General features: G+C 34.6%; 1 protein-coding gene across 1 annotated transcript; it reads left to right on the top strand.

Annotated features, from left to right (window-relative positions):
• The first annotated feature begins 12,447 nt into the window (after positions 1 to 12,447).
• Positions 12,448 to 44,877, top strand: LOC129232489 (ankyrin repeat and fibronectin type-III domain-containing protein 1-like). Its single transcript, XM_054866637.1, has 13 exons — positions 12,448 to 12,595; positions 13,503 to 13,622; positions 17,754 to 17,942; positions 20,213 to 20,341; positions 20,430 to 20,526; positions 21,814 to 21,946; positions 22,785 to 22,898; positions 30,445 to 30,672; positions 31,898 to 32,064; positions 32,387 to 32,539; positions 32,634 to 32,788; positions 42,535 to 42,635; positions 43,407 to 44,877. The coding sequence occupies exons 1-13, from the start codon at positions 12,448 to 12,450 to the stop codon at positions 44,364 to 44,366; spliced, it is 2,694 nt and encodes an 897-aa protein (XP_054722612.1). The 3' UTR covers positions 44,367 to 44,877.
• The last annotated feature ends 13,506 nt before the right edge of the window (positions 44,878 to 58,383 follow it).

The raw sequence follows: 58,383 nt of genomic DNA, 5'->3' as shown, positions 1-58,383 counted from the left end.
GGTATACAGACGTCATCTATGACCGTCATGAACGACGCCATCTTGGATCATCCGACATCTTGTTCTGTGTCACAGAACATGTTCATTCATGCCTGAGCTTGATTTAATTAATTTTATTTTATTGAACTTATTCTGAATTATTTACGAGGGTAATATTCTAAAATGCTCTCCCTGGGATTTGAACCCGGGATCTTTCACTCCGAACGAGGGTACGCTAACCACTAGACGAGAATAGGCAGTTAGTAGGAAAGGATAATAAAGCTTTAAATGGATAACTTTCAGCAGTGGCGCCATCTGTTGCAGGCTGTGAACAATAAAGAAATGTTATTTTTTGAGATGAGCAGAACGCTGCATGATAGGAAGACAAATATGTGGAAATATTTTGAAGTTATTAAATTTTTTTTAAAATAAAGATGGTTGAACGATGGTGGTGCCATCTATCGGAATTTTTATGACTTTTTTTGTAACTTATGTTTCATTTTATTTATTCATATATATTTATTTTTGTTGAAATAAAGAAAAAAGAGTTTTTTTTGTTGCGATTCGACCCTGGGACCTTGAGGTTACATAAAGGATCCATAGATGATTGGCGCGCGCTTTACCAATCCTGGCGACTTCGTGCTATGTATGTTATTTATGAAAGACTTGAATGTATTTTCTGTAAAACAAAGTTTAATGACGTCAGGGTGTAGAGTGTGCGGTTGAAAAAAAAAAATATTCATGACTAGACGTGTATTTTTTAAGTAACAAAGTATTGTGTTTTGACAAATTATTTTATGCTTGAGTTTAATTTGAAAAATCGTAATAAAGTAGAATGTACGGTACTCTAATTTTGGAACACAAATGTATTTAATTCCATTATTTATATGCTTTTTCCCACTTCTATCAAAAAGGACTTTACGAATCCCGAGGTTTGATCTGCTGATCTTAGAGCATTCGCTATTATTAGTAGCAATTATACAATTTAGACCAAGAAGCTTTTATCTCGTTTCATGTTACAGTCGATCTTTGGAATCATTTTTTTTAAGAAAAAGTTAAACCTTATATTATCTGAGGAGAAATTAAAATTTTGTATTCTTAAAAAAATTTCATTTTAACAATAAATCAGTATAAAGAGGTAAGCAAATGTCTAGAATTTTTAGTAACAGTCGACTTTTCAGTAAAAAGAAAACATATTTTTTTTAACTTGGATTAAAATGATTCGGTAATTTAGCTATGAGTATACAACTTTAAGAAATTAAGGGACATTTTCTTCCGAATGATACTATTGATGAAAATAGCTTTTAAGGTATTTACACCCTAGAATTTAGGTTTTATCTTGGGGGAATATATTAAATTGATAGTATATGGACGGTAACAAAACAAAAAAAAATAAATAAATAAATAAAATCATGTAAATTTTTAGGTGTTTTTATTGTTCTGCTACTTTTTCTATAATTGAGTTGGACATTCACAAAAAAAAAAAAAAAAACGTATAAAATTTTAACAGGTGATCTACCTCAATTTTTTTTTATATATACTATATATAACTGTATAATATATTATACTACTAGCAAGAAAGCATATTGTTGTACTAAAACACAACAAAGAAAACTTCGATGTATTTCAAGACTGTGTATCTTGCAACATGTATAATCATAGTTGTTAAAACTGATTCAGCCCGTTCACCATAATCGGGGAATGTAATTGTGTTCTCATTCTTGAACCAATAATAAGTTTCAACCCATTAATAAAAATATATCCATCATAAAATATAAATTTCTCATAATTTGTACTTACACACACGCACACACAAAACACAATGGCATATACAAACGCACTGGAGCAAGTACACACACTGGCACTTATTCGCACACACAAACCCACACACAGAAACAGGTATAAATTGCTTGATTGTACACATTAAAGATAATTTATTTTCATAATAATAAGCACATTATGTCACTTATTTTTTCCGGACTTAACATTTTTAAGTGTAAGTATTTTCTTTTCATTTCACTAATACATATTTATACTACATATTTATACTCTTAATCTTTTAAATTCAGAAAAAAAAAACCCCAACATATGTTCTTATATATTATAGATACATCAAAACTTTTAACGATACTTTTAATCATTAAAAAAACTTTTTACTTTTCAAGAACTTAGGGTTGCAACGAATGCAATCTCCGTCTCTTTGATATTTAACGTATTATTAAAACAAAATAAATAGTAATTCGCATTGGGACGTTAATTTTAATGCATAGAAAATATTCAACAAATAGATTTGTTAAAAAATACAAATATTGGTAAACATTTGTTTACCCATTTGCTTGCTTTGCACTGAGGATGGAGGCTATTGCCTCTGAAATATGTTTGCATTTCAAACTTTCCAATCTTTTATTTGTGCTTTTAAACGTTGTTTCATTACTTATATCTCAGTAGATTTGTACTTGTATATTGAAACAATAAATACGAGTTTTTCGCAGATTACCTCATAGGTGCAACTTTTATTTGTTTTAATATCCTGGCTATTGTAATTGCTTACTATATTGATTATTCATACACTATGGAAATGTAGAGAACATTCAGGAATATTTCAAACTGAGCCACTGAATTAAAACAGTCACTAATTTTGTCATTAAAATGTACGAATGCTAAAGAGGTTTAAGTATTAATTTGCAAAAATTAGGAACAATAAATTTACAGAAAACATTAGGAAAATTAACAAAAAAGAATCATATAATGTTAAAAAGAAACGTTTATTGTTTAGTTCCCGGTTTCACGCAAGGGAAATCATGCGAAAGTTTTCTAAATTGAGAAAAATAACATTAGTCAAACGATAAAGTAATGAATTCGTAGAGGTTTTATAATTTCTATCCTTCCATAATACGCTAGAAAATACAAACATGCATACACTATTACATCATCACGTACCTAAAGTTGTAGAAAATTAAATCAGAAAAAATCATAAACTTGTAAACTTCAAGTGGAAAAAAACTTGGAAATTTCGAAACAAAATTAACTAGTAAGCTTACTAGCGTAAAATCTTAAAAATTTGGCATATCTTCACTTGCTAAAAATTCTTTTTTTAATAACATTTTTGAAACTTATGAATTTTGAACTTTTCAGTTACAAATGTACAACTTTTAGAACTTTGTAAACTTAAAGAAAATATACAAATGAATAAAAATAACTTGCAAGCTTCGAAACAGAAAAACTTACAAGCACGAACATTTTGAAAACAGTATAGCGAATTGTTTTTGAACCATCAACATCCATAACCCGGCTAAAATTTGCAGGAGCCAAAGAGGAGAAAAATTATCAATAAAATTTAAAATAAGTTGTACAAAATAATGTGCAACAAAAGAGTGATACAACAGGACTATACGACCTTGTCCTATGGGTACTAGATTTTTTTCGTGAAAGTTCTTCTTTTAATAATAATTATTATTTATTTCTTTATTTTTTTAAACATTTTTCAGGTTTTCTCTAAATTAACCATTTTTGTAAATTCTTAATTAAACTTCTATATTTCTTGAACAATTGTATCAAATAATTAAAAGGTGTGATTATTTTCATACATTGGTTCAATTGAGTAAATTCTCGAACGTACTTTGGAAATATTGTCTTAGAGTTTTTTCAGTCTCGAAGTTTGTAACTTTTTTTTTCATATTCAGTGTAATAACTCACTTAACTGAATCATTTTTTCTCATACGTTTCACTATTTTCTCATACGTTTCACCATTTTCGTACATTTATTAAACTTGTAAAATACTTTACACACACTACAATATTAGAAAATCTTATTTTATTTCAATACGAGAAACATTTTTCCGAATTCTACTTACAATCTACTAACACAATTTACCGAATTCCACTTAGAAAATCACATTATTAAAATTTTATTACTTGTATTTTTACTTCATTTATTTTAATTGTTTTTCTCACACTATCAAAAATTTTTTCAATAATGTTAGGATTTATTAAAACAACCAAAGTTACTTTCATCATTTTCAATGTGTCGTTTTATTTAACTTTACCATTTTTCTCATACGTTTTAATATTTTCATACAATTCTTAGACTTGTAAAATAAATTACGCTTTAATATATTCAAAAATACATCAGCATAGTGCTTTTTGAAGACAGGAGACTTTACCATTTTACTTTCCCATCTACCAAGTCAAAACACAATTTGCCGAATTTTCTTTAAAAAATCTTATTATTAATGTTTTCGAACTTGTATTTTTCACAGTAACAAAGTTTTTCACTATAAGTTAGAATTTATTAAAATAGTAACCATTCAAGAGTTAGGTTTAATTCATTTTAATTAACTCATACATTTTAATTAACTCATATCATTTTTTTTTTCACATTCACAATTATTTTATTTAACCTAATCATTTTCTTACCCATTTTATTATTTCCACGCATTTATTAAACTTGTAAACTAATTCACATTAGTACATTCGACATAGTTAGTTTTCTTAACGCAAGGGCTTTACAATCTACAAACACAATTTTCCGAATTGTATTTAGAAAATCTTATTTCTAACTTGTATTTTTCACAGTTGCAAAGTTTTCCCCCTCTAATTAGTATTTATTGAAATAGCAACTGTTCAAGAGATAGGTTTAATTCGATTTAATTCTTATTAATTAATACATATTATTTCCTTCATATTCACAATTATTTTACTTAGCTTAATCATTTTAATCATTTTATTGCCCATTTTAATCATTTTATTGCCCATTTTATTATTTTCACTCATTTATTAAACTTGTAAACTAATTCACATTAAACATATTCGCCATAGTTATTTTTCTTAGCGCAGGAGACTTTACAATCTACAAACACAATTTACAGAATTTCACTTAGGAAATCTCATTACTAATGTTTTCAAACTTGTATTTTTAATTTATTTATTTATTTATTTATTTTTTCACATCACCAACGTTTTTTCAATAATGTTAGATTAGGGAAATTGCAGCTTTTCAAGACTTTGATTCAATTCTTTTCAGCCAAATTTACTTTCTCCGTTTTCAATATAATTATTTCATCATTTTCAATGTATCATTTTATTTACACAATTTGACGATTTTAACTTAAAAAATCTTATTATTAATATTTTCGAACTTGTATTTTTCACAGTAGCAAAGTTTTTTCACTCTAGTTAGGATTTTAACAACTATTCAAAAGTTAGGTTTAATTCGATTTAATTAACTCATATTATTACTTTTTTCATATTCACAATTATTTTATTTAACTTAATCATATACTCACCCATTTTATTATTTTCATACAATTACTGAACTCATAAAATTCATTACGCTTTAATATATTCAAAAATACTTCATCATAGTTCTTTTTTAACACACATATCATTTTCCAGAACACAATTTATCGAATTTCACTTAGAAAATCGTATTATTAATACTTTCAATCTTGTATTTTTTACTTTATTCATTTGTTTATTATTCTTTCACACTAGCAAAGTTTTTTCAATCAAGTTTGGCTAGGGAAATTGCAGCTTTTCAAGAGTTTTACTCAATTCGATTTAATTCATTGAATTGACACAGATATTTTTTTCCTTATTCGCAATTATTATTTTTAACTTAATCGTTTTCTTATTCGTTTTACTACTTTCACGCATTTATTGAACTTTCAATGTAATTTACACACTGTTATATTCAAAATACTTCATTATTATTATTATTACTAATATTATTTTACCATCTACAGACACCATTAACAGAGTTTTACTACAGTATTCAAAAATCTAAGTAAACCTAATGTTTTTCTGAACTCACATTTTTACTTTGTGTATTTTCCACACTACCAAGATTATTCTTTTCAATTATTCGAATCAATTTAACTCATTTAACTAACGCAGATTTTCAAAGCAACTACAGAGATAATGTATGACTTTCAAATCAGAACGAATACTCAGAAACGATATTTTTACGAAACTTAAGTAAGTAATTTCAAATGCTTCCAAAGCGTTTTTAGACTATACTTAAACATAGAAAGTCCTGGCGAAAAGATATTAAAGTTTGTTCAACACAATTTTTAACTTATTACAATTATTATTTCCATAATCACTTTTAAGAATTTTTCAATTGAACATTGAAAATATTTTAATACAACTTTGGCGTGAATCGGTGTCGCATGCGGGAAAAATTATTTCAGTTATGACTGTTGGTTTGATTGAAATAAGGGCTGAATTGAGGTTACAATATTTTCAATGTTCAATTGAAAAATTCTTAAAAGTGATTATGGAAAGAATAATTGTAATAAATTAAAAATTGTGTTGAACAAACTTTAATATCTTTTCGCCAGGACTTTCTATGTTTAAGTATAGTCTAAAAACGCTTTGGAAGCATTTGAAATTACTTACTTAAGTTTCGTAAAAATATCGTTTCTGAGTATTCGTTCTGATTTGAAAGTCATACATTATCTCTGTAGTTGCTTTGAAAATCTGCGTTAGTTAAATGAGTTAAATTGATTCGAATAATTGAAAAGAATAATCTTGGTAGTGTGGAAAATACACAAAGTAAAAATGTGAGTTCAGAAAAACATTAGGTTTACTTAGATTTTTGAATATTGTAGTAAAACTCTGTTAATGGTGTCTGTAGATGGTAAAATAATATTAGTAATAATAATAATAATGAAGTATTTTGAATATAACAGTGTGTAAATTACATTGAAAGTTCAATAAATGCGTGAAAGTAGTAAAACGAATAAGAAAACGATTAAGTTAAAAATAATAATTGCGAATAAGGAAAAAAATATCTGTGTCAATTCAATGAATTAAATCGAATTGAGTAAAACTCTTGAAAAGCTGCAATTTCCCTAGCCAAACTTGATTGAAAAAACTTTGCTAGTGTGAAAGAATAATAAACAAATGAATAAAGTAAAAAATACAAGATTGAAAGTATTAATAATACGATTTTCTAAGTGAAATTCGATAAATTGTGTTCTGGAAAATGATATGTGTGTTAAAAAAGAACTATGATGAAGTATTTTTGAATATATTAAAGCGTAATGAATTTTATGAGTTCAGTAATTGTATGAAAATAATAAAATGGGTGAGTATATGATTAAGTTAAATAAAATAATTGTGAATATGAAAAAAGTAATAATATGAGTTAATTAAATCGAATTAAACCTAACTTTTGAATAGTTGTTAAAATCCTAACTAGAGTGAAAAAACTTTGCTACTGTGAAAAATACAAGTTCGAAAATATTAATAATAAGATTTTTTAAGTTAAAATCGTCAAATTGTGTAAATAAAATGATACATTGAAAATGATGAAATAATTATATTGAAAACGGAGAAAGTAAATTTGGCTGAAAAGAATTGAATCAAAGTCTTGAAAAGCTGCAATTTCCCTAATCTAACATTATTGAAAAAACGTTGGTGATGTGAAAAAATAAATAAATAAATAAATAAATTAAAAATACAAGTTTGAAAACATTAGTAATGAGATTTCCTAAGTGAAATTCTGTAAATTGTGTTTGTAGATTGTAAAGTCTCCTGCGCTAAGAAAAATAACTATGGCGAATATGTTTAATGTGAATTAGTTTACAAGTTTAATAAATGAGTGAAAATAATAAAATGGGCAATAAAATGATTAAAATGGGCAATAAAATGATTAAAATGATTAAGCTAAGTAAAATAATTGTGAATATGAAGGAAATAATATGTATTAATTAATAAGAATTAAATCGAATTAAACCTATCTCTTGAACAGTTGCTATTTCAATAAATACTAATTAGAGGGGGAAAACTTTGCAACTGTGAAAAATACAAGTTAGAAATAAGATTTTCTAAATACAATTCGGAAAATTGTGTTTGTAGATTGTAAAGCCCTTGCGTTAAGAAAACTAACTATGTCGAATGTACTAATGTGAATTAGTTTACAAGTTTAATAAATGCGTGGAAATAATAAAATGGGTAAGAAAATGATTAGGTTAAATAAAATAATTGTGAATGTGAAAAAAAAAATGATATGAGTTAATTAAAATGTATGAGTTAATTAAAATGAATTAAACCTAACTCTTGAATGGTTACTATTTTAATAAATTCTAACTTATAGTGAAAAACTTTGTTACTGTGAAAAATACAAGTTCGAAAACATTAATAATAAGATTTTTTAAAGAAAATTCGGCAAATTGTGTTTTGACTTGGTAGATGGGAAAGTAAAATGGTAAAGTCTCCTGTCTTCAAAAAGCACTATGCTGATGTATTTTTGAATATATTAAAGCGTAATTTATTTTACAAGTCTAAGAATTGTATGAAAATATTAAAACGTATGAGAAAAATGGTAAAGTTAAATAAAACGACACATTGAAAATGATGAAAGTAACTTTGGTTGTTTTAATAAATCCTAACATTATTGAAAAAATTTTTGATAGTGTGAGAAAAACAATTAAAATAAATGAAGTAAAAATACAAGTAATAAAATTTTAATAATGTGATTTTCTAAGTGGAATTCGGTAAATTGTGTTAGTAGATTGTAAGTAGAATTCGGAAAAATGTTTCTCGTATTGAAATAAAATAAGATTTTCTAATATTGTAGTGTGTGTAAAGTATTTTACAAGTTTAATAAATGTACGAAAATGGTGAAACGTATGAGAAAATAGTGAAACGTATGAGAAAAAATGATTCAGTTAAGTGAGTTATTACACTGAATATGAAAAAAAAAGTTACAAACTTCGAGACTGAAAAAACTCTAAGACAATATTTCCAAAGTACGTTCGAGAATTTACTCAATTGAACCAATGTATGAAAATAATCACACCTTTTAATTATTTGATACAATTGTTCAAGAAATATAGAAGTTTAATTAAGAATTTACAAAAATGGTTAATTTAGAGAAAACCTGAAAAATGTTTAAAAAAATAAAGAAATAAATAATAATTATTATTAAAAGAAGAACTTTCACGAAAAAAATCTAGTACCCATAGGACAAGGTCGTATAGTCCTGTTGTATCACTCTTTTGTTGCACATTATTTTGTACAACTTATTTTAAATTTTATTGATAATTTTTCTCCTCTTTGGCTCCTGCAAATTTTAGCCGGGTTATGGATGTTGATGGTTCAAAAACAATTCGCTATACTGTTTTCAAAATGTTCGTGCTTGTAAGTTTTTCTGTTTCGAAGCTTGCAAGTTATTTTTATTCATTTGTATATTTTCTTTAAGTTTACAAAGTTCTAAAAGTTGTACATTTGTAACTGAAAAGTTCAAAATTCATAAGTTTCAAAAATGTTATTAAAAAAAGAATTTTTAGCAAGTGAAGATATGCCAAATTTTTAAGATTTTACGCTAGTAAGCTTACTAGTTAATTTTGTTTCGAAATTTCCAAGTTTTTTTCCACTTGAAGTTTACAAGTTTATGATTTTTTCTGATTTAATTTTCTACAACTTTAGGTACGTGATGATGTAATAGTGTATGCATGTTTGTATTTTCTAGCGTATTATGGAAGGATAGAAATTATAAAACCTCTACGAATTCATTACTTTATCGTTTGACTAATGTTATTTTTCTCAATTTAGAAAACTTTCGCATGATTTCCCTTGCGTGAAACCGGGAACTAAACAATAAACGTTTCTTTTTAACATTATATGATTCTTTTTTGTTAATTTTCCTAATGTTTTCTGTAAATTTATTGTTCCTAATTTTTGCAAATTAATACTTAAACCTCTTTAGCATTCGTACATTTTAATGACAAAATTAGTGACTGTTTTAATTCAGTGGCTCAGTTTGAAATATTCCTGAATGTTCTCTACATTTCCATAGTGTATGAATAATCAATATAGTAAGCAATTACAATAGCCAGGATATTAAAACAAATAAAAGTTGCACCTATGAGGTAATCTGCGAAAAACTCGTATTTATTGTTTCAATATACAAGTACAAATCTACTGAGATATAAGTAATGAAACAACGTTTAAAAGCACAAATAAAAGATTGGAAAGTTTGAAATGCAAACATATTTCAGAGGCAATAGCCTCCATCCTCAGTGCAAAGCAAGCAAATGGGTAAACAAATGTTTACCAATATTTGTATTTTTTAACAAATCTATTTGTTGAATATTTTCTATGCATTAAAATTAACGTCCCAATGCGAATTACTATTTATTTTGTTTTAATAATACGTTAAATATCAAAGAGACGGAGATTGCATTCGTTGCAACCCTAAGTTCTTGAAAAGTAAAAAGTTTTTTTAATGATTAAAAGTATCGTTAAAAGTTTTGATGTATCTATAATATATAAGAACATATGTTGGGGTTTTTTTTTTCTGAATTTAAAAGATTAAGAGTATAAATATGTAGTATAAATATGTATTAGTGAAATGAAAAGAAAATACTTACACTTAAAAATGTTAAGTCCGGAAAAAATAAGTGACATAATGTGCTTATTATTATGAAAATAAATTATCTTTAATGTGTACAATCAAGCAATTTATACCTGTTTCTGTGTGTGGGTTTGTGTGTGCGAATGAGTGCCAGTGTGTGTACTTGCTCCAGTGCGTTTGTATATGCCATTGTGTTTTGTGTGTGCGTGTGTGTAAGTACAAATTATGAGAAATTTATATTTTATGATGGATATATTTTTATTAATGGGTTGAAACTTATTATTGGTTCAAGAATGAGAACACAATTACATTCCCCGATTATGGTGAACGGGCTGAATCAGTTTTAACAACTATGATTATACATGTTGCAAGATACACAGTCTTGAAATACATCGAAGTTTTCTTTGTTGTGTTTTAGTACAACAATATGCTTTCTTGCTAGTAGTATAATATATTATACAGTTATATATAGTATATATAAAAAAAAATTGAGGTAGATCACCTGTTAAAATTTTATACGTTTTTTTTTTTTTTTTGTGAATGTCCAACTCAATTATAGAAAAAGTAGCAGAACAATAAAAACACCTAAAAATTTACATGATTTTATTTATTTATTTATTTTTTTTTGTTTTGTTACCGTCCATATACTATCAATTTAATATATTCCCCCAAGATAAAACCTAAATTCTAGGGTGTAAATACCTTAAAAGCTATTTTCATCAATAGTATCATTCGGAAGAAAATGTCCCTTAATTTCTTAAAGTTGTATACTCATAGCTAAATTACCGAATCATTTTAATCCAAGTTAAAAAAAATATGTTTTCTTTTTACTGAAAAGTCGACTGTTACTAAAAATTCTAGACATTTGCTTACCTCTTTATACTGATTTATTGTTAAAATGAAATTTTTTTAAGAATACAAAATTTTAATTTCTCCTCAGATAATATAAGTTTAACTTTTTCTTAAAAAAAATGATTCCAAAGATCGACTGTAACATGAAACGAGATAAAAGCTTCTTGGTCTAAATTGTATAATTGCTACTTATAATAGCGAATGCTCTAAGATCAGCAGATCAAACCTCGGGATTCGTAAAGTCCTTTTTGATAGAAGTGGGAAAAAGCATATAAATAATGGAATTAAATACATTTGTGTTCCAAAATTAGAGTACCGTACATTCTACTTTATTACGATTTTTCAAATTAAACTCAAGCATAAAATAATTTGTCAAAACACAATACTTTGTTACTTAAAAAATACACGTCTAGTCATGAATATTTTTTTTTTCAACCGCACACTCTACACCCTGACGTCATTAAACTTTGTTTTACAGAAAATACATTCAAGTCTTTCATAAATAACATACATAGCACGAAGTCGCCAGGATTGGTAAAGCGCGCGCCAATCATCTATGGATCCTTTATGTAACCTCAAGGTCCCAGGGTCGAATCGCAACAAAAAAAACTCTTTTTTCTTTATTTCAACAAAAATAAATATATATGAATAAATAAAATGAAACATAAGTTACAAAAAAAGTCATAAAAATTCCGATAGATGGCACCACCATCGTTCAACCATCTTTATTTTAAAAAAAATTTAATAACTTCAAAATATTTCCACATATTTGTCTTCCTATCATGCAGCGTTCTGCTCATCTCAAAAAATAACATTTCTTTATTGTTCACAGCCTGCAACAGATGGCGCCACTGCTGAAAGTTATCCATTTAAAGCTTTATTATCCTTTCCTACTAACTGCCTATTCTCGTCTAGTGGTTAGCGTACCCTCGTTCGGAGTGAAAGATCCCGGGTTCAAATCCCAGGGAGAGCATTTTAGAATATTACCCTCGTAAATAATTCAGAATAAGTTCAATAAAATAAAATTAATTAAATCAAGCTCAGGCATGAATGAACATGTTCTGTGACACAGAACAAGATGTCGGATGATCCAAGATGGCGTCGTTCATGACGTCATAGATGACGTCATCATACCTCCTAAAAGACTTCAAGAAATCAGTGACGTCATCCGAAAAATAACCTCGTAAAAGACTTCAAGAAATCAGTGACGTCATCCAAAAAATACCCTCGTGCAAGATCATGAGAAATCCAAAATGGCGGACGACCACGCCCCCTTCAGGACTGTTGAGTTGTTTTCCTCCTTCTGCCCGTATAGTGGCCTACTTACTACTAAAGATATTTCGTTTAAATGTCAGGGGGAAAAGTCTAACAGTCTTTTTAATTCATCGGTGTCATTGAGTTGTAATTCTAAGAGGAGAAAGAACTTTACATTCTTCGGCAATGAAGCTTACGGTCCGAGTTTCGTAAGAGTATGGAAAACATTTTGTAGAATTAACCATGCTGTTTAATTAGAAAAAGACTGCTTTTCTCACTAGCCCGACTTGAACAGATGACAAGCAAGAAAAATGTATTCCAAAACGCTACCAGAATAACACATGCACTTAAATGTGAAAAGAGCTCTTGTTTTGCCACACTGGCTTGAGAAGAAAATCGACCACCAATTGGCTAAGTTCCTTTTCTTCCTAGTATTTTATCTTAATGATCGTCATTGAGTTGTTTTTTTTTTTTTTGGGGAGGGGGGGGGTCAAAATGTGGGGAAATTCACACAGACCTACAGCTGAGCTTGTAAAGAAAGGCAAATTATGGTATACGCAAACATGTCGGATACAAACACACACATATATATTCAAACACATATATATTCGAATATATACACACATATATATTCGAATATATACACACATATATATTCGAATATATACACACATATATATTCGAATATATACACACATATATATTCAAATACACACATATATATACATATATATTCAAATATATATCATTCGTCAACTAAATTAAGCGAGAAAAAAAAATCCCGTAATTTAAGAGTTTGACTTATTATCAAAAGAAATAGCAAATGTGAGTTTGCATAGTAAGTTATGTATGAATAACTAAATTACAGACAAATACCCTTAAAATATAAATAAATATTGACATAGTGAGAGAGAACCCTTATTGTTACTGCAGATGTTTATTTGCAAAGGTATTTCATGCAACAAAATCACTCCCCGATAAAATCAATGTGTTTCTTTTGTTATTGACTTTCTCCCGAAATAACTGCGTCTTACCCATTGTACTTATTTTTCAGGTCCTCCAGATCCACCATCCAGTGTGCAGTTGGAAGTGGTGGGTACAAGGTCTCTAAAAGTGAAATTTACTGAACCAGAGACGGCCCATCAAGAAGATAGTATCGTAACCAAATATAAAGGTAAGCTTCTATGAATTCAATAAACTATTGCTATTTATTGCATAGATCATTTTTTAATAACACCTTCTTTCATTTATATTAACCGTTTTAACCACCTGATGCCAATAATTTGTCGCTAATCTATCCCTTTCAGACGGAATTTTGAAATACTTAACCGAAAGTGTTTTTATTTGGTAGACAGTATACTATGGTAAAGAGTATCTTATAGACAAAATTTGAAGTTTATAGGTGAGAAATTAAAAGAGTTATGGCACGTCCAATAATCCGGACATATGTTATTGAAATACATATTTCAGATAATAAAACGATGAAACATCAAACAAACGTCTTTGTAAAATATTCTCTAAATAATAGTAAAACGTAACATAAGCATTTGAAATGATTAATATAAGATTATATATTTTTAAAAAATCAGAAAAAAAACTCGTTTTTGCGACGAGAATCCGTGGATGGGAAAATGAGCCAGTCCCATTCTCCCAACCCATATTTCTTTATATTATTAATCCAGAAATGAAAAATTCTTGTAGAGATAATAATAAGCAGACTGTAAAGAGTCAACTAAGAAAAAAATCGAATAATTTATTCAATTAATAAATAATTAGCAGCTATTTAAAGTTCATGTCCGGTATACCGGACGCCACGTCTGAAAGGGCTATAGACGCTCATGCTCACGTTGAAAAATTGGAGAAAGTAAAAAATGATCTTACTTGTTTCGTAAGTGATCTGCCTCGAGACATCAGAAAAGAAAATATTTGAAGGTATTTGCCGCATGAAATAATATTTCCTTTGCATACAACCGTTAAAAATAATCTTTCATTTACTCTACTGAGTCATGTAAACCCAGGACTTCTCAACCTCTTTCAACTCAAGTGCTCCTTTTTGTGTACCATTAACTACGCATATCCCCAACCAAAATGTCAGCTTTATTAAAATGTGTTATATTAGTCTAAGTTTAACTATTAAACTGTTAAAATTTTATTACAGTGAACGTTTTGTTACAAATACTAATTAGATATAAAATTTTAATTACCGCAGAAATTAATTAGTGAGTACACTGGACTATTTTATTTACGAAGTTCCTGAGTGTCGGATTTCAGCTTGGTCCAATACATTTGTAAATGGTCCTCATCATTAAACTTGTGTCTATACTCCTATTCGAGAAAGTTAAACTCGAAAACTCATTTTCGCGCATGTTTGTGATCGTGAATTCGAGAAGGTACTTCACAGCAATGGCGGAATTCTTTACGTTCTTTTTCATTACCAGACCAGAAGCTGCTTAACAAATATTGCAGTACTTTTGTTTCAATGACTCTCGTGCACACGTATTCACTATATTACACGTTTGTCACAACTAAATTGTAGCATTATCAATTTTATTTTGCATTGTAGTATTCGGTAGTCTCCCCGCATACCCCTTATTGATTTTTACGTACCTCAAGGAGCACGTGTACCATCGGTTGACAACCACCGATGCAAGCAATCTGTCGCTTAACATGCAACTCATCCAAAGTAAATTCAGAAACCGACTTACAGACGTGAGAACCTGCGTCGCGCTGTAACTTAACATTGTCGAAAGACAAGCCTAATTTACTGAAACATTCGAAGAAAAAACTAAGTCTTTGCTTACATTATATGTTCCTCAAATAATTAGAGTTTTAAAGTAATATTTTTCATTAAACAAAATTGTTATTAATTATTAACAGAAGTCAAGTTTTTAATCCTTTTTCAAATGTCAGAAACCCAATTGCTTAAAGTTGGTACGCTTTTTTTTTATTGCTAATAATAACAAAATATTTAAATTAACAAAGGCCTGTTGCTTAAAATATCTATCAGACATCATTTCCAAGCTCTTCATTTAAAATGTTTATCGAATATTCAAAGAAATAGCTTCTAATACCTGAAATTTTATGAAACAGATCTCTAGTACACCTTTGTGACTTGTTCCATTTACACGAACAAAAACCGCCCAACCACCTCCACAGAACCTTTTTTTACAAACATAATTTATGTACTAATTTGGCATTACAGTGCAGAAAAAAAGGAATCCTGGACATGAAACTTAAGTACTCCTACACATTACGTAACACTAGTTCTTGGTTTTAATCAAGTTTTCACACAGATTTCTCGTACACTTATAGTCTTAAAAAAATATTTATGTTGTACTTCTGACACTTAGCTCTTTTGACTGATAAGTGAACCGATTACTAGTTAAGAGTATCTGATGTGGAAGAAGTAATCTATCTTTAAAATGCCTGCTATACTGCCATTGAGCTTAAAAACAGGGCAAAAGTAATTACTATTCTGAAATTATTTCTTGTTTTTACCAGTTCTGACAAGATTAGTGATTGCAATACGTGTATACCGAATACCGGTATTTGGAGCTATTTTGCAATTTCGTAATACCGGTATTTGATGGAGAATAATACTATTATTTTCGGTATTAGCTAAAAAAAAGTAATGTTTTTAATTAAAGAGTTTTTCATTTAACTATTTAGATATCTACTATTATTTTAAATTTATTTTTCGATGAGACAGTTCCAAAATGAATCTATTGAAGTAAAAATTTATCTTCAAAAGCACAAAGTATCGGAAACGTTACAAAATGATATTTTCATAACCAGATTGTGTAATGAATCGCACGTTCGTGAGTTTACGTGAACCACGTTTTTATTTTCTCCATTTTTTGACCTGCCCTCTAGTGAAAACTAATTTTAAGTTTCATAACGAATGTGTGTGTGCTATGAACAATTTATTCCAGCCATCGGTTGCAGAAATTCTTTATGATATATTTTTTAAATATTTGTCTCAACTTCTACTGAATTTTGAGAGAAACTTTTTCTCGTTAAAACAATGAACAGTATGTTGTTGTTACCGGGTATTAGCGTTCTGTTTTGTCTCGCTATTCAGTTTTACCTAGTGAAATAATATTTGTAATACTTTGAACATTTGCAAAGAGGTGAGGCATAATCAGTTGGAACATATTTTTAGAAATTTACATAATTGTAAAGAATTTCGAAAAGAAAACAAAAAAAAAAAAAGACTAACAAGATCAAATCTATCGTAAATTTCAAACCAAAGGGTTAATAAAAAGTAAGCACAAACTTATTCTGACCAAGAGGAAATCGTTGAAGATGTTGTTAATACTGGAAAAGAATTGTCTCTCGAAGAACAGTTACAATATATATTATAGTAATTGCTCAGTTGTAAATGATAATGATAAAAAAAAACTAACCCACAATACAAAAGAAACACCCACACTCACAAAATGATTTTTTCAAAACCATCAAGTTAAAGACCGAACTGTTTGAAGACCAAGGACATCCAAGCACAGGAGGTGTATCGGGCATTATTAACAGTAGCATTGGCCTGCTTGAATGCAGAAATAATATTTTCAACTGCAGGAAAATTTTTCACTAAAATGAGTTCCAGGCTTAGTGACAATTAAATAGATGCATTATGTTTCTTGCTATTATTGATCTTTTATTATGATATTTGTTCCTTCATTTTATATTTGTTCACAATAGCTAAATAATGCACTTTTTGTACAAAATAATAAAATATAGCAACGAAACATTATGTTTTTGAATGTTTTATTGGGAAATTTCTAATACCAGTATTAATACCTGTATTCCGGCATCACATTAAGAAAACACCGAGTACCGGTATAGCATTTTCGGTCCAGTATTGCAATCCCTATACAAGATAGATTGAAAAATTAGATAATTTTGTTCATCTGGAATTTAAAAGCATAATACCGTAGCGTTTTTGAAAAGGTTTAATGACCTATGTTCTGCTATGGGTTCATTATAATTACTAATAGTCGATATGCATAACGTGCTATGTGACGCATCAAGTAAGGCTGGTAAATAGAATCAGCAAACAAACTAGCTAAAATACCAAACTGAATCGGATACACGAGTCGACCACGTACCTTCTGACAGATCATCTCGTGTATACCGGTCAAACACCAATGAACTAAACGCTCATACGGTTAATCACACTTTCAATCCAGAAGTAAGGTAAAGGGTATGAGTGTCATTTCGCTCTTCTTCCCACATTAATCCTCAACTTTAACACCCGCGCGTGAATGGAACCATCATGTTTGAGTGATTAATCTCTCTCTCTTCGCAGTGGAATGGAGCTGCTACGAGGACTTCAGCCTGCTGGCCGGGAGCCGGGAACTGGCCGACGTGCAGCGTCTTGAGATCACGATTCCGGACCTGACCCAGGGCAGCACGTACTTCGTGCGGGTCGCGGCGGCCAACGTCAAGGGAGACAGCGAGTGGAAGGGCGCCTCGCCCCTCTCGGCCACCCCCTCCTGTAAGTACTACCCCGGTGGAAAAGAGTTCGGTTTTGCCGAAATCGTGACTTTCCGCCTCGAGAGAAAGGCAGAGGTATAGTTTCTCCACAGAGTGCATGGGAAACGATATATTTTCTCGCTGCAATCGCTTTTTGTTTAGTGAGTTCAAAAAAAAACACCAGCAGCGGTGTCCAACCTACGACCCGCGGGCCATATGGAGTCCGCTAAGCGAATCTATGTAGCTCATTGAACTAGGGTAAACAACTTTCCAAAACAACTGATCATCTTCATTTGGTATTAAAAATTATTTTTGCAAATTTGAAGGTAAGACGTCAGAAATTAGTTTCTAAAAATCAGACGACACCTTCCTTTTAACAAAATAAGCATATAGCAATGATAACAGCTGTTATTTATTAGTAATTGTCTTCCCTTTTCCTTGTTTCTCCATGGATATCTAGAAAAAAACTAAATGTATCGAAATTTTATCTGTGGTCTTGTCCACGAGGTTCCTCGTAATAACGTGTGACTTTCGAATGAAAAAAGGATAGACATCACTGCCAACTGACAAGATCAAACACCAACCTAAGCAAGGACCTTAGCAACCATCTTATTAGATCTATTACCGTGGTAGTGCCAACACTTTCCCTTACTTTTCTAAACCCACGCAGATTTCTCCACAACACATCCTGGTCTGTCTGGAACTCTGAGACTAGACAAGAGAGGTTCTAGTTCGTCTTCTTGTAGTAAATTGCTGTAGAATCCATAAAATCGTGGACATTGTTTCGCTTCGCTGAAATATAATGGGCTATTTACTATTTTAGGAGAGACTTTTCATCATAAAAACTTTTGGTGCCTGATGATTCATTTACTTTTACATTGTCAGCACAGAGGAACTATTATTGTTCCACGTGACCGCAATTAATTAAAGCTAACATACAACTTATATTATACACGAGTTCAAACTTTGTGTGTAGGTACACTGAAAATGTTCCTCTGATGCAGTATGAAACTTACTGAAATTAATTTGAAAATTTACTTGGATCAAAATAAGCTGAGAGATTATACACTTTACCGTCAACTAAGCTCCCATCTGATTTCCCGCCTTCAGACCAATCGTGTAGAAAGCCACGCAGCCCAACCGAAACATGAAATAAATGATGAAAAAGACTTCATTCTTTTGCTTATAACAGAGGCTTTTTTTTTCCCCTTTAATGACGTTATTGCGATTCGAAGTTGAAAAGATGTGCAACGTACGTGCATCAGCTAAACACACACACACACACACACACACAAAAAAAAACATATCAACGGCAATAGTGGCGCATCTCAAAAATGGGAAAGAACGTAATAATAATTGATTTAAAATCTAAATTTAGTGCTCTTGCCCTAAAACTCGCACAAAGTTAGTTTGCATTACTGGCGTGTAATGGCGTATGAACGGGCTAATCAATAATGACAAATCATTAAAATTTCAAAATTTAGAAAGACATCTTTCAAACTTTAACTGTACATCATGAATTTAGATTTAAAACACGACCAGTAAACATAATATCATATTTTTTTTGCGCATACTGTAGCATTCAAGAATAAATCAGTTAAACGTTGTATTGCATAAAAACTTGAATTTCCCCAATGCTGTTTTTTGAGATGGGCCACTATTGTTGCGACAAGCGATATCTGTGTATGTTCATATTTTGCTGTAATTAAAACATTTTCTTAATTTTCTATTGTCGTTTTTTTTTTTTTTTAAGCAATCAGGATTGCTTATTGTTCTCATTTGACCGTTTTGAGGTCCGTGCCTTTTTCAGCTTGGACCAGAAGCCTCTGCAGCACTTCCGCCCACCGTCCTCTGCAGGCGGCGCGGCTGCTCCGGTCCTGAGCTATCTGCTTCTCCTGGTCGGATGCGTCCATGTCCTACACACACGCACGCTCACGCGCCTACGTGCATACACACAGGTCTACGCACACACACAAGCCTACACACTTACACACACAACTATGCACACGTAACCGCCCGGGAGGAGAGGCAGGCTACAGGAGCTGTTTCTAGAAACAATAACTCCAATGAGTAGGGACCTGTCTCAGTTCGTGATTGCGAAAAACATAATTTGAATTCAAAATTTCAGAATTCGATTTTTTTTTTTTTTTTAAATTATGTAACTGCTGGACCAGGTGAGGAGACAGTCATCTCCTCCACAGCCTGTCTTTGAAGAACCCCTCTTATCCTTTATGACTCCTCTTCTTTATTTATTTATTTTTTCTTCTGCAACGTTTGGTATGAATTTTGCAGGCTGGCGTGACGTTGAGGAGAAAGTTCCCCGTTCGGCTGGCCGAAACGGGAAACTGGATGATCTCTTTCATCAGATCATCAACTCTAGACCGGGACATTCAAGTGAAATAAAAGGTAAGATTTTGGCTGGTTATAGAAAATGACACGATAATTTATTGTACCTAATCTCTGATTGTATTTCAAAAACTAATATTTTTTATTCTTTTTTCATTTTTAGACTTATCTGATACGCCCCAACAACAAAGGCGGCAGGTTCGCAAAAGTATAAAACATTTATTTACCTCAGCACCCAAGTTCCAGAAAAACATGAAAAGGTAGGCATTAAACTCTCTTCTTTTTTATGAAAAAGAATGTGTTGAATCAAATTAACATTTTTAATTATTTTGTTTATAAGCATAACCTTCTGCACTGCCACCCATTCTTCCATAGCACTTACTACCGTAGCGTTAAATTTACGGTGCTATAACCGACGTAATGTAAACACAATTGACATCCTGTTAAAACAAAAACAACTCAGAACTGAATCGATTATTTCAGAAAGGGCATAAGTCCAACAAATGCAACTTTTCAGGAATCAATAAAAAGTGATTATTTCATTCAAAAATGAAGTAAATTATGCGATAATTTTTTACGATTAATCTAGCGCCAAGTAGGATCATTACCTTACCTTAAATTACGTTTAATTTCGTCACTGAAATCAATTTTTTTTTAAATTTAATTTGGACTCATGCCCTATCTCCAATAAATATCCTGAAAGACTAGTCGAGAGGGATGAAAATGTAAATCAAGTGAAACAGATTTGTTTCAAACTGATTTATGATAGTAGAAAAAATATAACAAAGTGACAAAAATATGAAGTCCGTATTCATAAATTCATTATCTTAAGAAAATACATCGTGTATTTTCCTCTTTCTCTCATCTTGTTTTATCGAAATAATAAAGTCTGCTGCCAAAAAATACAAAAACCAACAAACTGAGATAAAAATCAAAAGTTTTACCTGTGTATAGAACTGTATTCCTATTCATCAAATAGGAATACATTCGAATATAGGAATACATAGAAATTCCATTCATCCATAGAAATATTTTTTTATATCCTTTTCTTGTCTAGTTTTGTGCACCAAGTTCGATGTACATATTGGTATGACTATGGTTAAAATTGCACTGAATAATCATCAAAGCAAACTCGTTGCAGAATAATAAAGAATTTTAGCATAAAGAGCCATGTTTATATTTTTCTGTTTTGTATTTTCTATAATAAAGCTTCTATTTTTCTCCCCACAAAGGTAAAAGTTCAAAAACAAAGGTCCTACTAAAACATTCTCGACAAATCTATGGCGGTCATTTTGTTGTCATTTTGAATTTCTTCCTCAATACATCGATCTTTTTATGCTGATACTAAAAATAGCACTGAAGCATCCGATTAAAAGGATATCAGAATAAGGTATTTAAGCTAATAAATTTAAAACCGTTTCTCGTTCCACTACGGTCCATGAAAAAGTACGAGACCAGGTTTAAGATCATCTGCAGTTAAATTCATAATCTCTGGATCATGAAAGCGTTTACTGTTTTTTATGAGGCTGCTATTACTGTATTTCTAGGGGCGTTTTCTTGGCCTGCTTGCTGTATCACGAAGATCGGATCATTGTGACAGCAGAAGACACACTTCCTATTTTAGAGGTGGACGAAACGTATCCTTCGCCCCTCCACACGGATTTCCACTGGCTGATGAAGGTACGTTTGAAAATGACATGACAGATGAAAGTAAGAGTAATCACTATTTTGGAGCAATGATATTAAATAATAAAGAGGCTACTCTTTCAATTTGGTACACCTTATGTGATGACCTGGTCACCATTTGTAAGAAAGTTTCTGCGATTTGCATGATCCTAACAACTAAGTCCAGTGTCTCAAACAGGACTGAGCTATCAGCGATTCGATTCAGTTTATTTTTTTAACTGAGTTAAAGGAACAAAAGTCACTTCAATTCGGGCAATGAATGAGTAACGGATGGCTTCAAAAATGTTTAAATTTGCACATTTGGGCAGTGAGAAAAATGCTTTAGTTTACACACATAGATGTGTTGGAGAATTGCACACACGTGCTCAGGAACTATACTAGAATAAGGGGCCCCGCCCCCTGCAGTGGTTGAATGCCATCTGCGGCGGGTGACAAATGGTAATGTTAATGCTTTTTGTCCTGGATGTCCTGTAGATTTTTTTATCAATTCATATCTCCGGTCCTTTAAGGTTTAAAAGGATGATACAAGGCGGGATTACTTTCCCTAGATATCCTGTATCCAACAGTACCAGTGTTGACCTCGTAGACATTGAGAGTCCGAAAGAGATAGGATTACAGGCGCATAGACGGGCACAGGTTTAATAGTATATAGATTAGGCATCGTAATATTAACGTTCCTATAACATACTATTTCAAACATGTCAAACCAAGTTTTGTGTTGATCAAACATGCTTCATTTCAAAATGGATAACTTCGTTTCGTTTTTTTTTTTTTTTTTTTTTTTTGTGTGTGTGTGTGTGTGTGTGTTAACATTTACGTTTTTTCAACACAGGTTGCCTGTACTTGGGAAGACGTTAAGACCTTAAAGCAAGATATGGAGAAAAGCCATTCATCTTCAAACGTCCATTTTCGAAGTAAGCTGCTGCAAGCTGTGGAGCAAATGCAGGTAGGTTTTAAGCGACACTTAAAAGATCTTCATTTTTAAAGCATGTTTTTAGGTTATTTGAATGTTCCTTAGCACATTGTGGAGACAGGACTGAAGAATCCTCGCAATTTTCTCGTTCTGTCAAATGACCGTTCTTGAGAATCACCAGGTTTTGTACATTGGTTACTCGCATGACATATATTTTTCGTGAACTTTTTATCACTTCTGAAGTTTCATAACCTTGATTGAATCTGCGCATTTGCACATACTACGTCATAGAATACCGATCCATATTTGACTGATTGACTTATCCACCACGTGTTAAATTTATTCAAAAATGCAATATGATACATATGAGTCATTCTATGTAAACTGACCCGACTGTGCCCCCCCCCCCCCCGACCATCTCCATCTTTAATGAAATTCCAGAGTTATACCCGTCTATTTGAAACTAACAAATGCAAATTTTTAGCTTCCAAGATGTAAATCCTGAGGGCCTAAGATCCCTCTAACAAGGGTTCCAGTTAATTTTCTTTGGCAGATCCAGGAATCCATAGTGTTCCAGTGTTGGATTTAAATATAAAAAGCAAACAGCTCTGATCACTGTTAAAGGCAGATGAGCAAACTAAGCATGAATATTTTCAGACTTTATCTGAATTTCAGAATTTTTGGGAAAACAGACTTTGCACTTTATCCTCGGATTTTTAAAGTTAAGTACTTATTAGTGATATATTTGATCGTTAAGAATCATTATGTATCATAATATAAAGTATCAATTCTGTAAAAAAAAAAAAATTGTTCTTGGAAAAAAGATGTTTACGTATTGCAGGCTTGACCGTATGGCTACGCTCGAAACACGTACAAATCACGTTTTTTTTAATCCAATAAAGCTTTTTTGAAAGTTGTCACTTCATATCATGATGCATAATGATTCCTTACATTTGAATATATCACTAATAAATGCCCAAGGGTAAAATTCTAGGAATAAAGTTAAATATATGCCAAAAAATGTGGTCTCATTTATACACATGGATTGAGCAAAATAAAATAACGGATAAATCTGTTCGTAAGTAAATGAAAATATCGTGAAAGTTTACCGAGGGAATGTTTTACCTCTAACAAATGGAATAACGGTTTACATCCTGCAAGTCGAAGGAAATAATCTACATAAAAAGTCATACATTTAAGAAAAAAAAATAAAGCTCACTGAAACTTTAATTGTTGTAAAATACATCTCGTCGAAGTTTAGTTTTTTGCGTGAAATTTAGCCTTTTTTGGGGGAACTTAAATTTACCTTTCATGCATTAATGATAAAAATAGTGCCGTTGTTAATAATTTTTCTAATTCATCCGTCTTTAAAATAAAGACTAGCTATATGAATAATGTTTGTACTCCGCGTTCATTTTTAAAATTCTCAGCGAGATTTATTAATCTGAAAGCTGGAGCGATCCAAAGCTCGTGTAACTTAAATATTTGTTCTATGAAAATGAGGAAGTATTAGAATTGTGGTAAATGAGGATATGTACTTAAATGAGATGAAAGCAAAGGGAAACTCGTCAGAGAAGCAGCTGAAACGATGATAGAATGGGTTAATCAAAAGAAAAATTTCAAAAACTGTTATTCATTTTATTTTACTGTCGGATTTGCTACTCACTACGCTACAGCCGGATTTGCTACTCACGAATACTTTTGTGTTTCATGGGTTAATCAAAAGAAAAATTTGTGTTTCATCAACATCAAAGAAAAATTTGTGTTTCAAAATTTGTGTGAATACTTTTGTGCTTCATGGGTTAATCAAAAGAAAAATTTCAAAAATGTTACTTACAGTCGAATTCGCTTATAACGAGACCTGATTCAACGAAGAAATCAGAAAAGCTTGGTTGGTACAATGATAACTCTATGGGAATATAACTTGCTTTTAACGAGCAATACTTTTGTGTTTCATAAAATTTTTATTGGCATCTAGTTTACGTTATCCTTTCTTGTGAAAGATATTTTAACATTCAGAAGTCAATCGAAAGTTGGTGATTCATATTAAAGAATTTGAAAATTGTGTATATTAAAGCCAATGTTACCACTTCCTAGATATGGAGAAGAGAATATTATAGCTCAAATTCAAGCTAAAGCAGGTATAAAAAAAATAATGAAATCAATGACAATAATGACATATGTGAAGAATTTCAAGCTGAATTACCTTTAATATAATACATGGCTTTTGATGCACAGAAAAATTTCATTTTTTTTTCCCCTAAGCTTGAGCTGTAACTCGAATATGATGAAAAATGATTAGAGATGAAAATCGAATTAGTAGACTTTCTTTTGATGCTTATTGCACGGGTTTATTTTGATGAGGACTACAATCTGAGTGTCTTGCCTTCGTTACGCATAATATACTTTTTATTACAATACAGAATACAAATAAAGAACACATGAAAGAATTTACATCAGAAAGAGAAAAAGTACATCCGGAGCGAGGGTGTCTTGACCCACCGCCTCAAGTGGGAGAAGCAATCGCTTAGACCACTCGGCCACTGAGATCCCAATTAGTAGACTTAGTAAACAAAAAAATTCAGGCATCGAAAACTACCTGCATTTGTCGCACGCAGGTAGCGTGCGACACAGTGTGCAACACCAAACGTGCCCCGATTCCGAACTGACAAAATATGGCAACTGGTTGTTGATATGGTGAATTTTGATTACTGTCATGTGTTTAGTGACACTCCCAAGGTTATTACAAATCGATTGACGTAAGAATTACCAAAATTGGCCAAGGCGTTTAGCCTGCAGAACGCCACATAGGAACAAACATACATACATAGACTTATAAACACATTACCCTCCTTTGCGTCGCACACGCACAGCGGGTAAAAATTCAGGCAGCGAAAACCACCTGCATTTGTCGCACGCAGGTAGCGTGCGACACCCAGCTTGCGCCGTTCCAAGCTGACAAAATGGCAACTGGTTTTTGAAATGGTACTTTTGATTACTGTCATGTGTTTAGTGACACTCCCAAGGTTGAGACAAATCGATTGACGTAAGAATTACCAAAATTGGCCAAGGCGTTTAGCCTGTAGAACGCCACATAGAAACGGACATACATACGTAGTCTGATAAACACATTTCCCTCCTTTGCGTCGCGCACGCGCAGTCGAGTAAAAAGAGCTATAGTAAGAATGTTGGAATTTTTTATATTTTTCCAAGGACCCGTTGTTCTCGAGTACTCTGTTATAACGAGCATATCTCGCGGTCCTTTCGCACTCGTTATAAGGAAGTTCGACTACGCTATTTTCTTTCTGTCTTTAGTAAAAGAAAATGCATAAGAAATACTTATTACGGGGAAAATAGAAGTGTATTGTGAATGTGAATTGTAATTTTTGTGATCAAGGCCATGGAGAGGCGCAGAAAAGGAGAATTGGGTGGTTAACCCCCTTAAATTATAAATGGTAGGTGAGCCTCTCCTTTGTTTTGGAATTAAAGATAGCACTAGTAGCACTACTTACAGCATGGTTTAAAGAAAAAAAAATCGGAGAAAGCATACCTACGGCTGGAACTTTAAATGCGTTTTACTCAAAACTTGAAACTGTCCACTTACATCCCTTTGCTTTCCACTGCCTCAGTAGTATACTTGATTGCTTGCGAAACCTATAACAAATCAATGTTCTATACACATTTTTTTTTTCTTAACTGTTAGCATATTTAAGCAGCTTGTATTTTACTTTTTTAAAATTAATTTGAATCTTTGATGTCGTGTGGGGGGGGGGGGTAGAGAGTGTCTACAATGGTACACTTGATTTTATGCGAAACCAGTCAAAATATTTCGGAGAACCTTGATTGGAAACGCGGTTCTATACAATGGCTTCATGTGAAATATGCGCCTCTAAACGTAGATTTCCCGTAATAAGAGTCGTGCTGCAGTAAAAACTCATGTACAGTATTAGCGGCTTTCAGTTAGCGTATTAAAATAACATTCCTTCAAATTGTTTAACTTGATTTTAACCTTACACATTGTGTGTGTGTGTGTGAGTGTTACTTTAGACAGCATGTCTGTAATGGCCCACTTTATTTTTTGCGAAATCAGTTATATTGTTTCGGAGAACCCTGGTTGGAAACACTGTTCTATCCAATGGCTTCTTGTGAAATATATTCCGTTGCAGTAAAACTTATGTACAGTACTAGGCACTTCTTTTTTACCCACTGTTAGCAAATTTAAACAGCTTTTTCGTTGTACTTTTTAAAATTTTAAATTAATCTTGAGAATTACTTGTGATTTTTCCTTATTTTTGACACAAGTGCGTTGTTTAAAAGTAACGTTCACGTTGCGTTGGTTAAAGTAACTTTCGATGATTGAATTTTTCCTCATTATGTGAATATGTTTTGAATAGTTTATAAGGAACCTTTCAAAAAATAAATCTTCAGATTAACTCATCATTAAAAATATAACCATCCTTAAAATAATACCTTAGGTTGTTTTTTTCCTCCTAATAAATTTGGATTACTCATTTAAGTCAATGACATATGATCAATTTCCTTGATGCTGAGTAAACTATGTTATTCATACAGCTGCTGCTTCATACTGGTTGTAGCGAGGAATGAAGCATAAATTACTGTAATAAAATTTATTCTTTTGTTATTGTATAGCTTATCAAACTCGCTCATTTCCGCTCTGAGAAATCAATGCGCGTTTGAGAAAGGAATTATTTATACTCTGAAAAACCGCAATGCTTATTGCTGATCGAATTGGTTTAACAAAACGGATGGATTAGAATAGATCCATTACAAATAAGTGAAATTCTCTTTTCTTTCGCATTTTATTAGAAACTTGCAATTAAAATAATGATTTCCCTTATTACGATTAAAACATTTAACTAATCAAAAATGATTTTTAGAATCTAATAACTATTATTCCAGGAGGAAAAAGTGTTGGGAAGTGTTTGCAACTTGTACAGGAGTGAAATTATTTTAATGAAGAGGGCTGCTTATAAGTGATGTCACACTTTTTTTTCAACAAATTGGACCCCCCCCCCCCCCCCCCACCGTCACAAAGTGTCACATTTCACCTTAATCCCTCCCCTACCCTTATCACATGTCGCATTATATTATACAAGCATATATTGTTAAAACTAGTATGTTGTGGCCATCACGAAACTTTCTTCTATATTTTTCTTTTTTTTCTGATCCCTCCCCATGCTTGACGAGGAAGCAATATTCCCAAAAAAAAAAAAAATACACATGCAAAAACTTGACGACCATCCCAGAATCTGAATTATGGCAAAAGCAAAGCAAAGAGCGAAAATTGAAAGTTATTTTAAAAGACTGGCTTGAATTAATTACAAATATTTATTTGTTAACAAACATAAGATAGCAGCAGTTAAAATTTTTAAATCATTTTGAGATAATATTTCCGATCATTTCCATACAATTAAAATTACGAGAAATGCGCAGACAACAGTTGATTACGATTCGTCTTTCTTATTGTTGCATTAATACAGCTATTTTTATTCGCCAGAAAAAATTAACACCTCTTGGAGCAATTGGCGCCAGAATTGAACCAACGCCTGTTTACATATGGATTCACATTTATTCCAAATTTCATCCAGAACGTAGCAATACTTCTTGAGATATGGCACTCACAATGGAAAAAAAGAACGTTCGATTGCGCAACCCCCTTTTCAGTTGTTGACACCAAAATAAAATCAACTCTTATAGCTACCTCTAAGGGCTATTCGTCGATAAATTTTTGTTTGATTCCGTTCGTTATTTCTTGAGATACAGCAGTCACAATTGACGACAAAAAACGTTCTATAACTCAACCCCCGTTTGAGCTATTGACACCAAAATTGAATCAGCAGCTGTCCCTGTTAGGGGCAACATTTGGACCGAATTTTGTTTGATTCCGCCAGTTACTTCATGGGTAATAGCAAGCACGCATAACTCAAGAAACGTCCCATTGCTCCACCCCCCTTCGAGGAATTCGCGCCAAAAACCAAAGGGCACAAGTTCACATAGGGTCACATATGTGTACCAAATTTCGTTCGATTTCATGCGGTTGTTTCTGCTGTAGAGCGGTCACAAAAAACTGGTCACACATACGTGCCACACACACAGACAGACATTTTCCAAAAATGGTTGAAATGGACTCAGCACACCTCAAAACGTTCGGATCCTTCGAAATTCGAAAAGTTTGCACGAATCCAATACTTTTTTTCTATATATTAGATATATAGAAGAAAGTAAAAAGGTGTGAAGCCATACTTCTTGTTACACAGTCCCTCCCCCTTTTCAAACTCATAATTTACCGAATCTTCGTAAAAGTGTGACATGATTTATGGACGCCCCTTTGCAGTTTTGAAGAGTGTGGAAACTCGAATGACAAATAAATGAAACTACAGTTTGGCTTTGATAAGTTAAACTCGAACGAACGAACAATTCCATTTGTTTTGATATAGGTGACGAAAGCCGGTTTGCTTTGCCAATAACGTACTGTAGTGGCTATTTCCTTTTTGTCAATATAACAATTCATCCTATTTCTCCCCCAGCAGAAATGAACTCGTCCAATGTCAGAAGCTACCAAAATACCAATTGAAAAGGAATTTTCATAAAATAATTGTTTTAACTGAAAAACAATTACCTTGAATCCATAATTTCTTAAATTGTGCCGCTTTCATGTAATAGTGAATTTCGTACTAAATTTCAAACACACTGATTTCCTCTAACTATCCGATTTAATCTAAATTCAATCATCAGGGCCCACGAGAGACCATATCAGCCTTGTCAGAAACTAGAGGCGTAATCCTTAGAAGGGCCCCGCTCTTGAAAACTTTTTAGCCAAGGCAAACTAAAATCAAGCTCTCTGAAACGCAACCTACATACATACATACATAGTATAGTTGTTGATGCGTTGTTTTCACACTAAGATTTCGTCATGCATACATTTTTACCATTACAAGTGTCTTTAATTGGTAAAAAAAGGTATTAGTCTGAGTTATTCGATATTTTTGATGAAAGCATCCTAAAGTCTCCCTTCCTTCATTTATGACGATTTTAATTGGTCTTCGCGTTTTCAATTGAATTTTTAAAAGTTATTTAAAGCATTTTGATTTTCAGAACAAGAAATCAGTACAACTCTTCGATAAAATAACAATTTGTCTCAACAATCCCCCCCCCCCCGGAAACGCTTCGTTTTTGTCAAAGTTACTCAAAAGTCATTTTTTCCTGAATAACAGCTCTTTTAGAGCCTTATTAACCCTTTTGCTCCCACTATCGGGACCTGTATCAAATTACCAATTGTGCTTCACTGAATTGCAGTAGGTTGATTACCGGTGGTTCTTTCTTGAGTTTATATTCTTTCTGCCATTGCATTCCTGCCTTTGCCTCATCTAATTGCGTTTTAAACATTGAACTGTCATAATGTTCTAAGAAATTTTGAAGAATTTTCGACGGGCTACAATTTTAAAAGGTTCAAGTGGACGAGTTTCTGGTAATTTCAGCCGTTACTGCACTGACACAATGTAACAAATATCAAGAAACAAATTACTAATGTTTTTTTTTCTCTCTTTCTCTTTTTTAGGCTGCCTTAGGTCTCCAGGATTTAGGACAATTGTACTACCTCCCTCTTAAGGACAGCGAAGGTACAACAGTACTGTGTACAGTGAAACAGGTTCGTGATCCCAAGACTATGGTCACGCTGTCCGTAAGGTGGATGCCTCTTTATAAAATACAGAGGAAGAGGGCAAACAACTCGGATAGCAACGGTGATAACCCTGGAGTTAGTGATTTGCTGCTGGACTCCCTACAAGTAAGCAAATAAGGCCGTTTTTTACCAATGTTAGGTCAACGAGAAAGTTACATCTGTTCAAGGGGATAAAGAATGCAGTTTTTAATACAACTTACAATACTTACTGCACGACATATTTTTCGTCACTGCTTATGACTTCTTGCCAGCGTGATCACAATTTGAAAATCCAATTTTTAATATAGACCTTGTCTTTGAGGTGGAAAACTCCTATATTTAACCTTTTGGGCTCATATCTGTGTCCTATGCATTCCCACGGTCAATAAACTAATACATGCATTCAAAAATAACTGATAGAGCCGAAGGACGCTTGCGCGGGTCTTGAGCAAACAATCCGCAGTTGTAAAACTAAATGTTAATCGCAGCGTCAGCTCGGTGTCGAGCTACAGTTTGCTTCGAGCCATGCCGTCCCTTCCGCAAAAGATTAATGTAAATGTCTAAAATGTGTCAGAAAAAAAGTATGCCATGACAACAACATGAAAGGTATTTCTAAAGCTAGAACAAGGAATTAAAACCTTATTTTATGTGTTGTTCTAAACATGTCTTTTTTCATAGTTTGAGATGAAAGTTAAAAGAGATATCGAAATGCGATTTTACGAAAAGACAACCGTCTCGATTAGTTTTGGCGCCCAAAGCAGTATTGATATTTATTATTCGTTTGGTTTCATTCATTTAATTTTTAGCTGTCATGCAAGGGATACACAAGGCTTGTCCCCGCGCCCCCCTTTCTCCAGGAAGTTTTTCTTCCCACTTCTAACTACTAAATCAATAATAGGACTGCAACAGTTCCGTTGGTTTTCCTATTCGTCAGGCATGGGATGGTAAAGTTTACGACATGTACGTTGTAAACCAGGAGATATGACTGCTTTTTGAAGTAAATATTGCTAAATTGCAACTACAGTGAAACCTGTGTATAACAATACTGTCTATAACGATAACCTGTCTATAACATTTTTTTTTTTTTTTTTTTTGGCCCCAGCAAAATGCCAGCATGAATAATCAAACTGTCTATAAAGATAACCTGTCTATGGCGAAAATTTTTTTATGTCCTTGCAGTATCGTTGTAGACAGGTTTTACTGTATTTCAAGCTGCATTTTATAGTTTAAAAAGGAAGGAGTTTAAATACTCCTTACTTAATTGCTGTCTCACCAGGGAAATAAGAGTTATGTGCTCAGTGCTCACTGTCCTACATAGGGCATTATGATTTCATGTATATATTTTTTGCAGGAAATGATACTGTACAGTCAAGTCAGTAACAGGTCACTGACGAGAGGTTTGTACGTTGGCTATATGAAGTTAAAAAGCTCCGTTGATGCTATTCGAGTTGTTGTGCCAAGGTTAACACCGAATGTTTTGCCTCATATTAAGATTCGAGATAATCCTCATGTGTCACGGTTAGTAAATATTTTTAAATATATTTTTTCCTTTTTCTCTTGAATAACCATGGAAGTAATTGCAGAAATTCTGCCAATTAAATTCCCTAAAGCAGAATAACCTTTTTTTTTTCTTTTAAATCTTCATTTACTAAACTTCTTAAAATGCACTGATTTATCTCCATTCTTTCGCTTTCCGTTTTTGCCTGGAATGCAATTAGTTGCCCTACAACTAAAATAATTTTGAAGTTTTCCCTCTGAATTGCGATTAAACTTTGTGATAAGGCCTTTCATCCGTCAGGCTACGATCTGTGTTATTCATGTTTCATCTTTTCTCCCACAGTGAAGAATGGCAGTGGTTCAAAAGCCTTGCTGCTGGAAGCTTGCCCAGCGGGCCTTCCGAAATTCAAATGAAATTCCAGAAAGCTTTGTCTGTAGCAACAAAGCAGCTACTGGCAGAGCTAGACATTCCAGAAAATGTTTCAGACCTTCACAGGTAGGTATCGCGTTGGATGAATTTCAGCAACCTCATTGCATCTTTTGGTGCGAAATCTTTTTAAAACGCTGTTGATTTTCCATTCCCCTCCTAGGTTCTACGACGTTGAAGTTATAGAATTGAGTAACGACGTTTCTTTTTTACTGGTGCTACCCCCTGTTGATAGCGTTTGTTCCGTTCCTGGTCAATGTGACGAAATAACTTCTAGACCCGACTGCATTCCACTACCAATACAGATATTTGAAATGAGTAAGTGATCGATTCGATCAAACTATCAAGCCCTGTTAGTGTACTTTGATTAATTTTTAAAATGCTTCTTCGGCAACTACAACTCGAGTTTGAGCCCGACTAACACGACGAAATACCGAAAGTGCTTAAACCAGTGAAGCAGAAATCAGTAAAACATTAAGTCATATGCATGTAACTTGCAAACTGCAATATTTTTGCCTTTCTACTACACAGTAGCAGACGGTATACTGTGCTTTAATCAAAAAAATAATATAATATAAGGATATACGCTGAAACTTCAGAGTGAAAGTGATGACATGGCAAATATGGGTAGCTTTGATTAAAATGTAGAAAATGGGGAACAAGCTCTATTTATGATTCTACAGAAGATATTTATTTGAAAAATAGCCGCCTGCGGCGATCAGCTGGTCCGCCTTTTTACTCCATTCGCCTTTTTGCGCCAGAGTTGCCGCCTTCGGCGGCTGCTTAGACAATTTAGCGACGGTATTAATCAATGTTTTTCTCTTTTTTCTCAATATTATCATTCGCCTTTTCACACCGATGTTGCCGCCTTCGGCTGCTGCTTAAACAAATTTCGTGGCGGTATCAATCAATCTATATCTATCTATTTCATTAGTAGTTTGAATAAAATATTTTCTAGATCTATCTCCAGTTCCGTCGTTTGGAATATTTTTAAAGGAGGGGGAGACACAAACGACGTACTCTTCATGCAAGTTTTGTCGAAAAATAACAAAAAGCACTTCCACTTTTATGTGAAAGTATTGTTTTTTCAAAGTCATGGTGTGTGTGGGGGGGGGCACTGATACCCCGTTGAAATTCCTTAAATGACGGGCATGCCTCTTTCTTGCTGTCCATCTACTATATCGACCTCTATATTTGTCTATCTATCAATCTATACGATCTGTGCATATCTACCTCCTGACAGTACAATCCTTTTTTTATTTATATAAGTATTAATTCGAAACCAAAAACATTTTTTGTCCACTCAACCTCTATCTATCTCTGTATCTACCTAACCTAACCGCCAATTCGTAACAGAAACGAAGATCATGCAAAAAATCGCGGGCTTTATTTATTTAATCAAAATAGCCCGCAAAAAAAAAAGGCTCTGTGTTCCCCGTAGTGTTCAAAAAATAGCGCTTGCAAAAAACTTTAAAAAAAAAATTTAAAAAAAAAGTGAAGAGAAGGCAAACGATTTCAGTTGGATCACGTGATGAGGTAAGCTCGGAACTCAGCCGGCAAGCAAACAGCTCGCGTTATGTTCTGCCATTAAAAAAATTGTAAAAAAAAAAACTATTGCGTATTTTTCAAAACTTTTTTCTTCTGAAGGGGGCAGAATGTTTTTACTATTACCAACTAAAATTTTAGAATTGAGGGTTTAATACTTTTTGCAGGATGGGTTTCGAAAAAAATTAAATCCAGGAAAAAATGTAAAATAAAGGTTTTTCAAAAATTTATAAAAAATACAAAAATTGCTCTATCTTCAAAATGTTTTCATTCAGCATATTTAAAATTAAACTTCCTACACTATAGTGCAAAAAATATTTGTTTATTGCGATTGGTTCGGGGTCTGTGAGGTAAAAAGTACTAAAAAGTGCAAAAAAACACATAAAACATTAAATCACTTTTTTTCTAATTAAAATATCAAAAATCGAAGCCCGAGGTGCACATTTTCGGCAAAAACTGCATCTGTGTACCAAATTTCTTCTTTCTAGGCCTTACCGTTTTCCCGGGATGCGCGCCACACACACACACACACACATAAACATCTTATTTTATTATATGTATAGAAGATAGATAGATAGATAGATAGATGATCAGTTGGTGATCCAGTATTAATTAATCGTTCGGGTTGTCGCGCTGATTCGTGTATTTCCCCAATCGTCGTTCCATCTCCATCTAATCCGAGGTGCAGTCTGCTGACGGCACCAATGGTCGACCGATGACCAGGGCCGCCGAAAGACAAGGCAGGCCCCTCGTCAGTTTGATCACCGGACCCCCTCCCACTCCCCATAACATTTATTCAACTCCGAAGTCGAGACAGGCCCCTAGTTTCTAGACTAGGCATCGACCCTGCCTGCAAAGACTCGAGTGAGTGTAATGAATAGTTCTACCACAGAACATTTTAAGCTCAGACATTTCTGTGCAATGTTTTAAACAAAATTATTTGAAAAAAAATCATAAAAGTAAAGTATAAAATATCAAATTCTTTAAAAAGTAGGTGGCATACTTTATTTTTCGAAACATACCAGAAGATACACCGTATATCTTCCAAAAGAGCACTGCTAACTGCGCTTGATAAAGTTACTTTGCGCATGCATAAGTCACACGTTAAAAAAATATTTCGAGTTATTTCAAAATAAGGATGTACTTAACATTATGGATTCAATTTATTTTTGAAAAGAGAAAACAGCAAAGAAGTGCACATGCCTAAATTGTTTTTAATAAAACGATCCATGAATTGAAGTTTTAATAACATTTTGAATCTAAATACACATTAACAGAAAATATGAAATAATGCGAATTTAAAACAACAAATTGCTTTATAAGGAAGCATCCAAACTAGGATTTTTGACATTCAAAATTTTAGAAACTAAACAATCAATATTAGATACCTGAAATAGCATGCTTACAATTAGTAGTCTAAACTGATGAAAGGACACATATATAACCGTTATCCATCAGTATATGATCCTGAATCAATGTTCCATATAAATTACAGACAGCGGAATTGTCTTTGTATTTGCGTTATTTACTATAGTAGAAAATAAAATTTATCCTTCGATATTTTGTGTTACTGCTATTATAAAATTCTTTATTAAGTTAATAAATCAATGTATGATGGAATGTATCGCAAATGCTACATTATTTAAAATCACGATTAGCTACTTTTTTATGCTTCAAATAAATGTATAATAAATTACGCATTTTCACGATTCTAAACATTCCTGAGCATTCGTAGCTAAAAGCATAGTAAATCTATAAAACGTGTTATGTGTATTTGATTTACAAGCTAAACCTTTTAACTGAAGCATAACAATTCAGAATTAAATAATTAAAACGATTGTTTAGGGGAGTACCTGGGTTTAACAGGTACATTTCTACTTAAACCTTCAAGAATTTAAGCTCTTTTGTCTGAAAATAAAATTTATTTATTTCAAGTAGTTACTATAGGTGAATCAATTGACAGTTCAAACCTGTTTTACGCGTTTCGTGGTTGAGATTTTATATAACTGTTAATCAAAAGAATTTCTGAAACTGCTATTTTCGAACTTAAGATTTTTTAAAGCTCTTACGTGTATGTTTACTCCTCTGCTTATTCGTTAAGCATTTGAAGTAAAGGAACTACTGCGTTTGTATGCATATCTAGAATTTTTCTTTTGCCTTTCATACCCCTGCGCTAATGCTTTCATAAGAGGTATGTAGGGATCATCTGAAGTTTGCAATTGTTTCGCATTACCTTTGAAGGGCACATATAAATGATACTGTTTTCGCATGCATTTTTATCACCTACATAAACTAAGCTTAGAAATTACTTTAAAAACAAACGAATCATCATTTTTACCGTCAAAACTAAGTAACAGTATGTCAGGAGATTGAGTATTTACTTCTTTCTCATTTCATCAGGAATAATATAGGGAGATTTAAATTTATCAGCACATCTAGTGAATGAGTTAATGTCTTAAAGCTTATCTCCAAATCCTTTAGTGCCAAAAGAGATTCATCTTCTTTAGTTCATCATCACTCCAAGAACGGAATAATACTCTTCTTGAAGGCAGTCAGATCTGTTTTAGAGTTTAATCATATCGAAACCCAACCTGTGTCTCTTTTCAGGAAATCAGCTTCAAATCGCGTAAACTTAGCTTGGAACGTACTGCGTGTTTTATCATTTATCTTTCATTATATACACGAGAACGAATCTGTAGCAGAAATGCAGAGTTTACACAATAATTACGACAATACAGGAAAGAATCTTCTTTTTTTTCAACGCTTTTGTATGGACTATATAATCATGAATGAAAAATTCAATTTTCTCCACTACACACATCATGCAAGAGATTCAAACTCGAAAGCAACAAGACGTACTAAAAATGGCTGAAAATGACGAAAGGTTGCCAGCCACAAGAGAATTGGCGCCAACCTGGTGGAGCCAAGGAACCATTCTTAACAAATATTTCTTAACCTATAGCAATAAAGGAATACTTTTGATTGTTTATGACGAATCCCCCCCCCCCCCTCCCACACACACAGCAATTTTAAGCCATTCAATATTTGTCAGCACATCTGGAATAGAAAGATCGACTGACGCAGACCTTCTGTAAAGCAATATAACATACTAATCTACATCCCCTCACCTCCTCCCCACAGAAGCTGGCATGCTAGAAAATGTCGTATGCCATAGATAGCATTTATATTGCTTTGGAATGAGCAACTAATACCTGAAGTACGACCAACGTTGAAAATCTTATGAAAAGAAAATATTAATCAAGACATAGAGAAATATGCGTCCAGAGAAAACCTTCGGTATGACCCTACAAGTGCATGTGTGCGTTCAAAAGAAGCTATCGGTGTGGACTATGGACGCAAATGCGTACTCGATGAAGCCTTTGGCCATACGGATTTCTTATTGTTTATCTCGTATGTTATGTATTATTATTAGTAACTATCTAACTATGGCGTATAAAACTTTATTATTGGGGGGGGGGGGGGAAAGATAGCTTGAAAATAAATTTTTGAATCTGTTTTGGAGTGGACGAAAATATAGCAACTGGATAATCTATATAAATAAAAACTGATGTATGTTAGTGTGTGTGTATGCATGTTCCTTATACAAATCCACAGTTTACGTCGGATCTTTGAAAAATTTGTTAGAGGTCCTTTGATGATCAAGAATTCAAATAGAGGGATTTTCTCACCAGAAAATCTATGAACCGGAATACAGTAAAACCTGTAAAGTTGACCACCTGCCTAAGTTGACCGCTTTTATCAGGCACAGAATTAGCCATTACCATATAAATCAACCTCTATATGTTGACCACTAAAGTAGTGCACCGCAAGTGGTCAACATACACAGGTTTCACTGTATTTGCCTATTAATAACAACGACTAAATTTTTGGGATTTAAAAAAAATTCAAGGTCTAAGTTTGAATTTTGAGTCATAAAATTGTTCTTTTCTACACGTTAAAGGGGAATTGTACACTATTTTTTTTTCTTTTATTTAAGCGTGATTTTTGAACATGCGTCACTTGAGACAACTTTTAGTTACGAGGTAGACCGTGTAACGCCAGGCAACGCAGCCAGTATATTATATTGTTATAACAGTTTAAAGTTAATATGACGACGACAAATTTTGTTTTTGAGCAAAGAAGTATAATTGTGTCCACAGCAATCGCTACTGCTGGCTGGCTAAGGCTCCTATAGAGGTTCTACTGCCGGCAGCTCACGCGAAGCATATCAATTTAGGATAGCTAGCAGTAAAAGGGTTAAAATTATACATTTATTGAACTGTTCAAAATAGGAAAACTTTAATCACGCATTTGAAAGGTTTACAATATATTTGCAGATATTTATTGAAACCTCTACAAAAAATATTAAACAATAAAGTGGAAACAAACCGACTGATGAGCGAACTCGTATTATCATACATCAACTAAGATTGACTTAATATGTTTAGTAATGTCACGAATTTCACCGTGTGATAGTGAAAGGATATTTTTTAAGCTTGGGTTTAGCAGTATGAGAGCAGTCAGGGGCGCCGACTTGCAAAAATTATTGAGGGGGCTAGACGTCGCCGGTGATCTATGGGTTATGTAATCCCACGGCGTCCCCCCCCCCCCTTTTCCAAAAAAAAAAAAGAAAAAAAGGATTGATTGATTTGAAAAAAGATTTTTTGAACCTTGAAAATGCCAATTTACATATGTTCTGCTGTATATGATTTATACAAACAAACAATATGTGGCATGGCATTTTCAAAGTCAATCTAAGAATTTGTATACAAATTTTTTGGTTCAATTAGATCATGTCACTTGTCTTCAGTGTGGGACATTTTTACAGTTGTATTTTGTGGGAAGTCGTGCAGTTCCGTGGCTAGGCATTGATATAAGGTAGGGCACTTGACTTGCATGGAAGGGCACTCCCAGTGCGCCCAAATACAAAAAATATTGGGAGAGTGGGGGGCATACCGCGGGTTTAACCATGGGAAATTTTCTAAATTGGAGATGGAAAAAGTAAGTTTTACAGTTTTTTAAGCATTTTAGAGTAATATATTATCAACATTAGAGTACCAAAAACTCTACTCTCGCTAACTCAGCACATGTTTTGGCTTTGAAAAACGAAAAAAAAAAAAAAAAAAACCACATGTACTGTATTTTTGTAAAAAGTTAATTTAATTTATAGTATAATAATTTTATTGTTAGACTATTACAGAATAGTGAATATATATATATATATATATATATATATATATATATATATATATATATATATATATATATATATATATATATATATATAAGATTAAAATTATATTTAAATAAATCTTAAACTATCATTAAAAAAATAAAACATAAGATATTGCTGTCGCACTTTGATTAATAAGTAAAATAACTAATTTAAACTTGCTTTGAATAAGGCTCAGAGTTCATTAAATAAAAATAATATACCCACAGTTAATTTGTTTAATAAAGTTAATATAGTATGTAAATAGCGGGTTTTTATAGGATCTTATACCCTAAAAATATTTAAGTATTTGAAAATAACTAATACAGTACTATAGTAATATGTTAATAAAATAGTACTAATATTTCGAAGTTTTAAATCTACCATTCTATATGTAGTTAATTCTCTATTTTACAGAGATTTTTAAAATTGCTTTAAATACCAATATTAGGGCTGTCCTTAGAAAGGTGCAAATGTCGAACGCCTGACTAGATTACTGAATTTGAAGTCGTTGACGACTGGTCGAATATCCAATTTATTCAAAATATCTGGGTGGTTATGAAGAACAGACAAGTTGTTCAATCGCCTCTGCCTCATTGTTGATCGGACAGACTCTCCGCAGGTTCGTACCCAGGGACAAATTCTAAGCGCTCGCAGCAACGTAACACTATCATTATTCACATTACTCGTTTTCAGTTAACCTGCTTTTTACCGTAAAAATTATTTGTTGTAACCCATTACTGAATGTAATTTGCAAGGTAACTATCTTCAAACAAGGAAAATAAAAAATACTGAGACAAATTTGTGAGTTTAGAAAGCATTAAATAACTAATTTTTTTTTTTAATTATTGGGGGGGGGGGGCTCTGCCCCCTCAAAAAAATTTTTGAGGGGGCTCAGGCCCCATGGAGTCGGCGCCACTGAGAGCAGTTGGTATGTGTTAATAAAAAACGCATAAGAGCGCACGAACAAAGAAAAGGTATATATGTTACCGTTAAAGTATAAAACGCAGTTATTTTATAGAATACTTAGTTATTCCATGAAATAACTTATCGTATCCGTTAAAAAGCGTAATATGTTATTAACTTGACACTTTAACTAGTTATTCTATCAAATAACTAGGTATTGTATAAATTAACTAATGAGAGACAAAGAGTAAAATAAAAATATAAAAAACAATTATTGCACTTTAACGTAAGCAAACTAAAGTAACGTAATAACAAATGACTGAATTATAAAACTTAAACAAATAAATATATCTCATTACCTGATACTTGGAAACAGTAGCCAGCAATGTACGTGCAAGCAATCAATTAGTCGGAAAGAACTGGCCCCAACACGCTAAACAAGTTCTCTCCCTATGGCTTGGAATAGTTCATAAATGCAGTAGGAGTGGAAGGTAAATGTATTATTCGTGCAAGATATATGATATTGATTTTTTGCACTTTAGCGGGCTGCAGATCGTTTTTCTATGAAATAACTACACTGGTGTGCAAAAATTAAGGACGAGACGGTTTTTTCAATATAACTTAGTTCAAAAGCTTTCCAAATCAACACATTTAATACCGTAAGGTCATGTGCAATGTAAGCAACACTTACTAAAAGAGAAATCAGAGGGATAAAAAGAAGCTTTATTGAAAATGTAGCATGGAGCGCAATACGACTGAAGGCCGAAACATCCCTGTGATGGGTAACCAGCAAGAAACATCCAGTCTTTAGTAGGGGATATGATCTCCCCCGACTGCTAGGCAGGTTTCACAGCGTCTGCCCATGCTGAGAATGAGGGTGTCAATGAGTTGTTGAGGCATTGCTGCCCATTCGTCTTGCAGCGCCAATCGAAGCTCCCGAATCATTACTGGTGGTAAGGTACGAGCTGCCAAGCATCTGCCTGGAAAATCCCATACATGCTCGATGGGATTGAGATCCGGAGATCGTGCCGGCCAATCCATACGTTCAATATCCTCATTCTCTAAGAGCTGTTCGGCAGCTACTGTGCGATGACATGGTGCATTGTCGTCCATGAAAAGGAACTGCGGACCCACAGCGCCTCTAAAAAGACGCACATATGGAAGAAGAATCTCGTTACAATAACAGGTCCCGTTGACTGAACCTGCGTCGAAGATGTGAAGGTCTCTACGACTACCAAGCATTGCGGCTTCCCCGCTCTTCCCAGATAAGTATGCGATGAAAATCGCTACTCAGACTGAATCTGCTCTCATCTGTAAAGAATACTCGTCCCCATTCATTGTCTCTCCAATTCCGGTGTTCCCGGCACCACAGAGAACGCCTTCTCCGATGGGCAGGCGTTAGAGGTACACACCGTATAGGGCGTCGTGCAAACAGACCACCACCGTGCAGTCTTCTGGCCACGGTAAAACGCGATATCGGTCGTTCAGTCGCCTGTGTCGTGTGTCTAGCGATTTCTCCCGCTGTCTGCCGCCTGTTTCTTCTGGCCTGTAAGACAATATACCGGTCATCTGCGGGTGTGGTTCCTCGTGGACGACCACTACTGAACCCCCGAATAGCTGTTCCTGTAGTTTGAAATTATCTCCAAAGTCGTGAAACGATGCTGTGAGCAATTCCGAACTCTGCAGCCACACTTGTCACACTGCGGCCTTCCTCCAACTTCCCAAGATTCGACCTTGGGTAAAAGCATCCAGATGTCGTCTAACAGATTGATTATTCGCCATTTCTCGCTGAGGCAGCAACTCGGTGTGATTTTAACTGCTATACGGCGTGCAATCTCTTTGCCAGAAATACTGATCTTACACCAACAACATGCTTTATACTACTCAGACACTCCTCCATTACGTCTGCTTGCATATCTGCGCACGTGCTACGTACATCACCTTACTTAATTTCCTGATTGGTCTTTCTGTCCGCTCTGCCTCTTCGTTCAGCTGATATGCTAATTTTTCGACTTCGTCCTTAATTTTTGCACACTAGTGTAGGTATTCTATAAAATAACGGATTTCATACTTTAACGGTGACATATATACCCAAACATATAGTTCAATGAAATGAGTTTGATACTTTACCATGAGAAAGTCATGTTGGGCTATATTTCGTCCCCAAATATCATATTGAACAACCCTCAGTGTGCGAATTTTTAAGTGCCGCCATGTAGTAAGATGACCGTTCGATATTACGTCCGTGGGCGACAAACGGGAAATCATTCTGCAATCGACCTGTCGATTGTCATGTCTGTCTGTGTGTATTTCAGTGTTTACTGATTTATCAAATAGTTATTTTTAATGCTATGAAGTGAAAAATTTTGAACATTAATTGAAGACGTCCTTTTCTTTTCAGTACACATGACAACCTATCAGTCCAGCTTCATAACTCGGTATTCTCGGCTTTCATCTATATTAGAAATGGACAATATGCTTGCTCATCATGCTCATAGAGAGGTAACCATATTTCAACTTTCGTTTATATGTCTTCTTTCTTTGATTCGCTACTATGAAACTTTATTAGAGCATGGTTACACGAAAAGCTTTATTTTCTCTCTCGTTTATTTGGCTGTTCTGTTATATTGCAGTAGTATCTTCATTATACAACAGGATTTCAAAATAATTACCGAAATTGCTTGCAACTAAAATATTTCAAGATAATTTATTCATAGGAAGAAAATCGTGGACCTGAGACTTGGAAGGACTATTGGGGCACTATATCTTTTACTTTTTATCTCTAAGCTCGTACAAGCATTTCACAAATGAATCTAGAATCAGAGTTAAGTGACACTAAGTAAAGAATTTGCAACAACAGAATCTTCATTCTATAGTATATTAACTACACTAAGTTTGCATCACTCTTTATTTGAAATATTTATGTTCGTGCTTAAAATTTTAAATTTCATTCAGTTCTTAGAGCGATAGGAAAATGATTTCTTCTCCGTTGACAGTTCTGTTGATAATGTGAGAAAATGATGATTTTGCATGCATTTCAATTTTATTTTCAAAAAATGACGAACATTAAGGGGGTTTTTATGCATGAGTTTAGTTTTCATTTTTTCCATTCGAAAAATGCGCTGAAGTTCCAACCGTTAAAAAGTGAATTAGAAGTTTTGGAGGAATTCCTTTTTGTGTGTGAGAAGTTTAAAGTGCAGTCGCGTATCCAATACCAATTAAGGTATTTATCATGAACTAATCATTAAAAATGTGTATATCGTTTTGTTTCAGGCCTTTTCATCGTCCGAACTGTCGGAGGCTAAATCTCGGCTAAGTCAGTTGCAAGAATTTCAGGGCCAAGTCGACAACGTCTGGAGAGCTGTTCGATGGATCATGGATGTGCTCACTTTCGCCCGAGACAAGCAAGGATCTAATGGTGTGCCTTTGAAAGACATCTGGACAAATGCCAGCACGCCGGACTCCCCAAGCATGCCTTTGCCTCCCCTGCTGCAAAAGCAAGTGAAAGAAGGCAGCCGCATCACTACCAGTCTTTCGGTGAGGTTAGCTCACACGGAGCGAAGGCAGATACGACGATGTTCCTCAACTTCCCGCTTGCAGATGAGCTACGCCGATTCCTGCAACGACGTCGACAGTATCCTCAGCGGCTCCAAAGCCCACAGTGCAGAGAGACTGGGAGACACGAACTTTGGAAAAGACCACCACAGAGACAGTATTCGCAGCTCATTCACAGGCAGTCTGAAGTCCTTGTCCTCGGCGGACATTACCCTGGACGACGACAAGCTTAGTATCTACTCGAAAGACAGCGCTTGTTCTAACGACGAGGACTGCCACTGTCACGGAGAAGAGAAAGGTTCTGAAGAAGCTTTGCAGTCGTCGTCTCCGGTTCCCTCGCATTCACACAGTTCCGATATCATCCGAGTGTACGCAGCGTACGACACGGGACTCCCCAGTGGTACGAGCATCAGGCTGCACGTGACGCCACGTACCACTGCTCGCGAAGTGGTGGATCTGGTTGTGAAGCAGCTTAATATGGCAGTGATACTCAAAGGAAGAGGTGGACCTATATATGGTAACAGCCAGCTGCACAATTTCTGTCTTGTTGTGACTGCTGGCGCAAGGGAAAGGTGCCTCAGCGATGACTTTCAACCTATGAAACTTCAAGGTCCATGGCTTAAGGGAAAACTTTTCGTGCGCAGGAAGAACAACTTGTTCAATCATAATGCTGATTAGTGGGAAGAGTAGAAAAAGATTTTAATAACCGGTTATTCGATTATTTTTACTACAAAAATTCAATTGTTTCAATTGCCCGCCGAGTACAAGTAAGAGATACTAATGATTTTTTCGCTTACAATTTTTAATCTGACGTTGGCAAATAGTAGCTGATAATATCTAGAGTAAGACTATGTGTTAGGATACCGAATTTAAAATGTTGAAGATAATAGATATTAACTATTTATTCTTAACTCATTTCTAAATTATGCAGGCTAAATTTTTTTTTTTACAACTAAAAAAATAATTCAGTTACATCATTTTCAAGTATTTGCAACAAATAAACTTCTTTTGTTTCCGTAATTTCTTTCATATTGTCAAAGTTTGTTCCTTCTTCACCATACAAGTTTTTTTTAAATGCCCTGCTCTTTGGGGATTACTCTCTCTCTCTCATCAAGCAAAACTCATGTATAATTTTGAAATGGTAATCAGTTATTAGAAGTATAATAAGACCGTCCTAGGAAAAATGTGCATAAAGCTACAATTTCTTCGAATCTTTTAAAAACCATAGCCAAAAATAAGGACTGAAATGGAATTAAAATAGCGAAAAATCAACTTTTATACATAATTAACTCGAGGTTACGGATTAAGTGCCTTTACAGCAAAAGTCAACACAAAAGTGAGTTTTTGAAGCTTCTAAGTGAGGAAAATTTACTTACTGAAACATTCTAAAAAGAATTGAAACGTTTTGAAAGTAGTTACAAAACCAATTTTTAGGGTCCAAGTTTGCACTCGAAGTGAAATTGTACGTTTAAGATCTACCTTGCTTTGGTTAAAAAAAAAGAAAAAAAAAGAAAGCACAATCTGCAACAGTAACTATTTATAAAAAAAGAAACTAAAATTTACACCCGAATCCAGTTTTTGTACTTGACAATTTCAAAAGTAAAGGTATGCATGAAACAAAATGTTTGTTCTGACAAAAAAAAAAAAAAAAAAACGCTGCAAAGATGTTTTGCAACGATGGGGCATTTTGGATGCTTGCGCATAGCTGGGCAGTAGTTATTAATAGAATTACAGCTGAGTCGTTTCATTTTATGCCAGAGTTAGAAATGGGTACTTGAAGAAGATTAAATGAGTCTTGTTTCTATTTTCTCAAGAGGATTATCATATTAGCTAAGCTTACATGATAGCCCTTTATATAAATCTGAAGCTGTTTAGTTTCATTCGTCATCAGAAGTACAATTGACTTAATCTTAATTGAACAATAAATCAAAAACAGCAGCTAACATTTTGATACTTATTTATTTTTCAACCGAGGTTGACTTGAAACATTTTTGCATATCAACCCTTCAGAGGTTTAAAGACTGTAAATAGTTGCATTTAGTATGTCATATTAAGGGTGCATTTACTTTTATGTTCAATGAAGCTTGGAAACGTCATAAGTACGCTAAAATTGCCAAATGAGCTTCTTCTTATCTGTGCATTTTTAAAGTTCATCTAATGTTAATTTTCAGCACAATTAAACATTCTCAATTATACCTCTGAATACTTAAGAGACTGTAATGTCATTCTTTTAAGTAGTTTGTACATAAGCGATTCTTCACCTCTTTTTTCTAGACATGAATCATTGAAATAAGTTAATACAAGTACATTTTAAAATGAACCAACAGCAGATTCTTTTTGTAGTAGGCAGGTCCTTGTTATGCAGTAGGCAAATCTGATTTTTCAGAAAGCAGATCGTTATTATCTCATCCCTAATGAAGATCTAGTGCTGTTTTGTGAGTATTTTTATCACAAATAGCGAAGCTACTTCCTTAAGCAAATACATAAGTTAACCATAGAAGTAACAAAGTCGTAACCTTTGGAATAAAGGATATCATTTAATACCAATTTTTTGAACTAAAACGATGATCTGCTGAGATGGAAAATAAACCAAAGCCTTTTATAAATAGTAAATTTGACGTTAAAAATCACTGTCAAAACCAAACTCTAACACAAAAGTTTCCGAAATTATTTTTGTGTTTCGTGCAATCAATACTGCAACACTATTCCATTCAACGCTATTGATTCGAGGAATCACGTGACTGAATCGATCAAATAGTTAAATTAGATTTGAACAAAAAAATAGTTCAGATAATCGGCTAACTGGTTAAAATCAAGTCTGCTTGAACATGTTTAGTGAGATGAACTGGAATGTAAATAGAGGAATTAGCAAGCAAAAGTGATACTGATGCCAAATTTTTCAGAACACTATTAGAATTACTTATAAATCAATGTGTACACATTGTGCTTTTCATTTCCTTTTCACTTAGAGCGTCGTATGTTCACTAGTTTGTAACGGCACATTGAGTGTATTATTACTTTTATGTACATTTGTTTCATTTGTAATATTTTCCTTTTTTGGTCATTAATGTCCGAAGTGTATATTTGTTCATAATTTATTTTATATTAAGTTAATCAAAGCTAGTTTTATTTTCAACTGTCAGAAATAGGAAATTGTCCCATAGTCACGCTAATCTTTATACAAGACTTTCAAGCTGAAAAAAATCAAAACATTTTATTAAGATATTTCATAAAATTTCCTAAAGAGATGAATTAGATTTGAAACATAAGATTTTCTAATGAAGTTTAGTAATATTTAAAACTGCAATATTTCGAAATATTAGATTTTTAGAATGTGAACAAATTGATAAATTTTATGAAAAGAAATTATAAATTAAAACCCTCCATTTATTGTATTTTGCTATGAATCAAAAATATGTACAGCTTGAAATTGAAAATATATTTCATGAAAATATTTGTGAGATTGCTTAATAAAATTATTTAAAATATGTTACTCTTTTTATAAATTGTTTTGCTTTCTATGATTCTTTACTTAAACTGCACGATAGAAAATCATGTGCATGATGAAACTACTGTAGCAACTTCAGAAAAAATGCATTAGTTCAATAAGTTTAAGATTAATCAACATCAAAAATCAAACGTAAAACAAATCTGCTTATAGTTCTAATTGCCTGGAGCAGAATTTGTTCAGCCATCGGCAACTCAGATCAAAAATAGTCTGCAAGAAAAACCGACATTAGATCGCACCAAGAAATGCTTTAAAATATTATATCACCAGAAAATACGGTACAAACTAGTGATGGGCATAATCGAGTACTCATAATCGAATCACTCGATTATTCAAAATCATTCGAGAACTCGATTATCATGAGTTCTCGATTATCGTATCTCGATTATCACTTTTCGAGTTCTCGAGCGATGAACTTCTCGAGTTCTCGATTATCACTTTCCGAGTTCTCGAGCGATGGACTGCTCGAGTTCTCGATTATCACTTTCCGAGTTCTCGAGCGATCAACTGCTCGAGTTCTCGTTTGTCTTTTCTGAGTACTCGAGCGATCAACTGCTCGAGTTCTCGCTTTGAACTTGAGTTCTCGAGATGTTAAGCTCCCGAGATATTGAGTTCTCGAGATATCAATCACTCGAGCAGTGTAATTTTTGATCGATTTGAGAATCGAATGAACCTCTCAATATAGTTGACTTCTGACAGGGGTGCCCACCTAGGAAGGTGGGGATCGTGGCGCAGACTGCGCCATTGACACTTTTAGGGAGAAGGGGTGTTTTAAGGGATATTTTTCTTATTTTTGGGGTGGCTCTGTGATATTGAAGGGGTGCGCCCTTGACCTCAGGGGGCACTCCTGCTTCTGAGGTGATTCAGTTGCAGGGGTGGATCCGTCATTTAGGGGGCTGGCTTTGAAAAGTTAATGACTTTACTTATGAATGGTCATGGTTTTTGTTGCCTTCCGAAAATATATGCATTGAGACCCTTTAACCCTTCCCCCGGAAAAATTTGGAGTGACGGGTTGAGCTGAGGTGCCCACAGGGAGGGGGGTTATAGCGCAGACTGCGCCATTGAAATTCTCAATGGACGTTAATCTTTTTTAGGGAATGTCCTTCTTGGGGGGGGGGGGTGTTTTGTGGGATAGTTTTCGCTTTTTTGGGGGGTGCCCTTGTCCTACGGGCGGGTGGGCACCCCTGCTTCTGAAGAGTTTCAGTTGCAGGGGCGGATCCGTCATTTAGGGGGGTCAGAAGTCTAGCTTTGAAAAGTTAATGACTTTACTTATGAATGGTCATGGTTTTTTTTTTGCCTTCCGAAAATATATGCATTGAGACCCTTTAACCCTTCCCCCAGAAAAATTTGGAGTGACGGGTTGAGCTGAGGTGCTCACAGGGGAGGTGGGTCATAGCGCAGACTGCGCCATTGAAATTCTCAATGGACCTTAATCTTTTTTAGGGAATGTCCTTCTTGAGGGGGGGGGGGTTTGAGGGATAGTTTTCGCTTTTTTGGGGGGTGGGGTGGTCTATGTGATATTGAGGGGGTGCCCTTGTCCTACGGGCGGGTGGGCACCCCTGCTTCTGAAGAGTTTTAGTTGCAGGGGCGGATCCGTCATTTAGGGGGGTCAGAAGTCTAGCTTTGAAAAGTTAATGACTTTACTTATGAATGGTCATGGGTTTTTTTTGCCTTCCGAAAATATATGCATTGAGACCCTTTAACCCTTCCCCCAGAAAAATTTGGAGTGACGGGTTGAGCTGAGGTGCCCACAGGGGAGGTGGGTCATAGCGCAGACTGCGCCATTGAAATTCTCAATGGACCTTAATCTTTTTTAGGGAATGTCCTTCTTTGGGGGGGGGGGTGTTTTGAGGGATAGTTTTCGCTTTTTTGGGGGGTGGGGTGGTCTATGCGATATTGAGGGGGTGCCCTTGTCCTACGGGCGGGTGGGCACCCCTGCTTCTGAAGAGTTTCAGTTGCAGGGGCGGATCCGTCATTTAGGGGGGTCAGAAGTCTAGCTTTGAAAAGATAATGATGTTTCATTCGAATAGTGTTATAATTGAATGTATGCTGTCGAATGCTTGATTATCAAATGATTATTTGGGATGCTTTGGTAGTATGATGATATGTTTGGTGGAAGTGGGTGCGCTAATAAGGTTCCAACTTGAGAGGCATTAAAATTAAAATTATATTTCAGGTAAAAAGGTGGAATACTTAAGTTGAAAACCTGAGGGAAGTCTTTCCCCTTACCATCACCTTCGACTATACCAATAGGTAATGATACAGGTGTAACAGGCAACAACAAACGTTTTAGAGCCCAACTATACAGATTACTGGAGACACGAGTTTCGGGGTTTCAAGGAACCCTTTTTTAAACGCAAAATTGTGAGATTGTTGATGTAAGCACATTACTGGATGTCTTTAGGGACCATACATTAATTACGTAAGGGTCCCGAGAGGGAGGGGGTTGGAAAAATGTCTACATACTTGGGGAGGGGGCTTCAAACCCATTCTCACGCAATATTTTCCAAATTGATGTTTTACATTTGAAATTGTGCGGTCAAGTGGTTTGACGGGAATTATATATTTTATTTGCGTTTGGAAAATAAAAAACTTATTAGCATGAGCTGTTTTTTATTTGTTTTACGAAGAATGAATCGTGTAAAACGTGATAAAAGAATCGCACTATGCATAGCATGTTTTATTTTTAATAAGTATCGCATCATACACAAAAAAAAAAAAAAAAAAAATGTCAAAAACATTCAGTCTAGATTCCAACTTTTTAGTAAATGTTTCATTACACAAAAAGGATTAATTTAATAATGGTGAATTTAATTTCGATTCCAGTGATGTTGAATTCGTTATTTTATTATTTTGAAAAACGGAATGGAATCAATCTTACCTAAGAATCATCCTTACGTAACTAATGAATGGCCCCTTACATGCAAAAGCTTACTATTTTGTTCAAAAAAGGGTACCTTAAAAACTCCAAAACACGTTTCAGCAGTACTCTGTATATTTGGGATACAAAACGTTTGTTATTTCATGTTACTTCTCGGCACTAAGGTATTTACTTATTCCTTAATAAAACAAGTGGTTTACTTCTCGTGTAATTCCTTCCTATGGGTGCAAATAAGGGGGGGGGGAGAGAGTTTTGACACAAACTGCGGGATTGTAATTTTTAGGGATTGTGTCTCTTTTGGGGGTATTGCTCTTGGGGAAGAGCTTCATAGGTGGTGCGCCTTCGCTCTTGGGATGGATAGATTTGGAATGATTTTAAAATAGAATGAATGCTTTTCGCTTACTTTATTCGAATGGGGTTATAGTTAAATGTTTGGCATCGAATTTTCGATAATTGAGAGATTCCTTAATAATCGAACGATATTTTTCGAACGAAAATTGTTAATTATCATATGAGCGGATTTATGGAGGGGTATGTGTTGTGTGAGTGGCGGATACAACGGGAAAATCATGGGGGTCATGTCCCCCCACCCTAAACCTTCGACAACAGTATCCGTACACATTGTGTTCAAACACTTCATGCATAAAATGTCAACGATGACAGTATCTTTTCATCTCATTAATTATTTTTCAAAGTAAATATTTGAACTACTACTTCGTTTCATTGCTAATGAAATTAATTTGCAACGTTTATTCCCAATCAGGTGCCTTATTCCTGACCAATTTGGTGCTTTTTATTGACTCTCAAACAGATTCAGACATTTTTCGTACCAAAATCGGGAATTTCGTTCATGGGGTTGGGGGGCTTTCTTCAACACGAGCCCCCTCTCCCCCCAAAAAATGGTTTTCTGTATCCGGCCCTTTAGTGATCCGGTAGTGAAATCTTGAAACAAAGGGTAGAGAAACGATTTCCATACTGTTTTGAACTTGACAATTATTAAGATCAAATATGTGCAATTTTTATTAAAAAGTGAGGGATAATGATAATATGGGCGGGTCTTTGGGCGACACTAGCAGGTTTAAACTTGAGAATTGTTAAACTTAAAAATATATTGAACCACTATGGTATAAAACGTGTAATTGAAAATTTAAGGTGGTCTTAGGTTTTTTCGGATTATTGTTTCTTATAGGGAGGGGGGGGGAGAAATTGTTATAAGAGGCGTGCCATTGCTCACAGGGACGGACGGACACCCTTCTCATTCTCTAAAGTTTCAGAATCAAATAATAGCTTCTCAAGTGCTTTTTTTCGAATGGGGTTACTCAGAGAGCACACTTTGTTGAGATAAAGGTTTTAAAACGATTGTTAACGCTGTGACAGTCATGTTAAAACGTTTGTGAAACGTTTAAACGCAATGTGTTTAAAATGCAGTGGGGCTCATCCCCCCTCCCCCCACCCGGCGATGACATTCATCTCTCAAATGCGACGGAGAACCCCCAGAACGAGAGCCCATTAAAATGAGACTAAATGCCCTCTTATAAGTTACCCTCTCCTCTTCAAAACTTCAATGACGTAGTCTGCGCCATGAACCCCCCCCCCCCTGCCCTCTCAATCGTGGGGATCCTTGTTTAATATATTGCTTGTTGTCGAATGTTCGGTTATCGAGCGTCTCGGATGATTTGAAAACCGGATACGTAATCTGCTTTTTAGAGAAAGTTGGTAATCAATTTAAACCTTTTTGAGGATCAACGTACGGAAAATCAAGCGCAGCTATGAAACTTTAAGTTCCGAAATGAACCGTCGCGAGCCAAAGCATTTTCAGCAGTTTTGCCTCAACTTTACAAAAAATAAATAAATAAATAAATCTCATAAAATCAGCACATCAATTGACTCCAAATTTTTAAGTTGAGTGAATAATATACTAATCAACATTTATGGAAATATAAGGAATATCACATTGAAAATATAAGGAATATGACATAAACAGAAGCGAGTAAAACAAGAAAAAACATTTAAATTCAACTACGCACGCGAAAATAAATGCTATGCACAAAAGTCATAAATATCTTACGTATGGAATCTGAAAAAAAAAAAATCTGTATAAAATGTTATTTTTATTTTTAAAAAAATGGGCCAAAGAGTGGAAGCTAATATTAATCCCACACGACAAACTTCCATACTTCTTTTTAATGCACTCAGAAATATTTCAACTTCACTCCCTACACTTAAATACTGTTATTACATATTTCCCAAGTCAGCGAATGAAAAAGAAAAATAAAACAGAGCGAATCAAGAAAGAAAAAAAATAATCATGAACTTCAATGCAATTCAAGCCACACTTATAACTTTCAATGCGCCGGGAATCCCAATCTGCTGGAAAACGCAGTCAGAAATATTTTACCCGCCCTCCTCATGTATCAGTCAGATAAATATAATTCCACTAATAACAAGAACATAAAAAAAAAAGCAAAGCAATAAGCAAGAATAATAAATGAGTCCTTTTGCGCAGAGAGAGCAACGATTCCCCTACTTGTTTACATTATTAACTTCGTGTTTGAGTGCGCGAAACCATTTGAAATAACCACGTGATATCTGAGAATCATTAGCTTAAATACATAACCGTTCGAATAAATCACTCAAAATGAATGTAAAAAAAAAAAAAAAATCGAGAAATCAATCGGTTACACAAATTGAAATGAAAGGGGGAGGGGGGGTGATACCATTTCAATCGCTACGGGGCGTCCCCTGAGGGCTATCAACAGTCAAGGGCCCGTTGCCAGTTTTCTAGCCGCTAGCAATAACCTATAAAAGTTTATACTAGTTCGAGCCGGGTCGCCCAAATGCCGAAATCCTAGTTTCTGACAAGCTAACAGGGAATCTCGTCGAACCAGCATCCCCCAAGGATTGCGACCCCTAAATGAAGACTAAAATCTATCAAATTGACCCCCTAAAACAGGCTCGCGTTTCGAACTTTTCCGGAGGGTAGGGGGGCAAGGGTGTATCTGCTCATTTTATCGGAAAACAACAAAAAACTAGACCCACTGAAACGTAAAAACTAGATTATTTCAAGGAATGGGGGGGGGGGGCAGGCCGGTTATTTCGAACTTTACAAGAGAGGAGGAGGGATTAAAGAGTATCCTACGAGTTGCATATTATGCCGAATAACAGTAAGAATTTCATTTATATGAGTACAATAATAACTTCTAAAAGCCAGGAGGGTTCGCCCCTTATTATACCCCTAAATGATAGGCTTGATGGCACATTCCTATTTCGAGCGCACCCCTGCCAATACAACTCGGGAATTCAACTGTTCCAAAAGTCAAAGGTATCCCCCCCCCCCTTTCGCAGGGCGATGGTGCACCCTCTCAAATGTTACGGAGCATCCGTCTGGAAAGAGTCCCCCCCCCCAAAATGCGATTAAAAAAACCCTCTCAAAAAACCGCTTTTATAGAAATTTCGGTTTCGCAGGCAGCGCCATGGACCCCCCGCCCCTCCCGAAAATGAGATTTAAAGAACCCTCTCAAAAACCCAGCCCTAAAAGTTTTAATGGCAAAGGCTGCGCCATGCCCCCATCCCACCCGAAAATGAGATAAAAAACACTCTGAAAAAACCGGCCAATGGCGCAGGTCGCATCATGCCCTCTCCCCCTTATAGTGGGGCGCCCCTGTAGCAGTATACTCAATTCTGGAAAGGCTCAGAAAATGAACTACTTGAGCACTCGATTCAAACATCTCGAGATCTCGATTTAAAACATCTCGAGATCTCGATTCAAAAGATCTCGAGAAGTCAACTGCTCGAGTACTCGATTCAAAAGATCTCGAGAAGTCAATCGCTCGAGTACTCGATTCCAAAGATCTCGAGAAGTCAATCGCTCGAGTACTCGATTCCAAAGATCTCGAGAAGTCAATCGCTCGAGTACTCGATTCCAAAGATCTCGAGAAGTCAATCGCTCGAGTACTCGATTCGGAAGATCTCGATTATCAATCGCTCGAGTTCTCGAATTCAAAAGATCTCGATTATCAATCACTCGAGTGATCGACTTGAAAAGATCTCGATTATCAATCACTCGATTATCAGAAGTACTCGATTCCCGAGATCTCGATTATCAAAAGATCTCGATTATGCCCATCACTAGTACAAACCATCATTAGCTGAAATTTAAGATTTGTTTTCTTTAAAAATTTTGAGGGGTTTCTTGATCCTCGGAGGAATAGTCTGCCGACTCTCAAGCAGGGTTCGTACGCTCCTTAAAAACTCCTCCAACACTCCTTCATTTGGGAAATTTTTTGAAGGGCCCTTTAAACTCCTTCATTTTGGTTTGAACTCCTTCTTTTTTAGATGAAGACTACATAGTCTTCCTCTATGACAGTAATTTAAAATACATTCTTTGATCAACAACTTAACTTTGTCACAAAGGAAGGTATAAGGGTGATGAAGGGGTAAAAATATTATTAGATGACTAAGACATTTCATAATTGAAGTAAACCATGCTTAAATGGGGTTTGACTATTTTTCAAGTTTTATGATTATTGCATTTCCTTCCACCACACTCTCAGCTGCAAAAGTCGATTCCTCTAATTATTACTTAAAGATACATAAGCAGATGTATTATATTAAGTGATTGTGTTAAACACATAATTGTGTAGCAAATGGCAGTTATAATATTGTAAAATGTGTCATCTACAAGTGATGACATGCCTTGAGGGAAGACTGATTCACGAAATTGTGACAAGGGGAAGAGAGGGTGACAAGAAATGACGTCACACAGCTATTATAACAATATGTTTATAAAAATGACATGTGACAAGAGGAGGAGTAAGATGAAGTGTGACACTTTGTGACAAAGAGGGTAGGGGGTCAAAGATGTTGAAAAAAAATGCCACAACATTTAAGGACAGCCCATTAGTATGTACTCCTTCAAATCCTCATTTTACTCCTTCAAAACTCCTCCAAAACTCCTTCATTTAATTTCTGAAATTGAGTACGAACCCTGTCAAGGATCTGCAACGCCGTTTATTCCGAGTTCAAATTATTGATAATTTGCATTTCTTTCGTCTGACATGTTACCTAACATTCACCAACAAGAATGTCCCATTTTAACCAGGGAAAGCATAATACACACAGCACCCAGAAACAAACTGAGACCTACCTGGCTACGGACTCAGGACGACACACAGTGTTTCGATTAGTACAAGCTAGGTGGACAAAAGTCATGATCAAAATTCTAAACTTTGGTATTGGGATGATGTAAACAAAAAACCAAAACATGATACTTAGTTGTTTGCTTATGTCTAACTCCCTTCCGTCACGTGAGTAATAAGGTTCAAAGATACGTATTCGTTTGTAATTGAATAAATTAGTTGAGTTCCAGACGTTATTTCATCACACAAAATTAAAGTGTTCCTAATTTCATATGATTTTATTGTTCAAGATGAGTATTTTTTATACTAGTAAATGCTTTTTTTCTCTAATTTAATTAATCTATCTGATAGTTAAACAATATTAAAAAAATTTTTGAAGATGAACGACGGATTTTTTGCTTGTTTCGAAACTTTCAAGTGATGGCAATGATTTGTACCCGGGCTAAATTTTCTGTATATAGTAGCTACACTACACCTTTTCCATTGATAATAAGACGTATTCTAGTCAGCACACTCGAGTACAACATATTGTAACGGATTCGGTGCGACTTCCACTTTCTTGAAATGAAGACACAGTTCTTGATAAAAACACAGGAAATTTATTTACACTATGTACAGGAAAGATCTTCAACAACTGCTAAATTATTCATCAGCAATTAAGCAATTATCACACAACACCGTAAACTCAACGTTTACACACGTATTTACTTCCAAATACGAAAACAACACAGCGAAATGCCTCGCTATAAACAGAGCAAATACACACGCTCAGTTCGAAATCCTCAATCGAAACTAAACTGTTTATCCATCGCCAACGGCTTAAATACACCGAAAAGAAATTTCTCAAATATTCCACACGCTTCTCGAAATGCGTTGACCGTTATCAAATTTTATCAATGAACAAAAAGGGAATAGGGGTCGTATATTTTAGCCATATGAAAAAGGGGTTGTATATTCATTACGGGAAACTATTTACAGGTTACGTTACTACAATAATTACTATTTACAGGATTTGTAACATTGCCCCCTTCCCAAGGACTGCACGTCCCGGGCAGTACAATCCCCAGAAAGGGTGCCAAACTTCTATCACATGTTCACAAATATACACATTAATTAATAACTAACAGATACAGAAAACACAATAATAACAAGAAATATTACTAAACATTAAAAGCAAAAATTATCTTCAACTTTTATGTTATCAACCATGGTTGTTTACGTAATACTCATGAACTATGGCCATAGTATGGGGCTAACCGATCATAATGTACAACCCTAGGTTTTGCATTAGGTGATTTTTGGATCCTCACTACGACGTCATTTAGTCGGTTAACGACTTTGTAGGGTCCATCCCAATGCGACTGCAATTTGGGTGAAAGACCTTTCCGTCGGATGGGATTCCATAACCAAACCTTGTCGCCTTCGTTGAATTCATGTCCAGTAGACCTTGTGTCGTATCGGGTTTTCATCTTCTCCGCCGCGATGTTGATTCGCTCTCGTGCGAAGTTATGAACGTCTTCCAACCGGGCCTGGAGATCCTGGATGTACTCCTCAGGCGATGAAGGCGCATCCGGAGGACGACCGAAGACGAGATCACAAGGTAGCCGAAGCTCTCGTCCGAAGAGCATCTGAGATGGGGCAAATCCAGTAGTCTCGTGGACAGCACTGCGGTAGGCCAGCAGGAACAAAGGTAGCTTCTTGTCCCAATCCTGTTGATTTCTGGATACCATAAGTGAGAGATTATTCAGGATTGTGCGGTTAAATCTCTCCACCATGCCGTCCGATTGTGGGTGTAGTGGTGTTGTCCTAGTTTTCTCAACTCCGAAAATTTGACATAGGCCCTTAAACACAGCAGAGATGAAATTCCTCCCTTGATCGGAATGAATCTGCAAAGGTGTTCCATATCTCGAGATCCAGTGTTGGACTAGAGTCTCTGCTACGGTGGTAGCTTCTTGATCTGGAATGGGATATGCTTCCGGCCATTTGGTGAAGTAGTCGATGGAAACAAGAATGTATTTGTTCCCATCAGCAGTTCTTGGTAGAGGACCCAGGATGTCGATCCCAATTCGTTCGAAAGGAGCTCCAACGTTGTACAGATGTAGCTTCCCTCTGCTTCTCTTCTTCGGTCCTTTACGAGCAGCACAGGCGTCACAAGAATGGCACCACTTCTCCACGTCATCCTTCGCCTTGCTCCAGAAGAAGCGCTCCCGAACTTTATTGAGGGTTTTCAAGACACCAAAATGTCCTCCAGTCGCACTGCTATGTATTTCTTTCAGAACATCTGAAATCCTTGATCGGGGAAGTAGTAACTGCCACCTAGATGTTTTGCCGTCGTCAGATTCCCATTTCCGGTGTAGCACGCCGTTCCGTAAATGGAGTGAGTTCCATAAAGCCCAGTATCTTTTTGTTGCAGGACTGAAGATGGAAACGTCCTGCCAGCTAGGGCGTCGACTGTCACTTTCCATGAACTCTAAAATTGGTTTTATGTCGGGATCTTCAAGTTGATCTCTTCGAACTTGGTCATCACTCCATGGATCAGGTTCTGATGATGTTGGAGTCACTGTCACCTGATAGGCAGTAGGGCTAGTCGTTCCATACTGTTTCTCGATTCGGGAACAATAGTGGCAGTTCTCAGGACAGGGTCTCCTGGATAAAGCGTCAGCATTACCGTGAGATAACCCTTTTCGATGCTTGATCTCCATGTCATATTCCTGGAGCCGCTGTATCCATCTGGCTATCTGACCTTCCGGATTTTTGAAGTTCAAAAGCCAAGTTAATGAGGCATGATCTGTCCGAAGCAGAAATTTTCGGCCGTAGAGGTAATGATGGAAGTGTTCTACAGCTTTCACTATGGCCAGTAACTCCTTTCTGGTGACGCAGTAATTTCGCTCCGACTTTGATAAGCATTTGCTCCAATAAGCGATGACATGTTCATTTCCGTCAATTTCTTGGGATAAAACAGCTCCGATGCCCTCGTTGCTCGCATCAGTGTCCAGGATGAAGGATTTTTCAGGCTGAGGATAGGCGAGGATAGGCGTTGATGTTAAAGCCTCCTTCAGTCGTAGAAATGCATCTTCGCATTCTTTGGACCATTCAAACTTTTGCTTGCTCTCCGTCAGCTTATGCAAAGGTCGTGCAATGTTGGAAAAACCCTTTACAAACTTCCTG

This window comes from Uloborus diversus, unplaced genomic scaffold (assembly GCF_026930045.1).
Source record: "Uloborus diversus isolate 005 unplaced genomic scaffold, Udiv.v.3.1 scaffold_1200, whole genome shotgun sequence".
NCBI classification, from domain to species: Eukaryota; Metazoa; Arthropoda; class Arachnida; order Araneae; family Uloboridae; genus Uloborus; species Uloborus diversus.
The sequence above is the reverse complement of the archived record's forward strand: the minus strand, read 5'-3'. Positions and strand labels throughout refer to the sequence as shown.

Bases quoted from the DNA above. Each gene is read 5' to 3' on its own strand.
- LOC129232489 (XM_054866637.1), top strand. From the start codon at position 12,448: ATGGCGGACGACCACGCCCCCTTCAGGACTGTTGAGTTGTTTTCCTCC. The intron at 30,673-31,897 runs GTAAGCAAATAA...TATTTTTTGCAG, and splicing joins TGCTGCTGGACTCCCTACAA to GAAATGATACTGTACAGTCA. The intron at 42,636-43,406 runs GTAACCATATTT...GTTTTGTTTCAG, and splicing joins CTCATCATGCTCATAGAGAG to GCCTTTTCATCGTCCGAACT.